This window comes from Bidens hawaiensis, unplaced genomic scaffold (assembly GCF_021521415.1).
Source record: "Bidens hawaiensis isolate Kalapana, Puna unplaced genomic scaffold, B.hawaiensis_p1.1 tig00012335_1, whole genome shotgun sequence".
Classification (NCBI taxonomy): domain Eukaryota; kingdom Viridiplantae; phylum Streptophyta; class Magnoliopsida; order Asterales; family Asteraceae; genus Bidens; species Bidens hawaiensis.
Window position 1 is genome coordinate 66,926 of NW_027492005.1, and position 69,810 is coordinate 136,735.

A 69,810-nucleotide genomic window follows, 5' to 3' on the forward strand; every position below is an offset into this window, starting at 1 on the left:
CCAACTCAAATTGAATGGATTTAAAATGATGTTACTACATGAATAAGGATTATAAATTTTACCATTTTTATCAAGTAAATAATATTGAAGTATTTGAAAAATATTTTTGAAATTGTCCAGTTGCAAATAGTTAGTTACCAAGATCTGATTATGTGTTATTAAATAGGAAAATAAATCAAAATTAGGAACTTCTCTTGCAGCAATAACACGTTGATCTAGTCGTCATCGCAACCACAAAGGACTACCTAAATTGATTTGTTTTTGCCGATAAGCTCCAATTGCATCACAGGCATTACAAAAAAAGGGTTCTTTTTTTTTTGTATACTTATAATTATTATCTTCATTTTGATAGTTTCTACTATTACATGGATTATACCTATTTACACAAATACCCCGACAAAGAGGATGACACTGGAGATCGTTCTTACTTACAGAAATTCCCATGAGTTGTCTTGAGCTGGTAACTCCAAAATCGATGATTCTTAGTCACTGACTTACTGCTTTCACTCAAAGGCCACTGATGCGTAAGACATTGAGTTGGGTTATATCTAGTTTACCAACAACTTAAAAACAGAAAGTTTAAATCTTTACACCCTACAATTTTGTTTATATATTGTAAATTAGTAAATAAATACCAACCAAACCAAGTTACAAAATTATCATATTTCTAAAGCTGGTTAGTTGCTTTGGTGTTCTTAATTTCCATTCTGTTATCTATTATCTACTGATAACAGCTAGTAATTTTGGTGAATCCAGAAATATTAATTTGTAATCATAATACACATCAAAATCATTTGATAAACGGAAATATGGAAATATAAATGTAATGTAAATACCTCAAGGGCACCAATAACACGGTTTCTTATGGTCATTTGGCTAGCACCAACATCAAGCAAAGCACAAAACGACCTTCAGCTATGTGCATGTTCAACAATAAATGTTACACGGTTGCTGAGTGCTGACATAACCAAAGTAATGTTTAAAAATAAAAAGTAATTGCACATAAGAAAAACATTACAAAAAAGTAGTTGAAAATTGAACCCAAAGCAATTATTGCAAAAAAAAGGTGAAGATCTTAATTTCTAAACACATGATAAACAAAGTGACATTATGAAAAGGGAATTGGTTGAAAAGAACCTTTTAAACCTAATGATCCTTTACTGGTATATACTATCTGCCTAACAGACTAAAAACTAACAAGTAAACTTTCATGAACAAAATCTAAGAGAGATAAAGCACGGGATTCAAACTTGTGGTGTGATCCAGTAAATGATTGCAGTAAATCAGTCACAACTTTCCATCTAGTGATTAGTGCCGGATAAATTAATTATTGAAAGTCCTAAAGAGTGGTGAAGGTGAGAGTGATGAGTAATGACGGCAGTGATGGCGAAACCAACAACAGAGAGAGGTTGGGTGACCGATGATAAATGCGTAGGGTAAAAAGGGTAAAACGAAAGTCCGGCAACACAGAGAGGTTGGGAACGGTAAATTGATCATGTTGTATAACCAGCTGAAATACTTGCATATTTCATGAACAGTATTTTGTATGAGTGAGATGAAATGTTAGTGTTTAATATATAAAATAATACTAAAAAATAATAATAATTATTGTGGTGCAACAATTAGCAAGAGAAATTAATATATCTTCATACGAAAACACGTGTTATCGTTTTTTATATTACTTTCAATATAACTAGGTATGGATCAAATTCCACTTATAAAGTATGATAAAAAAGTGAATATAATATTTTAAAATACAAAAAATAATTGAATTTTCATGTAAAAAATGACAAAAACATGTCTGAGATCTATATTGTATCCAAACCAAAAAATATTGATACCGAATTTCTTGAAAAATGGATATCAAACAACGTAGCCAATCTATCGGTAAGCTACCGGTTTGGTATAGTGCTAGTATTCTTTACAATATATTCATCTCTATACGGTATCGATATCAAAAACATCGATACCGAATTTTTGAAAAAATTATTAGCGAATATCATACTTAATTTAACAATATAGACACTGGTACTGATACTCTATACCAAATGTTCATCTCAAAAGTGTCACAAATTTTTAACTTCTTTATCCTTCAATATATTTTTAAATCAGATTTAAAACAACTTTGATAGTTTCCTTTTGTAGAAAACAAGAACAAATCTGAATATGATCTGTTGCAAACGACGTCGTTTAAGAGGGTACTTGCTACTTAGAACATGCCGATACTTCACTCACGCGCCTTACAGACATTCGGTTCGTGTGAACTTCTCTCATGTACAAACAAACAAGATAGACGTTTACAATGTACCCTAAACTATTGAATCTTTACCATTTACCCCCTCATATGAATTGCAGCTTTTAATGTTGTACTAGCCTATTCTTTTACACAAATATTTGACACTTGAATTCACTCTTTAAATCATTTGTTTTTATTATTATTTTTTTGAAACGGCAAATTTCATTAAAACCAACTAGTAAGAAGCTTGAAACCGAAAAAAAGAAAACAAGACTTACAATATAAAATTACACCGGGCTTTGTTCCTTACGGTATGCTTTGTTTCCTTTTGTTGATTTTGAATTTCTTCTAACTTCTTTCCTGTTTATTTCAGAGGGGAACGACTTGCAGTCGCTCCTGAACCCGCGGGAGGCTGACGGTCCCGCTCGGATGGGTACTCGCGCTCTAGACGAGAACGAGTTGCCCATCCTAGAACAAACGGCGGATCGGTTCGTGGAGGTCTACCCGCTAGGCCACGAGATCCTGAGCGCCAGGCGGCCAGGTAAGGCGCTATTCAACCCTCGACCCCTCAATGTTGAAACCTCTGCTGGAATTCCTCTAATCGTATGTTCTGATGAGGAATCCGCAGATGGTCCTCCGTTGGTGCGGAAGAAGAAGGCTGCCGGCGGGAAGGGGAAGGAGAAGGTGGCCTCCACTGCCGATCCGGCGCCTCGGTCTGATTCGGAGACCGAGAGCGAAGAGGTGGCGGGGAATCCCGGTGGTGATAAGACCACCGCTCCGGAGGCTGCGACTGTCACCTCCGGAGAGCCCAGGAAGACGACGGTGATCGGCGCAAAGAGGCCGGCTCCATCGGGTTCGTCCCCGCCTCTCCGTACCTTTAGGCTCAAGAAAACCCGTAAGTACAATCTTCCTTTCTTTAACTTCATAGCTTAATATCATTAACACTTATCTTCTTTACGCAGGCGTGGATGTTGACGCATTCCAGGGTGGAGCGCAGAGGAGTACCTCTCCGCCAATGACGGTAGGCTTGGTCAGCCTTCCTGAGGCGACGACCCAGGCGCCTGCGCCTGCTTCCGCTGGTTCAGTCGCTCACTCCTTTGAGCCGATTGTTCCAGCTGTGATGACGTCACCGCCGGCTGTGAGTGCTATTTTTACAGCATCTTTCACCGAGCCGGCGGTTACTATTGCTGCGGATTCTGCAGCGGCCACCGCGGCGGCCGCCACCATGCCTCCTCCGTCATCGGCAACGACGGCCGATCCTTCAGGTATGCATGGGGCGTATCGCCAAACTCTGCCACCTTCCCATCTGCCTAACCTCTTGGATGGATTTCCCTTGGGTTCAGGTGATGGGTTCGGCGGCTATCGGCCTGTTATTGACCCTACAGGTGCGTAGGGTTCTTTTGGCCTATTTTATATTTTTCAACCATCTTTTCCTAACTGCTCTTTGTTTTTTGCAGTGTCGGATTCCAATGAAGTGTATGTTCCACGATGGAACATTCGCCGAGGAACAACCCTTCGCACACCTGTGGAGTGCGTGGAGTGGGCTCGTCACGCTGCTCCCAGTGTTGCGTTGGGGGAAGCCATGGCTAGCTACCAGGAGGGTAGGCTAAGCAATGAGCTTCGGGTTCTCCTGGCCCGGATGCAGCCGCGCGTCGAGCTGCTTTGTCGTGAAAACGACAAGTTAAAAGCAGCTCGCCTTCAGGAAGTAGCTCAGGCGCGGGCTGTCCGGGAGGAGAATAGGAGGCTTTCCGCCGCGGCGGCGGAGAAGGAGAAGGCGTTCAAGGTCCTTGAAGTCGAGGTTCAGGCCCATCTCGAGGCTCACTCCAAGGCTGCCCAAGCTGTTAATGAACAGCTTCGGCTGGCTAAGGAGACTGCTAGGAACGCGACTGAAAGGGCCACCAAGGCTGAAGCTGTTGCTGAGCCTCTACGCCTGGAGAATGAAGAGCTTAAAGCCAAATTAGAGGCTCTCCAACAGGCTCATGATGCCTTGGCAATGGAGGACGCTAAGAAGCTTCAGGAAATCCTGGACCAGAGGGGGGTGCTTGACCATACCGAGCGTAAGCTAAAGAGCGTCGAAGAGGCTGCGGCTAAAGATGTGTTGCTTGCCAACCTCAACAAGAGTGAAGCCGAACGCGCCCGTAACGAAGCTCAAGCTGCCCTCCAAGAAGCTCTGGTTGCCAAGGAATGGCTTCTTCGAGAAGCGTTGTCTCAGGTATGTTTAGCTTCATGTCTTCACGCTTTTCTTTGTAAATAGAATAGGTTCTGATACTTGTATTTTTTCTTTGTAGGTTGTGCATCGGGTCTTCTCAGAGACGTCTTATGACGATGCTATGAGCGCAGCCCTCAACGCTTCTCATGAGGATGGGGAAAAGGCCGGCTTCCTGCTTGGTCTAGGGTTCGTTGAGAAAGGCATCCCGCCTTCCAACTTCCCTTTGTATGATGTGGATACTGAAGTTATTTACGACCAAGCAGTGAACCAGTATGCCGCCTTCCCGCATCCGGTGGTGGAAAAGGTAAACGAAGTCGCTGCTGCTGTTGATGGGCTAGCTATTCTTAAAGCCTTCCTTGAACCACCACGCTCTACTGATGGAGCGGGTCCAAGTGGAAATGGTCCTGAAGCTTGATTCTGAAGATCCCTTTCCACCATTAGCGTAGATTTTTGATTTTGTATAGCTATCTTTGTAATATTTGAATTTGATGAAATAAAGATTGTGTTAGTTATTTGCCTTGTTTATTTTACGCATGTTTTGATCTAACTTAGCAATTTCTTTAGTACTTAGATAAGTTAACTTTTTAACGTGGTAAATTATAAGTTTGTTTCGTTTCCTCTTTCATGATTGTGCGGGTATGACTGTCACTTACACTTAGTAGGATGGCTTAACTTTACTTATATCTGACCTGCGTGGAAGTTTTCCTCATCTTTTCCTTTGAAATTTTCTAAGTGTTCAGAATAAGTTAACCTTTGAACGTGGTAGATGATAGGTTGAAGTTTTGCTTCCTTGTTCGTGATTATGCGGGTAAGACCGTCACTTGCACTTATAAGGATGGCTAAACTTTACTTACATCTGACCTGCGTGTAGGTTTTCCTTAAAACTTTAGATTTTTAGCGTTGTGTTTATGCGGGTTTTGCCGCCTTCCACACGTAACGACTTACTTCTTCCCCCATTTATGCGGTGAATACCGGCACATTAGTGTGGGAAGTTCATAAGTATAAAGGTAAGGCTATCAACACATTGTGAAAGGAGAATCATTTCCATTAGAAGTGGCTCTAGGACTTTTCTTTACAAGTTTGGAAATGATCTACATATAACATTTGCGTAATTTAGCTCCATTCCATGTTCTTGGGATGGGAGTGCCATCGAGCCTTTCGAGCCGGTATGCGCCCTTTCCCAGGACTTCTTTGATGATGTATGGCCCTTCCCAGACCGGGGCCAACTTTCCTGGGCGTTCTTGGTTCGAAGCCTCGTTGTTACGCAGTATGTAGTCTCCTACTTTGAAGTTGCAGAGTTTTACCCGCGTGTTGTAGTACTTTTGCATTTGTCGCTTGTAGTTCTCTTCACGCACTGCGGCTAAGTCTCTGCGTTCCTCGGTTAGCATAAGGTCCAACCGTCTTTCCGCATCATTGTCTTCTGGCTGAATCAAGACCCTTGGTGAGGGTAAACCAACTTCGACCGGGACCATGGCTTCAGTGCCATAAGTGAGGCTGAACGGGGTTTCTCCCGTACTGGCCTTTTTCAGCGATCAGTTTGCCCAAAGGACGTGCGGAAGCTCGTCCACCCAGCCGGATCTGTGTTCCAAGAGTCTTTTCTTTATGCCTTCAACGATGCTCTTATTTGCTCTTTCCACCTCACCATTACCTTGCGGGTGTGCCACTGAGGTAAAGGTGTGGGTGATTTGAAGTTCTTTCAGCCACTGTTGTAGCTTCTTGTCAGCAAAGTTGGTGCCGTTATCGCTCACCAAATTCTGTGGAAGTCCAAAACGACAAATAATAAATTCCCAAATAAACTTTTTGATATGTTTCGCGGTTGTTTGGGCTAAGGGTTTTGCTTCTATCCACTTGGTGAAGTAGTCGATGGCTACCACTAGGAACTGAACATTTCCTGCTGCTGTAGGAAATGGGCCTGTCACATCGATGGCCCACTTCTGAAATGGCCATGAAGAGGTGACTGGAACAAGTTCATTCTTTGGGCGGTGCGTGTTGGGTGCGTAAAGCTGGCAAGACCTGCATTTTCTGATGTATGCCAGCGCATCCGTATGCATCCCCGGCCAAAAGTATCCCGCGTTGTTTAGCTTAGCTACAACAGCGCGGGGACCTGCGTGTACTCCACAGATGCCTTCGTGTACTTCCCTTAGGAGGTAGTCAGCATCTTGGTTGTCCACGCATCTTAAGAGTGGGCCAAGAAAGTTACGTCTGTAAAGGATGTCATCGATGAGTTGATAATTCAGTGCTTTACAGCGTAGTTTTCTTGCCTGTGTTTTTGACTCTGGTAGTGTACCTGCCGCAAGGTATTTTATTATTGGTGTCATCCACGTTTCCGTGCCGGTTTGGATGACACAAATTTCCTTGTGCGGGACCGAAGGTGTCTCGAGGAGTTCAATGCGGATATCCTTTCCTAAGTGGGTGAAGGCTAATGATGCAAGCTTGCTTAACGCATCCGCAGATTTGTTTTCACTTCGCTTGACATGTATGACTTTTCAGTCGTTGAAATCGCGCATAAGGGATTTTGCTTGTGCGAGGTACAGGGCCATTGTGTCGTTCACGGCCGTGTACGTCCCGTTAATTTGATTGGCTACTAACATGGAATCCACGTGGGCTTCCAAGTTTTTCACTCCCATCTTACGCGCAATTCTCAGCCCAGCCAAGAATGCTTCATACTCGGCCTCGTTATTCGTACTAGGAAAATCCAGTCGAATAGCGTAAGTGTATTCTTGGCCTGCTGGGTTGGTTAGTTTCAGCCCTGCGCCTGAACCCTCGTTACTGGCTGCTCCATCAGTGTAGAGTCGCCAGACATCATTGATGTCTTGTGCTGGAGAGGGTTGAGCCTCTTCCTGGCACTCTTTTTCCCGCGATGCAGGCACTTCTGCAATAAAGTCGGCCAGAACCTGGCCTTTTATGGCTGGTCTTGGCTTATACTTTATCGCGTATTCCCCCAACTCAATTGCCCATTTGGCTAGGCGTCCCGATAACTCGGGTTTGCCTAGAACGTTTGCAAGTTTGAAGTTGGAGAGAATGGTGATTGGGTGACCCTGGAAATATCGTCTTAACCTGCGTGAAGCGTGTATAAGTGCTAAGACTAATTTTTCGAGGGTAGAGTACCGGGTTTCTACGTCTGTTAGGATACGGCTGACATAATAGATTGGCATCTGGATGCCTTTTCGCTCTACTAGCAGGACTGCCCCGGTTGCTCTATCTGTTGCGGAAAGGTATAGGATTAACTCCTCTCCCGCTTTTGGTGCTGTGAGCGTTGGGAGTTCGATCAAGCGTGACCGAATCTCCTGAAAAGCTGCTTCCGCTTCTGGCGTCTAGCGGAAGTGCGTTTTCTTTAAACAGTTTCTCAACGTTGACACGAAGGGAAACGACTTATCCGCGTGGTTTGCCAAAAAGCGATTAAGTGCCACTAGTCGTCATTCAGTGTCTGAGCCTGTTTGATGGTAGTAGGTGTTTCCATTTTGATAATGGCTTCGACCTTTTCAGGGTTCGCTCTGAAGCCATCTTTAGTGACGATGACCCCCAATAACTTCCCTTCTTCCATTCCAAAGGCACATTTGCTCGGGTTGAGCTTCATGTTTATCTTCCTGAGCGTGTTGAAAGTCTCTTCGATGCCTTTCAACATCGCTTCTGGGTCAGGGCTTTTGATGACCAAGTCATCCATGTAGACTTCCAAGTTCCTCCCAATTTGGGCATGAAACTGGTTGTCCATCAGGCGTTGGTATGTGGACCCGACATTCTTAAGTCCGAACGGCATCATTTGGTAACAAAATGTGCCATCGGGCGTCCGAAAAGCGGTTTTGTCCTGATCATCAACGGCCATGTGGATTTGATGGTACCCCTTATACGCGTCCAGGAAGCATTTAAGGCGGAACGGTGCCAACGAGTCCACCTTAAGATCAATTTCGGATAACGGATAACAATCTTTGGGGCATGCTTTGTTCAAGTCTTTGAAATCTATGCACATGCGCCATTGTTTGTTATTCTTCGGTACCATGACGGGATTTGCAACCCAAGTTTGATATCTACTAACGCGTACGATGCATGCGTCAAGGAGTTCCTTGACTTGGGTTCTACACGCGTTAGTTTGTTCTTGCCCCATTACTCTGCGCTTTTGTACGATCGGCGTAACAGCCGGATCGCATTTGAGCTTATGCTCTGCCTTACTTCGGGGTACACCAGTCATGTCAGCTGGTGTCCACGCGAAGATGTCAGCGTTTTTTTGTAATAAGCGCTTGAGTAAGGTGCGTGTGGGATCAACAATTGTTGGGCCAATGGAGACGGCCTGGTCAGGGTACTTGCCGTTGAAGGCCCATCTTTCTGGTTCGGTGATGGTTGGTTTAGCCATCTTTGGTTTGGGTTTAGATGAGACAGATGCGATGCATACCTGGGGAATGCCGGTGATCGTCGCTACACCCTCAGCTGTTGGCCATCCCATCATGCCGTGGACTGAGGATACCACGACGTTGAATCTTGCCATCCCGTCTCTCCCAAAGAGAATGTCGTATGTGTGGTGTGGCTTCCTCATCACGACAAAGTCCACATCTTCTGTGCGGGAGTGTTTCCCATCTGTAAGAGTGACGGGGAAAGATAGGATACCCAGGGGGTGTTTGTGCTGCCATCAAACCCTTCCATCGAGGCGCAGATCGTTTCCAGGCGTTCCTTGTCTTCGTCATCTAGCTTGTCGAAGAACTGCCTGTACATCACCGTTGACGAGGCGCCGTTGTCAGCAAGAGTGCGAGAAGTGATGTAGTGCCCCAGCTGGCTTTTGATGACGATAGGGCCTTCTTTTCTGGGTCCTCCTGGCACTCGCGGGAAGCGCACCTCAGCTTCCTTCCACGCACATGGTTCTGTCGTTCGCCTTTTTCTTCCTCTGATCTTACCATGAACCATGTTGATGCTGATGTCAACGGGCTTTCGTCCGTTGCCTCGGTACCGGTTGTCGTTCCTTCCTCCCTTCTTGATTGATGCCACCAGGTGTGCCAGTCTTCCATCCTTGACGAATGCTTCAACAATATCCTTCAAGGATGTACACTCTTCCGTACTATGACCTTTTGTCCCGTGGAAGTCACAGGATTTACTCTGATCCGCATTAGGTCGCTGCCGGATAATTGGAGCTTTTGGCCATGGTAGTTTTTCAGTGGCAAATATCTCCGTGACGCTTTTGGTGAGTGGCGTCCACCGGTGCTTTTGGCTTGAAGGGTGTGTGTGATTTCTTCCGCCAATAAGAGGGTGAGAGCTGGATGAGGTGTCAAAGTTTACCCTTGACTGCCAGATACCTAGCTTCCTCTTTTTGTTCTGCCGGACGATCCGAACATTGTTCTCTCTTGTCCTCTGCGTGTAGAGGTGTGTACTCTGGGGAAGATCCCTTCCCAGTTGCTTTTCCGTCTCGGCAAAGCGCTTTGCCGCCGTCATGATGGCATCCCATGTTGATGGCATGCCATCCTTACCCGTCAATGTGCGGATAAGCTCTGGGTATTCGGCGCCTTGGATGAAAGCGGCGCGAACAAGATCTTCACTTATGTTGCCGAGAGTTAGCTTTTTGGAGTTGAAGCGGGTGATGAAGTCTAGTAAAGATTCATCCTCCTCTCTAACGCAGTTGAGGATCGTCCACTGTTCTTCAGTATATTTCCTCTGCTGGCTGAAGTGCTGGCTGAACTTATTCTGAAAGTCCACCCAATCATAAATGTGGTGGACCGGCAAACGATCGAACCATGCCCTGGCCGCTCCAACCAGAGTCATCTGGAACATGTAACACCACGTGGGTTCCGTCCAGTTACTGACGGTTGCCCCCGCAATGAATCTGTTCAGGTGGTCGTCTGGGTCGGATAGACCATCATAAGTGCCAATGTTGGACATTTGTTTGGCACTTCTCGGGGCGATTGCTTCCGCAATGTCCCTTGCGAACTTTGACTTTCCTGCATTTGTAGCAGTTGGTCTAAAGGTTTTGGAGAAGTCACGCGGGTTTCTCTCCGCATTTGTTGGTTTAAAAGCTTCCCCAAAATTCCTTTTCGGTTGGAAGTCCGTTTCCTTACGCTTCCCTTTCGCCTTATGGTGAGGGTTTGCGTCGGTATCGTATTCTTCCCTCTCGTCGTCTGAGTACTCGCACTCACTGTTCATATTGAGATGTTGGCGAGTACTGCCGAATTCGTCAGCCTGTTGAACTGAACGCAAGCGTTCGTCCAATTCAGCTTGGAACTCTCTCTGACGTGCTTCGGCCCACGCCTTCACTTGATCTAGTGTTTGGCGAGGGACCCTCGTTCGTTTTTCCAACTGGGCATCAGCGAACCCCAGTGGAATATTTACTGCACTTGCCCCGGCTTGGGTAGTCGGGGTAGTGTTCGTAAGATTTGTATAACCGCCGGTGTTCCCCCCAGTTGCTGGGGTTGTGGTTACCGGGGTCTCTTGGTCGATTACTGGCCTTGGGACCGGAGTAACGTTAACCATTTTTTCAGAAATTTTGAAAAAACTAATAATTAGTTCTAGCTTTTATGCACGGATGGCGCCAATGAAGAAACACTAAGTGACCCGGGGCAGATTATAGATAATCTGGGGGTTAAGTAATGTTTCCCACGAGGATGAGGTCTGGCAGAGAAGGTTGTTTCTTCAGGGGACCTGCAAAACAGACACCGTAAGCTCGTCACTGAGAAGGGGGGGGGGTTCCTCCTTGTGACCACCCTCCGGCGTGAGAATCAGACTAGATTGCTCTGAATATAAGTGTATATTAAGAGATTGCTAGATAAGATTGAGGTATCAGATGATGTCCTTACCATTCCAAGGTGTTGGAGTATTTATAGCCGAAGGTAGGTTTCCTAGAAGGTACAGCCGGCTGAATAGTATTCCTGTTCTACCAACAGTGGACTACGCACAGGCCATGCTGGTTGGTGGATAGGCTACGGCCAACAGTAACAAGGTCGGCTGTACACTGTTCCTTTACTGCCGGCTATGCACTGTTCCACCAACTTTAGGCTGCGCACGTCCTATTTTAAGGGTTGGTGAGTAGGCAGCGGCTAATAGTGACAAACAGTATTAGAGGGTGCTCCTCCTCGTACTGTTGTCGGTGAGCTGTCACCTTGTGATTGGTTCATGGGCTGTTCTGGTCAAATCGTCCGTTCTGCCCATACCTTAGTAGGTATAGTACGAAAGACCTTCCAGAAGCATACGGACTGGCTCACTTAGGCGGGAGTATTCCCGCCTTGCTCATTCCTTCATGTGACTACTGAAGTAGCTAATGCCTTGTGCGTGTAGCCTTGCTGTTAGTGCGGGTAGCCTTCCCTGATGGCTTGTATCCGCAGCTGCGGGAACAGGCGGGGAACTTCACCATTGGGAGGCTTTCCCTGCGGGTACAGCTGGCGTACTGCGCGTAAGGTTCTTTGAGCATGGTGGTTCCTGCTGGAGCAGTTGGTCATTGCGCAGACGTCCCTGTTCAAGGTGAGTCTTGCGGGTCCAACTGGGCTCTGCTGGGACCTACCTCTTCAGGTTGGTTTCTCGTGAGAGAACCTGAAAACCAAAATAACGCAAATGCAACACTTTCCTTTTCACATAGTTAATCTCGGTCTCTGTGCCATGGTTCCCGCAAGGCACAAAACTATTTCTGTATTAAAGAAATTATCAAACCACCACATCTTAAATTATGTCAATTATAAAACACAAAGGGTGCAAAACAAAACTTAAAAAGTGAAGGGTACACTCCACACCCTCAACAAAACTTATAACAAGAAAACAAAAAATTGACACACAACACCTTCTACTTTATGTTAGAGAGAGAAACCACCAAATCCTAGAGAGAGAAACCAACACAACAACAAATGGGTAAGACAGGAACCACCACAACTCCGGCAACAAAGAAGAAGAAAGGCCGGCCATCACTCACAGATCTCAAAAAACGAGCACTCCAAAACCAACAACAACAAGATTCTTCCAATTCAAAAACCCACCGGAGATCCACTCGCCGGAACCCTAATTCCGTCGCCGACGACCCATCCGACGACGAACCTTACGAGTCCGACGACGACGATGAACGGAAACAGAAGAAGGTGAAGCTGGTTGTGAGGTTGCCTCAATTGGGTCACCAGCAACGCTCTGATGAGGCTAATTCCGGGTCGGATTCGAACCCGGATGATGTGGGTCGGAAAGTGGATACTGGATCTGGGTTTGGTCGGAACAATCGGAAGGTTAGTGGGTTTTTATTCAAAACCCCCAATTGTTAGGGTTTTGTTTGGTTTTCTAAAATTGGTGAAAATTAGGGTTTTTTAAAGGTTTATTGGGTTCAATTGTGATAAAATTAGTAAAATTGAGGATAGTTTGTGTGTATACTCGCGCGTGATTCGGATTTTTTTTAAATTATTATTATTATTTTTGAAATTGGAGTTTAGAAGTCAAGGGGTTGACTTAATAAGTGTAAATTAGCATAAAATTTGGGAAATTTATGTAAAAAGTTTGAATTTTTAAGCTTTTTAAATAAGTGTAAAACTGTTGTTGGTTTGTGGTAAATCTGTCAAGTCTGTGTGGTGGTGGTGTTATTATTATTATAGGCAGAACAAAAAGAACATTGATCCACCATCATGTCTCTGAAAAAGTTCAAATTTGTCACTTATTTAATGGTTATTGTGGTCTGTACATGCCATCTGGCTAGTGGTTGTTATGATGTTATCTTGTTAATTGTTATCTTATCTTGCTTTGCTTGCTGATACTATCTTGACTTTGACCAACAACCCTTTGACCTTGCTGATGAATCTTTGATGTGTTTTGTAGGACGAAAAGGCTCCGAAAGCGATGGAGGAGACACCTCATGGTCTTAATCAAACACCCTTTTTTTGTTTTTTATATATTTTTTTTATAATTTTGTGAATATGTTGTTGGGAAATTCCCAGCATTTAGTTCATTTTCTTGATGTTACCAATTAATAATATGTGGACAGGATCACCATTGGAGACTGGACCCACAACACCTTTGCCAGACAAAAAATTGTTGGTGTTCATTCTTGATAGACTTCAAAAGTGTGTCTTCTTTTTCTTTCACTTCATTCTAAAGATTACAACATATTTGGTATCGTTCTGTTGATCGACTAAAACCGTACTTTGGGTGTATTTGCAGGAAGGATACGCACGCGGTGTTTTCTGAACCAGTTGATCCTGTTGAGGTGGGTTATGAATAAAGTTTGTGTTTTTTATCTTGTTTGTTAAATGTTAATTTGTTGCTGATATGTTTTGTAATGTTGTGTAGCTTCCGGATTATCATGAAATTATAGAGCAACCTATGGATTTTGGCACTATTAGAAGCAAACTTGACAAGGGGCTTTATTCAAATCTTGAAGAATTGGAGGTAGCTTATTTGCAGTTGGTTGTTTATGCTTGAATTTCTGGTATTTTGACTTTTTAAACGTGTCAAGAAACTGGATTTTGTATGGTCGTTGTTAGTTCTAGCAATCTTGGCTTTAAAGGGCGTGAAATAACATGTACTTTTGGGTCCGAATTGGTCACACTTGTTTGGTGTTTGGGGGGGGGGGGTTGTAAGAGAATGATATTTAAATAGTAAAAAAGTCAAAAGGGATTAAGGGGGTAGGGGGTGTTTGGCTGCGCTTATTTTTTTTTGCTTTTTGGAGGGGCAAAATGCCCCTCTAAAAAGCAAAAAAAGCTTCAATTTGGTGCTTTTAGGTGCTTTTAGAGGGGCATTTTGGACATTTTGCCCCTCCAAAAAGCAAAAAGCAAAAAATATAAGCTCAGCCAAACACCCTCTAAGTAGCTGTCAAAGGTAGGCTTGTAAACAGACTGAATGAACATGAAGGGCTTGTTTGTTTGTTGGTTTAACTTTAACTGAACAAATGGAAGTACAAGAACACTTTTAACGAACGTGTTTTCTTGTTTGTTAAGAAAGTGAACGTGTTTGTGTTTTGTTTATATTCGTTTGTCAATGTTCTACACAAGTGGTTCGCGAATATGAACGAACAGAAACAAACACGAGTTAAAATGCGTGAAATCGTGAATTTTTAAGTTCAATTTAAGTTCAAGTTTAATACCATCATTATTTTATGAAACATATAGTAAAATTAATCAAATATATTCAATTAAGTGGTTCTAAAATATGAAAATCAAATTGATTTCAATCTAATTAGTAATGAATAAATAACAAATATTTAAAGTTTAAACAAATGAAAAAAATACAAACATACGTACTTAACGGACGAACTTAACGACCACAAATGAATAAACATAAATGAATGTAAATGAACGAATGAAACATTTGTTCATGTTCGTTTATCTAACTAAATGAACAAAATACGTGTCCACGCTCGTTTGTTTAATAAATGAATGACATAACTGAACTTCCCGCTGAACAGTTCACTAAATGTTTGTTTGTTTGCAAGCCTATTGATATGTAAAACAGATGAGAGAGACATAGCTACTGGCTGTAACTTGTAAATAAAGTTTATTCGGTTAACAGTTTACACCATTTTGTGTTTTTTTTTAATGTTTACAGGCAGATGTGTACTTGTTATGTTCAAATGCAATGGAGTATAACTCGTCCGACACCGTTTTCTTTCGCCAGGTAGGCTCAGTCTTTCTATTTTCTTTTTTAATATTCTATGCAGATAAACTTGTGTATACATATATATATATTTTAACTTCTGGTTATTTTAGGCGAGGTCTATACAAGAATTGGCAAAAAGGGATTTTGAAAACTTGAGGCAAGAGGGTGAAGACGGTGAGTTGCAACCGAAGGTAGTTAAACGAGGCAGGCCTCCAAGCAAGTACTTGAAAAAGCCACCTGGCAGACCCTCATTGGAAGTTGCTGCTGCTGCCCCGGAGTCCACCTCAGCCGCCACAGTGGCACATACTGTAGACAACAACACAAATGAATCCACTCCTTACAATTTAAGACGTGGACCCATGATTTATAAAAGTTATGCTGATGGTTTGTTTCCAACAAGTCGTGCGCGTAACGGTGAACAGTCTGAGCTCTTAACAGATTGGAATGAAGAATTTCCAGGTTCTTAACTTGGTTGTATAAAAATTCTAACTTTAGTTGAATTATAATTTTTATTTATTAATTAGCGGTTTTGTACGTGCAGCGCGCATTAAGAGGGCTGACATGAAATACGGGAACAAACATTTTATTATAGACGAGAGCAGACGCGAAACCTACAAGCAGTTTCATCCATCGAATTATGATAATACGAATTCTCTTTTAACTAACTTTGGCGGGGAAGGAAAACAGTTATTAGCGGTATGGATTTTATAAAACTGAAGGCATTTTTCGTATTTTTACTTTTTTATATTTTTCAGCCACCAACAAACAATGAAATCTTTGTAAGTTATATGCATTAAGGTAATGCATATAATCAGTTAAAAACTTTCCAAATATAGAGATATTCTTCGTCTGTTTGTTATCAGTTTATTCGAAGATTTGATTAATTTTCTCCAGTGAAAATGTGTTTTTGTAATTATAATTAACTCAAATGATTATTTATATAAACGTATTAAAATGTTTACAAAAATTGGTTTACGGATCAACTCATCTTGGCTCAGCAAGTTATGATCCATACTAAAAATTAAGGGACGGTTTTGGGATCGGACCGAGCCAAAATAGCGAAAATTCGGTCTTTTGAGTTTTTGAAAACCGTGTGGTGCTTTTGGGTCGGTTTCAGTCTTTTGGTTATACCATTTTAGGATTGAAATTTTTGTGCCAAAAAGGATTGGTCAAAATAATGAATTGGGCCGAAATTTTGTTAATTTTTAATTAATTGATTATTATACATCTAGGCTAAAATATTCCGGTTAGACTATTTATTAAATTCTTACTTAAAACTCAATAAAAAATGAAAATCGATAAATTCGGTTTGGTTTAGTTGTTTTCAGTTTTAGTTACATGCAAAACTGAAACCAAACTGTAAATTGAGTTTCCATTAAAACATAAAACCAAACCGTCAGTTTTTGTTTGGGTTCTGTTATTTTGGTTACTGAACGGTTATAATTTTTTTTTGTCAATGCAGGTAGGTGTTCACGCGGAACATGGTTACTCAAGAAGCCTAGCTCGATTTGCTGCTAATATGGGGCCCGCTGTATGGGAAATTGCTTCGAAGAAATTAAAAAAAGCTTTGCCTCCAGGTGTCACATTTGGGCCCGGATTTGTTGGCGAGCCCGAACCTCCGGCCCCATCTATATCCTTCTTGCCATCTGGAAATTATAGTTATACCCCCACATTAACCAGCACCGATATTCTAAACATACCCGAAACCCCATGCACTTCACGCCCAAAAGTTGAAGATAATGCAATAAAAACCGATAAAATGTTACCCCATGGTGGTAAAAACGGGTTTAACAATGCACATGGTACCAGTGATGATGCACAAGGTACAAAGGGTAGTTCTGGAAACTCGAATTGGCAACAGGTACCGGAGTTGAACCATAGACAGTTTACGGCTCCGGGTGCAGGCGTGGTGCCTCCCGACCTAAATGTTGGGGTTCAGGGACCGACACAGGGTTATGTTGGACTGAAGATCGGGTCACCGCAGCAGCCGGATTTAGCTTTGCAGCTGTGAGCCTGTGCTGGTGGCTGTTGTGTTTGGCGGCGGTTAAAATGATAATGGTGACATGGATGGAGGTTAGTTTATAGTGTAGGAGACTTTGTATAGATTAAGAATCTCTTTGTAACTTTGGATTCAAGATTGATTGGAGTATGATGAACCTGATTTTACCTGAACTAGAAATAAATATACAAGCATTGTTTTTTTTATTATTTTAATATATTTTATATGTTTAAATTATGAAAAAGAAATGTAGGTGTTTGAAGAGGTTGTTTGTGGACAGTGTACTATTATTTAAGGATTTCAATTTGGTAGATTTAGGATCTTAATATCAGTTTTTGATTCTGGATGCTATTGTATTAAAATGCTTTATAAAACACACTAGAATAATGACATAAATCAAATAGTTAGGCCACCCGTAGTGGGCTAGAAAAAGGGCTGAATTGGGGCGTGAACACCGTCCTACTGGGCAATTTTTGGGGCGAAATGTGGTGGTGGTGGGGGGGGGGGGGAGGTTCTCGCTTGGGTTGTGTGTCTATATTATTATCATTATATATATGTGTGTGTGAGATTATATATATGTATATATATAGGGGGCTACAACGCCATTACACCTAAAAAAAAAACCCATCATTTGCTGACTGGACGACACATGACGCAAAACGTCTCATTTTGTAGCCCTTACACTACACATATTAGTGTAAGTTTTCTTTCTTATAAGAAACTCTTCAAAATCTACCTTTTAATGTATCTTAGTTAAAGAATGTACTTGTTATAGAAGTACCCATAGTCCATACACATTAAAAGACAAAATATAATTTGTTGATATTGTGTCATACAAAACAAAGAAAGAGAGCTAACTATTATGATGCGTCCGTATAATTAGCACACCCTCATAAAACTGATATGAAAATGCGTAGATAGAGATGATGACCAACCCTTTATCAAGTGTTGTTTGCAATCTAAACATCTCTCTAAACTCGGTAGACGTCAACTTTTTAAGCGTCTCTTTATTCTAGGTTGTGAGAACTTGCGTCTTTTTTTTTAAGGTTGAGGTAACCTATACATACTCATCCCTTATGTTTAACTTGGAAAGCATCACCAATACTTGAAGATAACAAATGTTATTGTGCTTGTGCTAAACTTGACTAGATTTGAGATTTGACCCGGAGTTATATATAGATCTTCTCTTGCATTGCTTGACAATCTTGACGTTTGATATTGAATAATGCCTTCACTTAAAAGCGTGAAAGCATTCTCTGAACTTTGACTTGCACGAGGAGAGTTAAAATGGACGGGAGGCAGGAGCCATTTAAATGGCCAAGAGAAGCCAAACAACAAAAGATTCTAGTTGTCAAACGAGCTATCACACAATCGAGTCGTATGTTTGCTGACCTCCTTTTGTCTCATGAAAATGAATCTGTTGTGATATGGTCCAAAAATAAAGTTTGACTACATATGCCTCCAGAAAATTAATCTTAACGTTTGGCCTAAACGTTTTGAGTTTTAACATCGTGAAACTAGGTAATTTATGCTTGGCATGTATGCACCAACACCATTTTTAATAAGAACATGATATGATGACTGTAAGGTCAAACTTATCAACTAATTTGGTAATACCCTATTGGAATTAGGTCCCATAGTACGCATATGGGTGACAATCATCGTTGGGAATGGAGCTATGGAATGGCCGAGCGGGGGAAAGGCTCCTACTTAGACGAGCACAATACTTTAAAAAAAAACTATCTTTTTATATAAAATTAACTAACTAGCACCCATCTCTTATTTTACTTTTTTAAATTAAAATGGAGTTTGGAGTCTGATATATATTTTTATACAGTTTACCTTTTATTAAAATGGGAAAGAATGAGGTTGAAACTTGAAACGAAAAGAAGATTGAAACGAGTAAGAACTAAGAACAAGTATGAGAAAAAAAATTGGATGGGTGAGTTTAAAGAGTAAAGGGAAACTCAAATATTAAAAGACAAAAGCAGAAGTGAAGAATTAGTGGGTAAAAAAAGGCACTACAACACTTTTGGAAATATTAATATTTCTAGTAAATATAAATACTTGTTTTGGTTATCTCACTAGGAATGAATTTTTACTTTTAAAGTTCAATATTGTTCTAATTTTCAAATAAAGTTTAATTTGTTTTATTTTCAAGATGTTTTTTGGTTTTCATATTTTTAATTTCATTATTATTATTATTATTATTATTATTTATAATCAATCACCTTTGATCAACAAATGTAGAAGTTTAGGCCACCAAAGAGCTTTCGGCTCGATCATACCAAAATATTGGATAAAACTTTATCTTTTTAAATAGTGATGTTTTGCCCCTTAATCAATCCAGAAGATTATACCATTCCCGTGACCCGTCGATCTTTTAAGTCTACAATGAAAATGTATAGATGTCTTTATTTTTGAGATATTAATAATTCACAACCAATAAACCATTTTTTCAATGGAATTGGTTTACATATCTTGTTACTGTGGTGAATTGAAGAAACAACTTGACCTCATAATTGTAGATCATCTATTTGAACCTCCATCACCATTTGGGTAGAAAAGCGAAATTTTCGTATTTTAGCACACCTTCCTGTGTTCGTGCCACGAATTTCTCAAACTTACCCAAGTATTATATCATTGTTTCAATTACAAATGAATCTTCTTATAGTTTTATCCCATGCTACAAAGACATGCACCAAGCCTACAAATAATGCAAAGTAGTATATCAACATACTCCCAATAAGGACTTGATCAGTGTAATATGTCTCCCGAAAGAAGGATTCTTTACTTTCCTGTTGGAAAGTTTGGTTAAACGTGTCAACTTGTTGATTACAAGTTTCGTATTCTTAATAAGTTAATATTTGCACCCACTTGAAGACCCACATATGTTAAAGGAAGTGAACCCTTTTGACAATTAATTAAGATGTTGGCCATTTTGTTTATTTGAGACACTTCAATACCAATACTGAAAACCTTGTATTTGGTGAAGTTAACTTTTTAACGGGATAACAAGAAAAAAATTTGTCTAAGTATTCGAGCCAAGTTGTTAAATTTGGAGAGCGGCCAATCACCAAAGAATACAAGGAACCTGCCTTGGTGGTGACTATGTGTCACGCCTCCATCGCTAGAATAAATAAGAACGGAGATAGTAGATTACCTTGTCTAACCCCCTATGATTTCAAACTCTTGGTGGAAGTTCCATTTACCATGGCTGATGAACAAGCTGGAGATAGACGTTCAATTCAACATGTGAAAGGGTTGTTCGAAGTCCACTTAAAGCATCATTTGTGTTTTAGTTGATTGAGTCCATTACTGCCCCTAACAATATTTTGTAGGAACTCATCGAATTCATTAGTTTACGGATAGCCACCAAGCGAATTTGGTTTATCCTTCGTTTTGTACGGTTCGTTGATTAATTTTGTTTATATATGATCCAAACCCCTAAAATAAAACTTTAATTTTTATAAAGTATTGAGAAACACAGAGAAAATAAAACACTTAAAAATTTGAAATCAGTGGAGGCAATAACACTTTATCTTTTATCACAAAATTTGTTACATTTTTGAAAAGAAAAAAAAAGGATAATGTTGAGTGGCTTGTTTATTTAAAGAACAATCACAACAAACACTTTTTTTTTCCAATAAATATTACTTTGTATTCAAGAAATAATTATGAATTACCTTTCGAGTGGTGAATAATTATCTATTCATTTTTTTATTTTTTATTTTCGCTAAAGAATTGACATTCATTAAAGTTACAAAACAAAGAATACTAGTAAAGAAACTTTAGAAAACTTTTATTCAAATTTGAACAATGTCAAGGTACAAACTTTAACCAACGTTTTAATTAACTCTCACACACATATTACAAAGGGATCAAGTACAAAATAAAAAAGAAGTACAAAGTCAAAAAGAAGGGTGAGCCGTATGGATGAGGCAAGGAGGGCGCTACTAGGGGTGTTCACGGTCCGGTTTCATGGTTTTTAGATCAAATCGTGAACAAAACCGTTAGTGACGGTTTTTGGGTTTTGTAAACCAAAACCAAACCGTAGATCTTTAAACCGAGCCGAACCGTTAGTAATTTTTGGTTCTGGTTTGGTTCCACGGTTTAGGCTTGTTGAGTTTTATAAATGCTGTCCATAATATGGTATGATATGTTTATCGTAAAACTCAACAGAATTTTATACATGTTTTAACCACAATCTGTCAAAATTACAAGTTCGAAGTTTGAACACAACCTCTGCGTTTTGGATTTGGGCTTTAGTAAGTATACTAAAAAAATTAATTAGATTATGTCTAGAAATATATTTATAAACACTATATATATTTAAAAATTTAACATAATAAATCATACGGTACGGTACGGTCTGGTTTTATACGGTTGGTTTCCGCTACAAACCGTAACCCAAACCATTTGATACGGTTTAAAAATTTAAAAATCGACCGACCGACCAAATGCTAAGAAAAAAAATCAACCGTAAAACCGAACGGATGACCGGTTTGTGCGGTTTCGCGGGTTCGAAACGAACCGTGAACACCCCTATGCGGTACTAGCATAAAAAAAATCTCTCTTTAACCATTTGGAACTGGTTTTGCTGAAAAGAATTACAAATCGGTTTTAAACCTCAAGTTTCAATGAGTTCCAAACCGATATCTACATGATCGGTTTTAAACTGGTCCGGCTAACCGTTTTTCCCCACCTCTAATTCGAAGTGTATCATGACCTATATGTGGCTATATTTATTGGGATCATTCGAAGTGTATGTTATTAGTTTAGATACATATAATTTAATGAAGGGTCGTTAAATTGATGTTTAATCATCAGGATGTTATTAGTTTAGATGTATCAATGTATCATGACCACAACATATAACGCTTAATCATCATGATTTTCACTTAAGGACATGTACGTATATGTAATACATGTAACACACTAATGACTAAACCCTTCCATGTAGAAAAACAAATGTCTTTTTAGGATACGTCAAAATAAAAATGTAAAGAGTATTAAAGTTAGAAACAAATACAATACCTGACTCAAGAGGGTGATTGTTAAGGCTTCTGGTTCAATAACATGAGAGTGATGGTTAATGTTTGAGATGTTAAGGTTTCAGGTTTGAAACTAACTCAAGTCGCACACTGATGAGCTTCCTCCTTAATAGTGTTCTTGAGTACTGGGTAAGCCAAATGTAGAGCGTCAAAATTAGTATAAACGGTTAACATTTTGTCTTAGAAAAGCTCACTCAGATATTAAATATTAACGATCGTTACAATTGATGTTTAAAAATAGGGAACAATACAATGCCAGGGGTAATAAAGTCGTTTCATGAGTAAGTTTCTATCTTGCTTAGCTGGAACCGAAACATATATTAATGAAACGAGGCGGTGAAAGTCTTAAAAGTGCCACTGAGAACGACATTCAACGATTAATAATATCTTTTTAGCATTTATTTTGGGACCCTCATATTTATTTATCATAAATATAATTTTTATTTTTATTAAAAAATATTAAATAAGTCATGGATTAAATGGTTTAAGTACTTCAATTTAAAAGAACTAAAGGAAGAGGTTTTAAGTTCAAGTCCCACATGTGACTAACAAATAGATGATTTCGGGTTGGTTAAGAGGTTTTCTCATCTAGGTGAATTTCTTTCTTAGGGAGATCTTCGATACTCAAGGGGATGAAAATAAGGGTGTGAGCTAGTGGTCTGTCAGTTATATAAATTTGATATATATATTTTTAGTAACCATTAACTATAGACATAAATATCATTTTACATAATGAAAATAAAAAATATTAATAAAATAACCAAATAACTTATAATCCTAAGACCATGTGTAATGGTCACCTTACACACAACAGGGGTGGTGATTTGGCAACGACACCGTGCATTGTCGTGATGTTAAAGGTGATAGAGTTCAGGTGACCTTTGCCATAAAACGTATAAAATGCAGGCTGACACGATGGTTGGTACACCGGAGAAGACAATGTGGAGGGGGTGGGAATACCGTAGAACATGACCGAACACTAATACCTAACTAATGATTTTTTTTAATCATACTCAGTAAATACTCATATAATAAAGTTTACAAATTTTATATCTTACCTTATTTCTTAAATTATTAAGTTTGATTATTTATTTATTTAATAACATCGTCTAGATACAACAAAAAAATAAAGTAAGATAGGACCATCACGATTGCGTGATCCGAGAGCATGCCCGTAGTCAACATGGAAGACAGTAAGGCGAGTCAGATATGAAGAGGAGAGAAGGTCTGATATCCTTTCACTCCCCAAGTGTAAAAGCGATATCAGTGATTATCACCTTATCGGTAGGCCCCAGTTCGAAATTAAAACCCGATTCGAAACCCAAAACCCGAACCAAAAACCTAATCCGGTTTTAAAAAATTCAATCCGTTTGAAACCGAATATTCCGAACCTACATTGATTGAGAAGGTCTATATAAAGAAGCAGAATCATAACCGAGTCACAAAATATATCCACTTAAGCATTAATCCGTGTCAAATATAGTATGAATACACAGGCACCCATTTATTACGACGGATTTGATACGTCATCTGTCACACTTAAATTCTAACCCCAATTCACCACATTCATACTCCCTTTAATTTATTCAATTCAATTTTTTGTTTTTTTCTCTACCCATTTTGTTTATTCTCCAATTCTTGTACTTTTGTGCTTGCAATTTGATAAATTAGCTTCAATTTAGTCGTAATTTTGTTGGGTTATTGATGGGTTTTGTCAATTCCGTGTTGATTTGTTAATTGTCGTGTTATATGAAAAAAAAATTATTTTTTTTAAAAAATTTTAGTACTTTTTTAATTTTTGGGTAATTAGGGTTTATAATTTGTTATATGTAAATTTTGAAGTGGGTTTGTGTTGAAGATGAAGAAGTGGTTTTCTTGCATAAAATGTTGCTCAAAAGATGTTAAAAATTTCGATGGTGATATCGATTCAAATGGAGTTGCAGGTTTGATAATATGTTTATGTTGTTTTTTTCTTTTTGTAGGGGTGTGCACGGTTTGGTTTAGGAGAAAACCGAATGAAAAACCGAAACTTGGTTGGAGTTTTGAAAACCGTTCGGTTTTAGTTTCTCGGTTTGGGTTCGGTTGGGATTCGGTTTTTTCGCTTTTGGCATTTGAGATTGAGAATTTTGGGTTGAAATAGCTGATTGATTATTATACATTTGGGCTAAAATATTTATATATTTGTTAAATTCGTTATGCATTACTTTAAATAAAAATTGAAAATTTATAGGTTCGGGTTTTTTCGGTTTCATGCACACCCCTGCTATTTTGTATTGATTTTTGGATTTATTTATTGAAATTGAATAATGTTGGTGTGTAGATAAGAAGGTGAATGATGATGGTTCCATGAGGGAGAAAAGGTTTAGTAGTCATAGGGCTAATGTTGCTCATAGTTTCACGTTTCGTGAGCTTGCGGTTGCGACACAGAACTTTAAGGATACTAATTTGATTGGTGAGGGTGGGTTCGGGAGTGTGTTCAAGGGGCGGTTGGAATCCGGGAAAGTAAGTTGATATCGTGTTTTTGTTAAGTGATTATAGTGTTGGATTTTGGGGTTAATGGTTGAGTTTTGATGGGCAGGTGGTTGCGGTAAAGCAGTTGAACCTTAATGGTCTTCAAGGGAACCAGGAGTTTATTGTTGAGGTGTTAATGCTGAGTCTTTTGCGCCATTCGAATCTTGTTACTTTGATCGGTTATTGTACTGATGGAGATCAGAGATTGTTGGTTTATGAGTACATGCCACTCGGTAGCCTTGAAAATCATCTTTTTGGTATGTTTTAATGATATATTTGTGCCTTTGATATTATACTAATGGTACACATTTTGGTTTCAGAATTATAATAATGCTTGTTATATGTGAATTATTAACAATTTAACACAGAACCTGTGCCTCTAATTTTTTTTTTTGAAATTTCTATGCTTTGGTGTTGATTTTGGGCTTTAATCTTTTGATGCATTTGTTATTATTGTCTGTAATTTGAAATGTGCTTGCTGTTTTATAAGCTATGATCTTAATACTTAGTTTAAAAAGATAGGGATTTAGCAAGAAAGATAAAAAGCTACTATCTTTCTCCACTATTCTTGTTCTTTTTCTTCTTATTGCCCGCTTTTGACCGGAAAAATTTATAAAGTCTACTAAATAGTAGTTAAGTGACAGCTGGAAATTACAACACACTTGGACCGAAAATAAGCAGATAATATAATTTCTTATATTTTCTTTTGTATCATGTTAATACTTCAAGAAATGAATATGATTCTTGTGACTTCACATGATTCTTATTTTTTTCACAAAAAGTTTAACTTAGTTGAACAACTTTAACACATAATATAATTTCTATTTTCAGATCTAGAGCCTGACCAGGAGCCACTGGATTGGTATACTCGGTTAAAGATTGCTGTTGGTGCAGCCCGTGTGCTCGAGTATCTCCATTGCAAAGCAAATCCGCCTGTAATTTACCGTGATTTAAAATCGTCAAACATATTATTGGATCATGACTTTAAGCCCAAGCTTTCAGATTTTGGGCTGGCTAAATTGGGCCCGGTTGGTGATAATACGCACGTGTCGACTCGAGTTATGGGTACTTATGGTTATTGTGCTCCTGATTATGCTATGAGCGGGAAGTTAACTACAAAGTCGGATATTTATAGCTTTGGTGTCGTTATGTTGGAGCTTATTACCGGACGTAGAGCCATTGATACGACAAAGAAACCCGGAGAGCAGAATTTAGTAGTTTGGGTGAGTTGAATTTTTGACTTTTAAAGATTAGTACTTTTATTAGTAGGGTGTGCATGGGTTGGTTTTGGTCTTTTCGGTTTCACTTATTTTGGTTTTCGATTTGGGTTCGCTATAGTTTCAGTTTTTTTGGTTTTACAGTCTGGGCTTGAAATATTTGGGCTAAAAAAGACCTAAAGTTATGAATTTGGGCCTAAAACTGTGCCTAATTTGCTTTGAATAAATTCGGTTCGTTTTTTTGGTTTTACACGCAAACCCGAAACCGAACCGAAAGTTCAGTTTTTACAAAAAACCAAACCGTCGGCTTTTGTTTGGGTTAGGTTTTTTCGGTTACGAATCAGAATTTTCAGTTTCATGCACACCACTATTAATTAGTAATAGTTCATTCAGTTAAACAAATTTAATTAAACTAATAAGTGAATGAACATGAACAAAAACTTTTGTTCATTCAATTAAACGAATGAACATGGACACATGTCTCTTGGACGTTCGTTTACGTTCATTCGTTTAAATTTGTTTATGTTCGTTAATATTATCATTGAAATTTTTTGGCCCATTACAACTTAGTCTAGTTATTTTTAATAACCTTTTAGGTCCATAACATTGGTCTTCACATACTTTTTTAACTGTTTTAGCTCGTTACGTTCGTTCATCTATGTAGTATGCTAATTTAACTGTTAATGAATGAATATAAACGTACCAGGACATGTTCATTCTCTTAACGAATGTACAAGAACAAGAAAATCCCATTTGGTTTATTGTTCGTGTTCGATTGCTTGTTTGATTAAAGTTATACGAATGATCACGAAGTCACGAACGTACTCTGTTCGTGTTCGTTCAGTTCGTTTACAAGCCTAAGTAATAGTTATTGGCCCTCCCATGTTTACCAATTTATCTCTGTATGATAAATAATCAATGCTTCAGTTATGAATACACAAACCATATGTTTTCAATAATAATCTGAATCTTTTAAATGAACTATTTGTGATCAAACACAACCCAAACCGACCCAATTTAGTAAACGGGTCAAATTTGCTGCCTCTTAAGTACATTTATCTTTGTTGTACAAATTGCGTTTTGCTTTGAATATTAATATTATTAAATATATGCAGTCGCGTCCCTTCTTAAAAGACCGTAAGAAGTTTGTTCAGCTGGTGGACCCCATGCTGCAAGGTCGATTCTCCATGCGTTCAGTGCACCATGTTGTCGCAGTAACTGCAATGTGTCTTCAAGAGCAAGCAAATTTCCGGCCCTTGATTGGTGATATTGTTGTGGCACTCGAGTACTTAGCCTCTCAAGCTGAAACGTTTGAAAATCATAAGAGTTTGACTAATGTTGACTCTCAACCGTCGCCCTCAAAACAAGCTGAAGAAGATCATGCTCATAAGCTACCTACGTGACGTTTTTTCTGTTAACGTGCTTGCACAAAATAACACCAATTTCTTTTTGCCAAAAGATTTACTACAAACTTAAGGTAAAGGTCATAAAATGATACTTCCTTAATTCATATTTGATAAATATAGATAAAATTAATTGTTTTGTTTTTAGGGTAAAGGTCTGCCTTCGTTCGCCAAGCTGTAAAATTCGTAAGTGTCGGTTTTCGGATATGGTTTTTAAATTTATTTTTCTTTAATGTAGAGCTATAACTTATAATGATGGTTTTCATTTTCTATGTAGATAAATATATATGAACCTAATGTTTTTTTCACTAGACATTTTTGTTTTGACTTGTGAGTTTGAATTCATATGACCAAATTCTATGGTGTGTTAGAAAGTAAATAGGCCTACCAAAAGCAAAGGTTTTGTACTTTTGTTCTTTGTTTTTAATGATATATTTTTGAAGTTGCAGTTCAAGACCTTTAACTTACAGTTAGTGACATTCTAACCCCTGAACTATGCAACACTTAACATTCACAAACTAGGGTTTCAAATTGTTATGTTGTGTGTGATGGTGCTTGATTTGGGCATCGTTTTCGGTTGTTTGTGTTTGATTTAGGCGTTTTTAGGTGTTTATGGTGTTTATAATTTTCAACGGGAGTTGTGCGTTCATAGAGAGCTAGCGTACTTCCGTGTTTGTAGATGAATTAATGGATTTAGATTTTATGCATCATGGTGCACGTTTTTAGAAAGAAACGGGTTTGTGTTTTTCTAGTCGTGGATGGTGGTGTTGACGATGGTCATAATGGTGGTGTATGGGTAGTGGAGGATTTCCGTAGGATGATGCCTATAGTCAAGGGCAGATTTAGGAGGTTTGAGGGGTAGCCGGGTTACCCCTCAACTTTGTCGGCCAAGTGCAGATATTTATTATTTAATTAAGGTTTTTAGCATTCTTAGGAAATCAATATATAGACTATGTTTAGTAGTTTAATAACATAATTTGTAAGTGTCAGAGTGACTATCAAACATCACTATAAATCCCTTGGATTTACCCGTGCAAGTTCGAAACTTGCCTATAGTGGTAGTATGTGGTTAGCGGATTGTGGTGGTGAAAATGACGATTATAGTGACACGAGAATTTCTGAGAAAACCAATACATTCGTAGTAGAAACTCCACTTTGTTATTCATATATTATATCTTACTCATAAACACTTATCGTATTAGTGTTTTCCTCATTCTTAAATACTCATCGACACTTACAGAGATGAGTGAATTTCTATATTTAGAGTATCATTATGTATAAATATCTAACTTTCGGAGATAGAGATGGAGAATCAGACGAGTTACTCGGAATCTTCTTAGTCCGTGAATTTCCGTAGCACTAAAAATGAAATAAATAAACTAATTTAAAAAAATAAAAGTCAAATTATAATAACTATAGTACGGTCATTAGTAACTAGTATTAAACCCGTGCATGTTGTGGCGTACTCGCGTGCTAAACAACCATAAAAATTAACTTCCTCAAAGCATTATTAAATAAAATTAAAACCTTTACGTAAACCCACCATGCACCTCTTCGGCATTGAGTTGTGGATAAAACTAACGTCGGATATGTACACAACTATAACCTGACTCGAACCCGAATAAACTAATTAAGGTCGGGTTAAATAAGGTCAAAAAATAATCAAAAAGTATTAATAAGGTCCGTTTGCGGGTTCATTTTTGAAAAAAAAATCGGGTTTTGGGTTAACCCGAATAACCCGATTAGTGATGAACTGATGATACTTTACTTCAAATACAATAATGAAAATGTGATGAAAATGTGAAATAAGCACTAAAAGGTAAACACTGAAAGTTTTGTAGAGGAGTTAATTATTTTGTTTACTCATGAACCGTTGACTGAAATTTTTTTAAAAATAAACGTATGAACATGAACAAATGTTTCACTAGTTCATCTATGTTCGTGAACACTCGTTTATGATTGTTCATTTAAGTTTATTTACGTTCTTTCATGTTCGTTTACATATTAATAGAAAATTATTAAATCTTATTTTCATTTATAAATTATATCATCATAATATGTTTATATTTGTTTATTTGTGTTCATTTAAATGCGTTCATCTGTGTTCGTTTATGTATGTTTCTTTTCGTTAATGTATGTACATGTTCATTCATGTTTGTTTGTCTTTGTTTAATTGTGTTCATTTATGTTCGTGAAATGTTTGTTTAGATTTTAAATGAACGATCATAAAAAAACACGAACATGTTAATTTTTAACTAACAAACATGAACACAAATATTTGTTCGATTAATTGTTCGTGATCGTATTCGTGTAAAGTTAAACAAACGAACATGAGCATGTCTTTGTTCATGTCCGTCCTGTTCGTTTACAAGCCTATATGTAATGTTAAGATAATTACTTGTAAAAGAAATTAAAAATTGAGTGAAATGAAAAAATTTGCAACCTACGAGTTACAAGCATAAATTTCAACTTAAAATTATAAAGTAACATGGTCAACCCGATTAACCCCGACTAACCCGACTCGACAAACCCGAAACCCGACCAAACCGAACCTTAATAGGGCCGGGTTAGATATTTTTTAAGAAAAACCCGACTAACCCGATCCGATTAACCCGAAACCCGATTGGGTTGACCCAATGAACACCCCTAGCTGTGTATATAAGTGCATATATGACTTGTACATTTTCATACGCAAGTCTGATTTGAAAGAAATCTATATCGAAACGCAGATAAAAATAAGCACGTCATAAAAAAAGTGATGTTTTAAAAGACACTTGTCGACGTGTGATTGACCAAAAAAAACTAGAAAAAAAATATAATTGGAAAGGTGTAGGTTTAATACGCTCTTTCCACACCGCCCAAAACGAGTATACTTAAAAAATGGGAGGGCCCCTTACAAGTAGGTGTTCCGAGCTTTGAGCTCGGCTCGTTTAACTTATACGGAGCTCAAGCTCGGCTCATTTCAATCTCTATCTTCTTTATTTCTAAAGCTCAAGCTTGGCTCGTGAGTCGTTTCTGTAGCTCGAGCTCGGCTCATTTACAATTTCTTATTCTTATATTTATTTTATATATGTATTTTTTTCAATTATGATTTTATATACAACATATATTATTTAGTATTTTTTCATAATATAATATAGATTACTTGACAGTTATTAAATATATATAATATATAATAAAAAAATCATATTAGTGACATATTCGTTTAGGCTCGCGAGCCGACTCGAGCTCGATAAGTAAAATTTGGGTTCGTTAATTAAACGAGCTTAGTTTTAGACTCGAGCTCGAACTTGCTTTACCTCGGCTCGATCGAGCTTTTTTACAACCCAATCTCTAGTAGCTCGCGAAGATGAGAACCTTACCCACATTTGGCTTACCAAGCCCATGCACGTAAATATATACTCCACAAGCTTAAAAAATAGAAATTTTTATGTGAAACTTACATTACAACCGAGAACCAAATCCAATTAAACAAGCGGACCGGTTAAAGAGGTTTTGTTGTTTGGTTGTAACTAGCAACCAATCACCCTTTTATTTTATTTCTAGCTCGCAAATTATTTTTTTGAGCACTTACTTTACTAGTGAGAGGTAGGGAGTTCAACCCTCAATATCATCAATTTAAAGGCAATTTGAAATCCTATCAATAATTATAATTTACTCATATAATTATTAAAAACAAGTTAGTCAGAACATGAAATTATTAATTTCAGGAACTAAATCAAAACCAAGCCCTTGTAAGTCTTATCAAACTAGACTTGACCAGTAGACCAATTCTCTTGCTTCACCTTTCAAACATTTAGAAAGAGCTTTTATACCATACAAAAAGTCCAAATGCTTTGATGACAAAGTGATTAACTTGGAGATATGCATAATACTTGATAAAACGTGTTATCTTTAGATGATTCCCACCTAAATATAATTACTTTCCACAAATTGCTAATTGACCTAATTCTCTTTCTATTTGGTGGGATATTTGATTTTAATAATATTAACTATGACTTTTTAGCTTACGCTAAGTCCTGTTGGAATTATGGACCGGCTCGGTTAAGTCAACACGGCCGACCGGGTTGTGACCCGTGAGAGTTACACCGTGGGTAACGAACATAAGCCGCTTACACTGGTTACCCGACATTGACTTACGAACGAGATATGGACTTTTAAGGGGATTGAGCTTGAGATGGGTTTGGTGGCCCGACATGATTAACTAGTTAATATGTCATCAGGGTTGAGACAAGCTAGAAAAAAAAACCCCTAGCCACCCTTTGCTCTCTCTCTCTCTCTCTCTCTCTCTCTCTCACTCTCGGCTCCTCCTTGGCACCGCCGCCCACCTAGCTGCAGCACAGCTGAGCCGCAGGCCAAGCTGCAACCCAGTCGAGCCGCAGCCAAGCCCAGCCGAGCCGCAACCGCCGCCTGTGCTACCACCATTGCCGGTCCATTCGTGCACCGTCACCGTTGCTCCTTTATCTCGTTCGGTCACCTAGCGTTGTTCGTTAGCCCTCGGTGTCTCAACCGGTTATTTATTAACCGAGGTAAACTTAAATAATGTCGTGAATATTATTTATTTACTTTGGTTGTTTCGTTTCGTACTTGTATTATTTGTAACCGGATCCTGTACGATTCCTAAAGTGATGATTACTCGTTTTTGTATTCCGCTGGTATTCATTTATTAATATGACTAATAATTATGAAACCAGTTTTATTAAACCGGGTTTAAAAGTTAAACCGTTGACTGATCACCACTGAACCCGACAGTGGTATCAGAGCCTTGGTTACAACATACGAGTCGAATCCGGTCTTTTCACCGAATCTACAACATAAACTTCAAGCTAGTTGAAGTTTTTAATTTAGATAATTTTCTAGGGCATTCTTGGTTTGGTCAAAGTTTTGTTTATTTTATTTGACCAAAATATTGTCCGATTTTATTTTTATTGAATATGTAAATCTGGCCCGACCATTGTGTGTTTGGTTTTTGATTTTGGCCATATGGATGGTTCAAAGTGGTATTTAATCTTTCGGTTTTATTTTATGGTTTTTGGCCACTTTGATGGTTTAAATTTGTAGTAGATAGAGTTTGGTTTTTCATTTTATGTATTTTATAATACTGTAATAAAGAAGACCTGAAGGAAAACTGAGGACGAGCTCATGAAGTTCTTGAAGTCAGTGGGAGTTAAACAATATGATGGGATGCACCGAGAGTCCATCAGTGTGGTTGTTTTGTGTTGTGACCACTTGACCCGATTGGTCTTGCTAATAGGCTCTAGCAAGACCAATCAGCTTTAATTGGTCATTTAAGATTTACATAGTCCTGTTTGCTATTGTGGTTGCTTGCTTTATTAATAGTTTTTTTTTCTATTAACTTAAAATTGGTTAGTCATTTCGCGACAAACTTAGTCTTAATAGGTTATTTAAAACTAAATTTTTCTGAGAGATGAAAGGGTTCATCAAGTTGTCCCTATTAATACAGTAAAACTGGACTTTTACTCTATTCGGTAAATTCTTAATCACAATTTTAGAATCAATAGTCTATGCCATCCTACTATAAGACACACTTGAGGCATACTGCGAAATTTTAAGTGTTTGGAGCTACAACACCGCACTTGTTTTCTAGCATATCCCTTCAAGGTGAAAGTGTTTCGTTGACACATCCGGCCCTTTCACAAGTGATTATACTAGGGCGACTATTACTTTACTCTTCTTTTACGTGCTACAACTGTTTGAAGACTAAAGTGGGCATATATGAGGCTAAACGTATCAACTTAGGCAATTGTTGTCTTTATAGGCCTCATAACCAAGAGTTGTGCTATATTCACAATTGGCAATCGTTGTCAGTCTTCCTAACCACTTACTAATGTTGTGTGCTACAACTGTCATTACTAACTGGAAACCAGATTCTCAAGTTCCTATTTTATTAATGTTAATTGGGTCATTAATAATAGGATTAAAACCTCGAAAATACTAATTAAATTATTTTTGCTTATTTATCAAATGTCAACTGATAATAACTCCTCATTCACCCTAAAAAACTATTCTTGAGTAAGAAAAACTGAATGGCACAAACTTTCTTGAATGACACCGCAATTTGGGACTTGTTCTCAAAATGGCAAAGAAGCTATATGCTCTCGGACCAGTTCCAACCGAGCCTGAAAAAAATACAACTGCTGCCAGAAAGGTTCTTGAGAAGCATAATGACGACTCTACTGAAGTCTCTTGCATTATGCTAGCCACCATGTGATCTGAGCTTGCTAAAGGCTTGGAAGATTTTGGTGCCTATAAGATGCTTGAACAACTCAAGGGCATGTTCCAGAAACAAGCCCGTCAAGAACGTTTCGACACCATGAAACCACTTATTAGCTGCAAAATGAAACAGGGATCCCCTGTTAGTGCACATGTCGTTAAGATGAAAGGGTACATTGACCAAATAAAGAAACTTGATTATCCCCTGTCAGATGAAATGGCAATGGGCTTCTTCTTGAACTCTCTCCCCAGCTCTTACGACCAGTTCATAATGAATTTCAATATGAATGCCTGGGTGAAGACAGTGCCGGAACTTCATGGTATGCTCAAGACAGCTGAGATGAATATTCCAACAAAAACTAATCAAGTTCTGATGATTTGATCTACTTGTGTCAAGAAGCCTAAACCTAAGAACCGGGGTTATAACAGTAACGACAAGAAGAAAGTTATTGTTGCTGCCAAGCATGCCACCAACACTAACCAGGTTGTTGCAAAGGTACCACCACCGCCTCCAGAGGAGCGCCAATGCTACAAATGCAACAAGATTGGGCACTGGATGCGTAACTGCCCCGAGCATCTAGCTGAGCTATCAAAGAAAAGGGCCAATGGTGAAGGCTCCTCTAAAGGTATTTCCATATACGTTACTGAACTTTTCACTGTTTCTAGCAACACATGGGTATTTGATACTGGATGTGGTTACCGCGTCGTTAATGTCTTGCAGGAACCTGAAAACTGGAGGAAGCTGAAACAAGGCAGCATAGAACTCATCGTTGGTGATAGGAAGAGAGTCCCAGTTCTTGCATCTGACACATATCATTTTACTTGTCCGTCTGGTTTTGTAGTTACTTTGAATAACTATTTATTTGCACCTGGTTTGACAAGAAACATTATTTCAGTTTCTTTACTTTTTAAACAAGAATTTAAGTACACTTTTAATGGTATTGCTATTTCTGCCTACTTGAATGATATCTTTTATTTTGAGGCTAAACCTCGAAATGGTATTTATGAGATTGATGTTCAAATTAACAATAATGCATTGCCGACTTGGTCACATAAGCAAGGCACGATTTAAAAGACTCCAACCCGAAGGGATTCTTGAATCCATAGGACCCGACTCTTTTGACGACTGTGAGTCTTGTTTAGCTGGTAAACTCGCTAAGGACTCATTCACTCATAAAAGTGAACGAGCAAGGGATATGTTAGGACTTATACATATTGATGTATGCGGCTCTTTCAGAACTATGTCTAGAAACCATGAAAGATACTTCGTTTCTTTTATTGACGATTATAGTCGATATGTTTATGTGTATCTTATGAAACACAAACATGAAACTTTTGAAAAGTTCAAAGAGTTTCAAAACGAAGTGGAAAACCAACTCGGAAAAACAATTAAAATGCTTCGATCAGATCGAGGTGGAGAGATCTCAGCTCAGAGTTCATCAATCATCTAAAAGAGCGTGGAATTGTTTCACAGCTCACTACACTTGGCACACCCCAACATAATGACGTGAGCGAGAGGAGAAATCGAACCTTTCTAAACATGGACCGATTGATGTTGTAGAACAAACTTGCCCCACTCCTTTTGGAGGTTTGCCCTTAAGACCGCCGCCCGCATTGTCAATCTATCTCCAACTAAAAAGGTAAGAAAAACCCCATATGAGATATAGCATGGGTGAAAGCCCAATTTGTCTTTCCTAATAGTATGGGGATGCGATGCATATGTCACTAATGATTCTTTTGACAAACTCGATCCCCATGGCGTAAAAGTTGTTTTCGTCGAGTGCTATAACCAAAGCGGATATTATTTCTTCCACCCGTGATACAAATTTGATTTCTATCAAAAGGAAGGGCCACTTCCTCGAGAAAGAAATTCTCGATCGAGGAACTGGAAATAATATTGTCGATCTTGAAGAAATTCAAGAACCACAAATAACCGCCGAGGAAGTTGGAGAGTCTGATCAACAAGATGTTGTTGTTGATACATCAGACATAAACACGAGTGTTCGCAGAAGTAGTAGGACTCTTGTACCAAATTCTAAATACCTATGGCATCTAGATGGTCCCGAAGTCTTATTAGTAGTTGAGTCAAATGACGAACCTACTTATTACAAGTCTGCCGTCTTAGATCCAGAATCTGAGAAATGGCAAGAAGCCATGAACACCGAGATGCAATCTATGCATGACAATCAAGTCTGGAACTTGGTTGAGTCCCCCCCCCCCCCCCGCGCGAAGGTCGGGCACTAGGGAGCAAGTGGATTTTCAAAAGAAAAACCGACATGCATGGAAATGTACAAACCTATAAAGCACGACTAGTCGCGAAAGGTTTTACTCAAACTCAGGGTATTGACTATGATGAAACCTTCTCGCCCGTTGCTATGAATAAGTCAATAAGGATATTACTTGCCATAGCCGCATATTATAACTACGAGATATGATAGATGGATGTCAAAACCTCTTTTCTTAATGGACACCTTTTGGAAGATGACTATATGGTTCAGCCTAAAGGTTTTGTCGATCCTAAATATCCTAATAGGGTGTGCAAACTGAATAAGCCCATTTATGGACTCAAACAAGCATCTCGCAGCTGGAGTCTATATTTTGATGAGAAAATCAAAGACTTTGGTTTAATAAAAAATGAAGATGAGCTTTGTTTTTACCGAAAGGCTAGTAGGAGCACTATATCATTCCTCATCTTGTATGTGGATGATATACAGATAATTGGAAACAACATGCCTATGCTTAAGGAAGTTAAGCACTAGTTGGGATCTTGTTTCGCAATGAAAGATCTTGGTGAAGTTTCTTATATTTTGGGAATCAAGATTAACCAAGATAGGTCTAAGCGGATTCTAGGGCTAAGTCAAAGTACATATATAAAGTCATGGAACGCTTCTCAATGGATAACTCCAAGAAAGGATCTGTTCCCATTGCTAAAGGAACCGTGTTGAACAAATCGCAATCTCCAGCAAGTTAACAACGGACATTGAAATAAGGACATGCAAGCAATTTCATATGCTTCAGCGATTGGTTCTATCATGTACGCTATGTTATGCACTAGACGTGACGTCTCGTATGCTTTTAGCATGACTGGGCATTTTCAGCAAAGTCCTGGCGTTACCCATTGGACTGCAGTGAAGAACATTCTAAGGTACTTGAAAAGGACCATGGATATGTTCTTAGTGTTTGGAGGAGTGGAAAAAGAGCTCATTGTAAGGTGTTATAATGATGCTAGCTTCCAGACTGACCGAGATGCTTCTCGCTCACAATAAGGATTTGTATTCACTCTTAATGGAGGAGCTATTTACTGGAAAAGCTCCAAGCAGAGTGTGGTGGCAGATTCCACCACTGAGTCTGAATACATAGCTGCATCAGATGCTGTTTGGATGAAGAAGTTCATTGCTGATCTCGATGTGGTTCCAAGTATTCGCAAACCAATTGAGGTGTTCTGTGATAACACAAGTGCTATTGCTTAGGACAAAGATCCCAGATCTATCTCATCACAGAGCAAAGCATATTTTATAGAAGTTGCACCTTATTCGAGAAATAATGGAACGAGGAGACATCGTATTAAGCAAAGTAGACACATATCAAAACCTAGCAGACTCGTTCACTAAGCCGATGACTCAGGACAAGCATGACCAACACATGGATGCTATTGGTCTTAGATTAGCTAGTAATTTGTTTTGATTTAGTATTTGGATGTATGAACATTTAAACATTTATACTTTTGAGTTCACTTTTGATTTAAAGGTTAAATGCAAAACATTAAATATTATAACTGTGTTTATTTTAATACGTTTAATCCATGAATATTGTATTCTAAATTATCCGTAGTCGGTCAGACTCGTGGGAACAATTCTGAATTAAGACTATTCTGACTTTGGACTCAAGGAGTTGACTTCCAAACTCACAGTCCTCATTATGAATGACGTTGGATGTAACTCGCATCAAATCATCTTCTTGGATATTAGTCATAAGATGTATATGATATTGGTATACTCATTTAGTATCCTTAGACCTGAGATACATATTAGAACTCTCGTTTACCGAATGATATTCTTTGATCATTGTCAATCGATGTTGCGTACCTGCCAGTCATAAAGGCATTGGTTGGGAATATTCTGAAGTCCAGCGGGAGTTGTATGTAATCAAGATGGGATTCTGTACTCGTACATGAATGTAACAGTTAGACATCTTGGCGCCTTCGATGATTCAAACTGGTAAAGTGTGAGGCCTCACCCGAACTTACTGTGTGTTTGATTGGACCACTTTAACTCGAGAACGAAAACGATAATGATTGAATGCCATATGAGATTGATCTGATCCATGTCTCATTGTTCAATTGGTGTCTTATACGGAAAGGATAGATGACAACGATTACCATAAGTTCATTATCTTGCAATAGTGTATTCCAAGATCTTTTGGTTAATGAATTTAAAATTTCATAATCTGTCGGGTGTAGCTATATGTAGCTAGAGCGCCGCTGGCTGTCAACGTTGATCAACTTAACCAGAGATCGTCCAAGTGGGAGACTGTTGGAATTATGGACCGGCTCGTTTAATTCAGCGCGGCCGACCGGGTTGTGACCCGTGAGAGTTACACCGTGGGTAACGAACATAAGCCGCTTACACTAGTTAACCGACATTGACTTACGAACGAGATATGGACTTTTAAAGGGATTGGGCTTGAGATGAGCTTGGTGGCCCGACATGATTAACTAGTTATATTAACTAGTTAATATGTCATTAGGGTTGAGGCAAGCTAGGAAAAAAAAACCCTAGCCACCCTTTGCTCTCTCTCTCTCTCTCTCTCTCACTCTCACTCTCGGCTCCTCCTTGGCATCGCCGCCCAGCCACCGCCGACCACCTAGCCGCAGCGCAGCTGAGCCGCAAGCCAAACCGCAGCCCAGTCGAGCCTCAGCCAAGCCCATCCGAGCCGCAGTCAGGTCCAGCCGCAGCCGCCGCCCGTGCTACCACTGTTGCTGGTCCATTCGTGCACCGCCACCGTTGTTCGTTAATCTCGTCCGGTCACCTGGCGTCGTTCGTTAGCCCTCGTTGTCTCAACCGATTATTTATTAATTGAGGTAAACTTAAATAATTTCGTGAATATTATTTATTTAATTTGGTTGTTTCTTTCGTACTTGTATTGTGTAACATCCCAAATATTATAATATTAAATAAAGAAACATTTCGTTAAGTTGACGAGCGTTAAATAATATTAGCTAGTGATTAATAAAATATCATGGACTTGGATTAAGTAAGATGGATTAGGGGTAATGGGCTTTAGGTCCATGGGCCTTAAGGGATATAAATACCCCTTAAACCACCCCAAAACCCTAAATCCTCATTTTTTCCATCTTATTTTCTACACACTCAAAAATACACACACACCACTACTTGTATACGGCCGTGAGAGGTAGGAGCAAGATCCGTGACCAAAACCGAGCCCGATAGAGATAAATCTTCAATACACAAGGTAGATACAAGATTCAAGTTCATAACCTAGCTAATCGAGATCAAACGAACACGTAAAGGTATGTCTTTTACCTTAAGGTTTGCGTTTTTATAGACGTTTAGTCGTGAAACTTAGAACGAGAATAGATCGGGTGTAAATGAAACGTAAAGTTGTGAACTTGATGCTAAAAACGAACTTAATGGACCTGCAAATAGGTGCGGCTCATTTAACATGGACCCTAGACCTAGTATTAAACGTTTAGCCTTAAAGTTTCATGCTTTATGTTACAAACGGGTCAAGTTTGGGCCGCAATCGGACTAGGGAATGGCTGAGACTGAAGCTGAGCCATAAACGAGCGGAATAAGGGTGGCAAAACGCATGTTTTGGATCGGTAAACAGACCCTAGCAGCAGCAGCAGCTCGCTGCGACAACTTCGCCTGCAAGCAAGTTCACTTGCAAGCAAGTTCGTTGCAGCTAAGTTCGTGCGCAGCAAGTTCGTCAATCAAGTTCGCCCTATATGTTCTCTTACTGATTAACTTCGCTGAAGGATTAAGTTCGTTGAATGATTAACTTCGCCTCTTGATAAGTTCGCTGAACCTTAAGTTCGCCGAACCTTAAGTTCGCTTAAGTTAAGTTCGGTAACGAATCGGATAGCGAACCAGACTTAATTCGTTATAAAGAATGAGTTAAGGAATTTGAAAATAAATTAAAATCCTAATGGAAAATGTGTTAAGACAGTTAATGTAAATAAAATTTTTCCAAGCTGACCTGGCAGCTCGACCCCAGCCAGGGGCTCTGCCCCTTGGACCTTGCTAGGGGCTGCCGCCCCTAGAACTCCGCTGCCTGGGGCGCTGCCCCCGGACCCCCGTTCGTTGTGGGTAATAACCAAAGTAGAAGAACGATATGAGTAGTGATAGTTAATTGATACGTATAATTGTTATACAGTTAGTCGCGCACAACTAAAGAGAAGGACAGCCATTAACAGTGAACGTAACCGCAATCAGGTGAGTTTCTAGCCCCATTCTTTGTTATGTTTTTCGGGGTTGTGTGCATACTCGATGTGATAGTTAATACACTTACCTTAAATGGTAAGTGTATGCCATGTATGATTTATATGTTATCTATATATGACTTGAATGAGAATGAAATGCTTGTCAGTACGTGAACGATCTTTGGATATTGTACGTATCGCCAAGGGAAGTGATTAGCTCCTTACATGGATATTAAATAATAACTTATAGATAGTGTTCCTTATATGGATAATATATAGAGTTCCTTATATGGATAGTATAATGTTCCTTCTATGGATAGTGTAGTGTTCCTTCTATGGAAAGTATAGTGTTCCTTCTATGGATAGTATAGTGTTCCTTCTATAGATAGTATAGCGTTCCTTCTATGGATAGTAAAGTGTTCCTTCTATGGATAATATATAGAGTGTTTATTCTATGGATAATATATACAGATTGTTCTTTCTATGGAAAACATATACAGTACGGGTAGTAGTACTGATTCCCTTATTTGATATTATGTGACGTTCCTCTTATGGATAATTATACAGAGTTACAGAATTAATACGTGTCTTCGGATACGTGTAAAGATGTATGAGAACGAATTGTATGTTGCCTGATTAACTAGAACTCACTCAGCGTAGCTGACTTTTAGTATGCACGCATGTAAGTAGAGTGAGACAGCTGGCTTGAGCGGGGACACATGGCAGAAGAATAAGGGTCTGGCATCTGAAGACTGATAAAGTTTTATATTTAAATGTTCTTGTTTTGAAAAACAGGAATGTTTTAAGACAAGTTAAGATTTAATATGTAATGTTTGTGAAAGTTTTATATTCAGCGAATGTTTTTATTAACTCTGATGATTAGAACTATGTTGATGAGTAAATCCAACACCCAAATGTGAGGCACCGGTGTCGGGGCCTTACATATTGTTTAATAATTATGAAACCAATTTTATTAAACCGGGTTTAAAAAGTTAAACCGTTGACTGATCACCACTAAACCTGACAAGTCCAACATAAAAAATACACTAAGACATTCCTAACTTTCAACATATATATTCTTCTATTGAGATTTTTTTTTCTCTAATGGAGTCTAACTCAGTAAGATTTTTGCCGATTAGGCAGCTTATGTGGCACAAAAACTTAGATATTTATTGACATAGCTACTTACGTGGCATCCATCACCATCTCCACCTCAACCTCCACCTCCACAACCATCTTTACCGTCACTGCAATTTGACACCGCCACCATAAAAAATCGGGTGTATATGTATGTGTGTGTGTATTGAGGGAGAGAATGAGGCGTCATCGACCACCTTCTCCAGCAGGCCTTCCATTTTCAGCAGTGAAAACAATGGTGTTGATGTCACTGGTGAGTGATGGTAACTATGGTTATCAATTACATGTACTTAGTAACCACCTATGATGATGTTTCTTGCCAGACGGTAGCGCTTGTGACCAACTCTGATGGTGTTTCCTACACCAGAGAACGCCAGTGAAGGGGTAGCACAGATCTCGGCAACCAACATGTCTCCATGATGATTCAAGGTGATCGTTAGGGACTTTCCGATGGTGAGCCATGGTGATCGGGACGATGATTGTGGTGATGGGTGGTAATTATGGTGTTGGAGATGGAGATGACAGTGGACCGGTGGTGGTGGTGGGTGCGGTGATGGTGGTGATGGTATAGGTGGGTGTGGAGGTGGGCGTGTTGAAGTTAAGGGTGGTGATAGTTGCCACATAAGCAGCTAAGTCAACAAATAGTTAAGTTTTTGTGTCACATAAACATCCACATTAACAAAAAATAAATAAATAACTACGTTAGACTCTGTTAGAAAATATGTTGAAAGTTTAGACTGTACTGGTAGATTTCTTGAGTTGAAACTTGAGAGCATCGATCAGTGAGTCCAAAATGAGATTTTAAAATTTTTTTTTGTCTTCTACTTTTCCAGATAAGTTATTGTTCTGACAACTTTATAAACTAATGAACAATAAACTTTATTATTATATCATATTTTACTTCAACGTTTATTGTAATTATACAAATTCAAAGGAAAGGAAATACACAAATCATAAAGTGTTTAAATCATTTTCGTCCCAACTTATAATGCCATCACTTTCTCAATATTAAGACCTCACTAACTCTCCCGATCCATCTTCAAACGCTTGTCTCCATGAGCAAGTCAAAGTATGAAGTCGCTTTGATTTCTCCTATCAAATTGCCAACTGATTGTTGAAAGTTATTTCATTTCTTGTCTTCAGTATTATCCACAAAGTAATCGACAATACTGTTGGGATAAACTCATCCTTTCTTTATCTAAACCCCTGTTTCTTTGGAATCCTCAAAGCTATGTCACTGAAGAGATATCTAATGGGCTTGGAATTTGAACACATTGTAGCACCACGACCCAAGTCAATTTTACAACTTTACAACTAATCATAATATATTCCAAGGTTACCTCTTATCAAAAGCACCACCATGGAATGTCCTAATGAAGTAGTGTAATGTTATTTAAGTGTAGCATAATTAATAAAAGAACATGTCTTTAAAATTGAAAAGAAAAAAAAGTAATCTGTCTTTATAAGAAAAAAAGCTAATTTTGTATTCATTCTTCTTTATGGTAAAACTGTATCTTACTAAGACTATCTACTGGTGTTTTAAATTGGCAACCGGCTGTCATATATAGGGATGTGATTTTTTCCTCGAATATCTGTATCCGTGCCTATATCCGCACGTGTTTATTGGGTACGGATACCCAAATTTACTGATTTTATGTACGAGTACTTTCGGGTACGTACATGTATGGGTGTTACGGGTACCGGTACCCGTTTAGAATATGTAGGATCTTTTATAAGGTTTCCAACACCCATGACTTAATTTTCAAGCAGGATATTCAAAACCTAATATATATGAGTTGAATCAGTTCCTTCTCGATCTATATGTGTGTATTCATATATTTTTATTTCAACATTTCGTGTATATATGTGTAATTGTGTATGTGTTAACTTTCTCTCTTATTTTCTATAGAAATAAAGGAAGCAATAAAAAAGGAAATGGGAAAATGATAAAATGACCAGCAAAGATTAAACGAACGTTAACTTTCTTTGCATAAGTTAATTTTGTCTAAACATTTTGATAAAAAAAATTTGGGAGATTTTGTATGTTTTGGAATTAATTACTTGATTATGAATAGATTTTATATTATGGTTTATTTCATTTTTAGTTTCAGTATTATGTTTTGATTGTGTTATTACGGGTCTGGTTGTGATATTATAGATTACTGTTTGTCGGTGTTGTACAAAGTTTTGAGGGGATTTAAAAAATATTACAAAGTGGTACCAAAGCGAGTATCGTACATGAAAGTACCCGTACCCTTACCCGCACCATAAAATTGGGTACGAGTATCCAAATTTACTAATTTAGGTACAGGTACTTCCGTGTATATGTACGGGTACGACGACAATACCGATCTCTTCTCTAGCCATGTATGTATATGCTAGATATATGTAAAGACAAAATATCTTTTTGTTTAAAAAAAGGGGCAATTTCATATATACCCTTAAAAATATTAAAAATATCATATATAACCACGCAAAACTAAAAATATCATATATGCTCTTACAAAGTTATTAATATATCATATATATCCAATTCATTAAAAAATTAAAAAAATGACCATATTACTATAGTTTGATTAGGTGCAATAAAATGTTTACAGTATAGACCATTCGATGCGATAAACATTCGAATGGTTTGTAATTATGAGAAGTGACGAATGACAATTTGGTTGTCGTTAAATGTGATAAACGTCGATTAAAATTAAAATAATAACATATGGTATAAACGCATAATGTAATGGAAATGGGTAGAATGGTTAATTCGTTAAAAAATGGGCATATACGAAAGTTAAATTTTTTGAAAAATAACGGTAAAATGGTCATTTATAAATTATTATTAATGAATAGGGGTATATATGATACTTTAATTGTTTTATAAGGATATATATGATATTTTAGTTACTTTGTAATGACATATATGATATTTTAAGTTTTGCCTTGGTATATATGATATTTATTATGTTTACAATAGTATATATGAAAATATTCCTAAAAAATATTGAATATAAATGTGGTGAACGAACTCGGTTGCACCCAAGTTTGCAACCAACACCATCTTAAATATATATATAAACGAAAACTCCCTAAAATTCTCTCAAGGCACCATATTGCATTATTTGTAAATGAAGGTTTTCTATGCATTTGACCTGAATTCACGGGTATATGTCTTACCAAAGCCATATAATCCTTAAAGTTATAACATCTCATTAAATTAAAAATTAATCTCACCAAATTATTGATGTGAAATTCCTATAAAATAAGGATATACTAAAAATTATAATATGATTTAAAAAAATATTATTTATAATTAAGAAACAATTTTATAGTAAAAAAAATACGTGGGTTTTGGGTCTCACCAAACCCATATAACTTTTAAACCGGGTTATAACATCTTAGTTATTTGTGAAACCTTTTTATCATCAAACTCTAAGTATGTTATAAACTTTCTTACAATAAATAAAATTAAACTCCAAATAAGTATATAAATATTAAAAACGAATAATGTAAAACAACCTCCGTAATATGGGGGATAAAAACTAGTAATATTATAATCTTTTTCTTTTTTTCTTTATATTAATTTAAATGTTTCTTTGTTACATGTTAGTCTTCAATAATTTATTCACTGCTCAAAGGAAAATGTAAGAGAAAAGGTTAAAAATTCTTTTGTTTTATATATTATATAATGTAAATATTATAAATATAAATAATTTATAAGTTTAGAAATAACATTATTACTTTTAGTATTTTTAATACTTTTTATATAATAAACAATAATCGTAATCTTATTTAATTAATAAAACATTGTATTTAGGTGGGTTGCGTTTAGTGAGTGAAATATTGTATTGGGTTAGGTTATGTATATGAAAAAGAGAAATTAATTTCTAATAAAATATTGGGTTGAGTCGAATAAGTTAAGGTTATGATAGTGAATAGTGTTATGTAAAACTTAGGCAATAAATAATATAATAATTCATTTTAAATCACCTATACACCCAAAGAAAATTCTTGTTTCACACTTGCAAAAGGGGCACCATATGGTACCCTATCACCTACTAATTCATATTCTTACTCTTTAATTTCCAAAAACACATTCTAACACTCAACTACACAAAGAGATGGGAAATTTCCATAGAAAGCTTTTTAACAATCTCCCCACAAACACCAAATACAAAGCCACCATGATGGAACAACCAGGTTCCGTCACTGTGGCCAAAGGCGGATCTTTTCACGGTGGTGACGCCACTGATCCGCCTAAGGGGCAAATAATAACACCAAACTTAAAAGTATTCACTTATGCCGAGCTACAAAGCGCCACCAAGAATTTTCGGCCAAATACCATCCTAGGAGAAGGCGGATTTGGGCAAGTATTCAAAGGGTGGATGGATGGTGTGACTTACGCGCCTTCGAAGGTTGGTGCTGGGATTCCTGTGGCCGTTAAGAAGTCGGATTCCGACAGCTTTCAAGGTCTTAAAGAATGGCAGGTTTGGTTTTGATGTTTTTTATTATAATCTTGTCATGTTGTTTTCTCTTAAGGGTCCACCCGTCCACGGGTGTCCATATTATTTTTCACGTAATAACTGCATGTCACAAGATGGTATGCATGACGTTTGCATGACTAGGTAGGCTTCTTTGATAAATATAAAGTATTTTAGACTTATTTAGTTAATTATATATATATGGTTTTTTTCTTATTGAGCTGCATTTAGTTATTAAATAATGGGTTAAGTTATGGAGGGTTGGTGGTTTCAGGCCGGCGGATTAAATTTCCTCAAAGATACTAAACTCGTATGCTCTTTAACATGATGTGCTGTAGTATTTTACTTATAAATATTTATATAAAGTAGAAACTCGATAAATTAATACTCGATTATTTAATAAACTCTCTAAGATAATATTTTTTGCTGGTCTCGACTCGGGGATAGGGTGCTAAATTAATAATTCGTTAAAATTATAAGGTAATACATTTTTGATAATTTCTTTAGACCCCATATAAAATATAAATTAATAATTCCTTATATATAGCATATTACATGAATGATTTATGAAGGTTTCTTAAAAAATGACTCAATTGTCTTTTGTTGAATCAATTTCCCCTTGAATCTCGTCTCTTAACTGTAATATTGTTGCTTGACTCACCTGCAAACCATAGTTACTATGAACCCATTCTTGCAATTGCTTTTGAGTGAGACTTGGATATATCCTTGTTATGCTTGTATAATGCTATTCGAATCTCGTCTGTCATTGTTGTTTTTTTCACACCTTTAAGATGGGAAGCCATGTTGTGTGTATGATTTTTTTGTGTTAACCTATTTTGATCTTATATTTATATAGAAAATATTTTTAATGTTCATAAAGTGATACATTGAACACAAGAAGCATAATAAGGTGGGAGATTGAATGTTTCTTTCAAATTGGACCGTTCATTTGATATACATGCATTGTATACAATAATTAAGTGGAAGCTTGAAAGGTGTTTGTAAACTAAGTATTCTACTATAAATTAATAAAATATTAATTAATATGTAAATTAATAATTATTAATTTATCGATTAATTAATAACTCTTTTAATTAATAAATTTTGGTGATCATAAGTGTATTATTTTATAAAGTTTCTACTGTATATAATTTTAATCTTATATTAGTTAGTACATATGACAACCTTTTTATTTAATTGAGGTAAACATTTTAACATAAACACAGGGGCGGACTACGGGGACCAAGTGTAGTTGATAGGGGGTCAGATTGTGCGTAAAAATCTTGACTGATATCTCTACTAAAATTTGGACACCATTGTGAAAAAAATTTATGGGTCCGTCACTATATGAATACTAATTGTTCATTAAACATATTAGACAATATCTTCTAACTTATTATGTGTTTCCTGTTTTTTTTTTTCAAAAATCCTAAAATATTTTAAAGATCAATAAGGGTTTCTAAAATAAAAATGAAATACATGGCTTGTATTATATGCAACAATTAACATAAGTGGGGTAATGATTTATTGACAAAGACAAAACCTTTAAACATTTGGTTTTAAAAAAAAAGACACTGAGTTCAAGTACAATAGATAACAATTACTAAGAAAAAAATGTCGTTTAAAGAAAAAACCAACAATGAACGTATTAATACGTTTATTGTAGGTAAGTCAAGCAACTAATTAATGCAATGTGTTTGTAAAAATAATATTCAATGAGGATAAAAGAAAGTATATATATATATATATATATACTTGAGAACTCAAGTAGATATTTGTGAGAATATAAAAATACAAAAAGTAAAAGTAGGTATACTTAATACTTAGATTCAATATTTTTGATGATACATGAATAAAACAGAGACATGAAATAATTTAACTTATTTTGTCTGAAGACAACACTATCGTATGAATATATTAAAACTAAAAATAACTATTACCTTATATTAGGGGAGGGAAAATATAACTATGCTATTTTGGGTCCATTTTCCTTTTCATGTCTAAAATGTCAGCCTTTTCAAAGTCAAAATAAAATAAAAAATATGTTCAGTTTGAAAATATTGCATGCATATTCTACTTCAAAAAAACCACAATTTTGATTTAAAGTTTAGATGCCTTATTTTCATCCTTTTCTTAATGTTCATAAATATTAAGTGTTTAAATATAACATGAGTTTTTTTTTAATTATTTAATTATTTAATTATGATGTGTGTGACAGACAGAAGTGGAGTTCTTGGGGAAATTTAGCCACCCTAATCTTGTCAAACTTTTGGGATATTGTTGGGAAGATAAGGAGTATCTTCTTGTCTATGAATATATGCAAAATGGAAGCTTAGAAAACCATCTCTTTAAAAGTGGGTATTTTTTATTTTATATTTGTGGATGCAATGTATATATAGTTAATAAATAAATAAATAATAGAAATAATTATTTCATTGCACTAAATTATATAGTTATATCTCTTCTTTACATTTCTTTTATTAATATTTATTACATTTCTTTTATTAATTCCACACACTTATTTTTGCATAATATATACTTCTATTAACTTTAAAGGAGTTATTTATGTATTATTTAGATGCCATTTACAGAAGGAACTGAACCGCTTTCATGGGAGACAAGGATCAAAATTGCTACGGGAGCAGCTCGGGGACTTGCTTTCTTGCACACCACAGAAAGAAAAGTTATTTATAGAGATTTTAAATCCTCAAATATCTTATTAGATGGTGTAAGTTATTTAAACCAGCATGTAATACATTGATCCCTTCAATATAAATTAGTTGTATGTAGGGCGTAAAACATATATAATCATATTATGGAACTTTATATATATATATATATATATATATATATATTGTGAGGGACTGAAACTGAAACCATCTTATATTATATGCAACTTTTATGGCAGGAATTTAACGCGAAGCTCTCAGATTTTGGATTGGCAAAGTTAGGTCCAGTTAATGGAGAGTCTCATGTGTCAACAATCGCAATGGGCACCTACGGCTATGCAGCTCCTGAGTATATGATTACTGGTTAGTCACCTGTCTCATTTTGTAATTATATCTGATAAATTATAGGTGTAAATCGTGTTGAATGGGTAAAGTTAGGTTGAGGTTGACTTGACGTACCCGAACATGATTCGTATACATATATTATTTTTAAGTCAGATAAACGCAATGACACATAAATAAAATCATATTCGTATAAATGTGTCAAACGAGTTAAGGGTTACGTAAATATGTTATAAATATTAAACATAATCATATTTACCAAATTTGTATTGACCTGTCCATATTTTAACTACTACTGAAAATTTTAGTATTTGTCACCAATAGCATAGTATTTAACTTGGACTTCTGGTGATTGTGCCCCATTTTTCATGTTAAATCACACCAACACTTCAACCACCCATTTAATAATATAATTAATTAAACTGACCAATTTATTTTTTATTTTCTTTCTAAAGTTATTATACTATTTTGATCTAAGAAAAGTCAATATTTTATCATTCTTTTATTTTTTAAGAAAAGTTACAAATTATATTCTTCTTTCAATTTACCTAATTGTTAATAGATTTATGATTAACAAATAGTTAGCTAGTTAATACAATAATGATTAACAAAGTATTACGATGACAGGTCATTTATATGTAAAGAGCGATGTTTATGGCTTTGGGGTGGTAATGCTAGAGATGATCACAGGGCTACGTGTGATCGATCCTAACCGACTTTCCTCACAACAAAACCTGGTGGACTGGGCTCGTCCTTCGCTCACCGACATTAAGAAACTGAAAAGAATCATGGACCCACGATTGGAACATGTTTATCCATCACAAGGTATGATCAAGGCCGGAGAACTCATTCTAAAGTGTCTTGATTCGAACCCGAATCATCGGCCTTCGATGGAGAAAGTGGTGGTGAGTTTAGATGAGATCAATGCAATTGGAATGAAACCGAGGCGGTCAAACATAAACAATAGACAAACAATGAACCCGCACCATGAACAAAAATATAGTGATCATGGACATGAGAATCGCCATCGGTCTCCCTTCCATGCAAAGCAACGGGGGAGTGGCTCGGGTCGATAGATCAACAGCCACATTGTATAAATAGAAGGAATTCATTAATTAAGTTACCAAGTTGTGATTCAAAACTAGAGCATACATCTTCAGGAGTCAATGATTCATTCAACTATATGTTTTGGTAATATATGCCTTCTTTTTTTTATTTATTTTTTAATTTCTTTTTGTTGGGTTAGGTACTACGTAAATGCTTTTGGTAATGTTGTAGGTTTTGTACATCAACTAATGATTCTCTTTAAGAAAACATAAGGTGGGATGAGGCCAAACATTACCTTTCCGCATAAACAGATATCCTACTTCCGTTGAGACCCTAGCTAGCTCCAAAAACCTTTTTCTCTACATCTACTAATTATTATTCTAAAAAGTTTGTATGAGTTTTTATTAGACTAGTTATAGTTTTATCATATACGGAAGATATTCGAGTGTAAAGCTATTCTCTATAAAGATTCATGTAACCTTATTAGAATACAATACAATTTATGGTTTAACTTAGGATCAGAGCCGAGTTGCTTGAAATGGTTCAACTGAGGAGACGCGTCCTGCACTTCTAAACCTTAATCGCCGCTTACAACAATCGTTGGACACCCTAGCAACGTGCTCTCATAAGGGCTTAGTAATAGACCATCATGCTCTCCAAAACTATAGCCGCTGCCACATATATATGCCACTGACATGCTTCTCAGAAGAGAGTGTACCGCCTAGTTGGGAGACGTCGACATGGATCTTGAAAGACCAAGACACTATCAGCATGAAACGGTTACAATAAAAAGCCATGAACAACTACTTATAGTTCATCCAAGTAAGTACATACCAAAACCAATCCGGTAACCATAACCACCAATTCTCGCTAGTTTCCTTTTCCAGTTTCCACTTTTTTCGGTTTTGGTTTAGTCTGGACCTTTCTTGCCGAGTGCTGTTGGACCAAGCTCATTCACTTTGGCTAGACCAGTTGTTTTCATGAATCATGATATAATAACTACAAGATATGTGTCAATTATGTTGGCTCGTCGATAGATTTTCAATGGTGTTAGCTTTTGAATTTCTTGGTTTCATTTTGATAGCATGAATATCTTGCAAACCCGACAAAACTTCCTCCATAGAAGGTCGGTCCTCGGGGAATGGTTCAAGACAAGTTAGGATGAGATCAGCGGCTTTATAAGCAGCTTTTAAAGGGTAATTGTATTCCAATCGTGGGTCCATAACTCGGTGTACTCTCTTTTTATTTCTTAAGAAAGGTCTAGCCCAATACACCAAGTTTCGCTTCATGGCATGTCGATTAGTGTCAATGACTCGTAACCCTGTTATAATCTCGAGCATTACCACTCCAAAACCATAGACATCGCTCTTCAAATATAAGCGGCCTGTAATTGCATAGCAACACCGTATAAAAATCAATTCTTAAAAATACCACTATAATATGAACATTTGTTAATCTTCTATTTGTAAATTAAGACTAATAAGAAGATTATCATAAAATATAATAATGTCAAAATATATGCTTGCACAAGAAGACAAGGGAACTAACCAGTAACCACATACTCAGGGGCTGCATAACCGTAGGTGCCCATAATACACGTTGAGAAATAAGTGTCCCCATTGGTGGGAGCCAACTTTGCTAGCCCAAAATTCGAGAGCTTTGCATTAAAATCCTGAAAATACAATATATGAAAATGATAACTAATTAAGTGACTGAACCTAAAACATCAAAATCATTAGAGGTGCATTCATAGTCATATATGCATGTTTAAAGTAAAGTTATATAGTTTTTTAGCTACCTCATCTAACAAGATATTTGAGGTTTTCACATCTCTGTAAATGACATTGTTTTCTGTATTGTGCAAGAAAGCAAGGCCTTGAGCTGCTCCGATGGCTATTTTAATCCTTGTATACCATGGAAGAGCTTCTCCAAATTCTGCATAATTAACCTTAGAAAATAAATATATAATGTTCATAAATTTAACATATACAACAGTTTTTTCATATTAGCTGGTATGGATTTAAAGACTTACTTCGGAATAGATGCTTATCTAAGCTTTCATTTTGCGCGTATTCGTAAACAAGAAGCAAATTCTTATTTTCCTGGCAATATCCCAAGAGCTTAACAATATTTGGGTGGCTAAACTTTCCCAAGAAATTCACTTCCGCCTGTCACAAAAACACATATATAATTTACAATTTAATTTCCCAAAAATAAGTCAATGCAAGAGATCTAAAATAACAAAAGGGACAAAGTATAGAAATCAACAGGCAGCGAAAAAAGCAAACCTGCCACTCGTCAAGTCCTTGCATACTTTCAGGATTTAACTTCTTGATTGCAACAGAAAGCCCGTTACCGTCCTTCTGTGGTAAGTATGTTACCCTGTCCAACCACCCTTTGAAAACCGTCCCGAAAGCACCCTCTCCAATGACTCTATCATGATGAAAGTTACGTGTTGCGGTCTGTAGCTCAGAATATGTGAACTCCTTCAAGGTCAGTGATGTTATGTCCACTCTATGTTGCACCGCCTGTTGAGAAGCACTTGCAACAGCAATATTATCACAGACATCTATCTTTCTATCAGATATCACACGCCCTGCTTAAAACATAACGAAAACAATATTAAATACAAGTGACGTAAAGATGAGAACAAAAATATTCAAACTTACTTGGAGTTTTGGTTAAGAAAAGTGACCATGTAATCCGTTTCCAACTATTAGCCCTCTGCACACTCTGCATAGTCCATGTTAGCACCAACTCAAGCTTAGCCAGAACCATAGTCATTGTGGGTCGATCCTTCGAACAAGTACGGAGGCATTCACATGCAATTTGACCAAATGTCTTCAGACATTTAGCAGAGACTTGGCCCCTCAAACATGGATCAATAATTCGACTTATATTACCTCTTTTGATGCCCTGTTTAGCCCACACAGTTAGGCTGTGTTGTTGCTCATCCAATGTGAAATCCAAAGCAGGCCTACCACATAACACTTCCAACAAAACCACACCAAATGCATAAACATCAGATTTTCTTGTTAGTCTGTGAGTCGAGAAATACTCGGCATCCATGTACCCAAATGTACTTATGATCTGACGCGTATAAACATTAGTCGTTGAACCCGACAGAGATGCCGGTGTAATTCTAGACAACCCAAAGTCTGCAATCTTACCTGCCAAGTTCTCATCCAGCAAGATATTTGAACTCTTGACGTCACGGTGTATTACTCTAAATTGGACACCTGTACCCGTATGGAGGTAGTCCAAACCACGAGCGGCACCTATGCAGATATTAAGCCTTTGAACCCATGTCAGTGGTGAAAAATTACTTTCGTTACCTCTTTTTTTGTGCAAATGATCCGCAAGACTTCCATTTGGCATGTATTCATAAACAAGGATCATTTCTTTTTCACAATATCCTAGTAAGGATACAATATGACTATGGCGAAACTTGGAAAGCATCTCAATCTCTGCCCAGAACTCGGTTTCCCCTTGATCGGAATCAAGATTTGACCTCTTGATTGCAACATCGATTCTTGTCCCCACGTCAACTTTACCTTTATATACCTTCCCAAATCCGCCTTTTCCAATGACAAAAGCATCATCAAAATTATTTGTCGCCAGTTTAATTTCATCAAGTGAAAAAACTCGACATTGCTTATTTTGTGACGACGATGATGATGATGACAAGGATGAATCCTTCCTCTCGCCATGGTCTTCTTCGTGTATGGACCGTTTATCCAATGACGATGAAGAGGATGAATCTTTCTGCTCACCAGTGTCTTCCTTTTGTAGTTTCTGTAAACAATAAACAAGAATATCCAATACAGTAAGGAGTAATATAAGAGTAGTAGAAAAGTACATGGTTTTTCGAGTTGTGGATTGCGGTACAAGAAAGTAGAAACGATCATAGGCTTACAGATGGAGATGATCTTAGGTGCAGCAAGTGTCTTAAATGTTGAAGTTAACTTTGACCAGCCAAATAAAGTATTATTCTCTGACTGGGATTCCCTGAAATCTTTATATTTATTTCATCATATGATTGAGACTGAAATAAAGTTAATAATAAGATGAACATTTCAATGTACAACAGTTGACTGACTACTGAAGTATAACCCACTCCCACCAATGGACATTCAGTTATTATAAAATGGTGACGTTGGAATAGATGGAGTTTACCATATTATAATGTGCTTGACACTGCCCCCCAACCCATCCAAAAAGGCAAACAAAACTAACTAATTAACTACCATATCAACCATCCAAGCTTCTTGTGATAAGACAGGTAACCGCACGTAGACAACGATACATTATGAATTGAATATGATCATGAATTGTGTATTCTACAACAATGGAATGCATCCAGATCATCTAATTGACAAAACTCAGCCAAAAAATGGATGGTTCAGGACTTAACTTTACTCGGTTCCTTTTAATCATAATTACAAGCACCGAATTAAGTCCAAGTCAAACAGTGTTGAGAATCTGAAAGCAATTTAGACATCTGCTTTCATATCACCTCCACAAACCTTAACCGTCGTAAGGTCATGTCATCTAACATTTCGTTACTCGACCAGCAATGACCAAGGTTGTGTCAGTGTAAACACATAAGTACAAGATAATTCTTACAAAAACTATATAGAAATACACATTGAAATGATGCACTTAATAGACACATAATATATGAATTGCAATTACTCAATGACTAGTACAAGACATCCGTTTCTTATGTAAGTTCATCGATTGATAGATCGGGTGTTAGCCATTGACTTGCTCAGTTACATTTTGATAGCATCAATACCTTTCAAGCACGACACAACTTCCTCCATTGAAGGCCGCCTCGAGGGCTCTGGTACAAGACAAGTTAGGATGAGTTTACCGGTTTTATGAGCGGCTTTTACAGGGTAATTTTTTCGCAACCGTGAGTCCATAACTTTGTGTATTCTTGTTTTATCACATAAGAAAGGTTTAGCCCAATCTGTTAGCATCTGCTTTGTGGCAGGTCGATTAGTGTCAACAACTCGTAACCCTGTTATAATCTCGAGCATTAGCACTCCAAAACCATAAACATCACTCTTGACATACAAGTGGCCTGTAATTGCAAAGCAACGCCGTTTTATAAACCATATAAAAATCAAAACTGAAAAAGATCCGTTTCTATTGCATAAATTGAAGCTTCGTACATCATAGTATACATTTCTGAAAGATTATCCAATTCTTAGTCTAAATTAATTTAAGGAAAAATGTGTCTAAAATATGACCAAGTTTCACTACTATGCCATGCAAGTCACTCAAATTTCATGTCATTCTGTTATAAAATTCTCAACAACTGTTTAAATTTAGTGACCTAATTAACTGAAGTAATGAGTCCGTAAAAAAAATTGAGCAAGGAAAAAGTAACTAAATGTACCAAGCTACATGACTGTTTCATTTACTTTAGCTGATTCTCCAAAAATTCATATCAGTAATATAATATGAACTTAAATGATCTAAGTGAAACATTAATGAAACTTATGGAATCCTAACTAAATTACCCCACCAAAAGGGAGACAATAGAACTAACCAGTGGCTACATATTCAGGAGCTGCATAACCGTAGGTGCCCATTACACATGTTGTAACATGAGATTCTCCATTGTCTGGACTTAACTTTGCAAGTCCAAAATCCGAGAGCTTTGCATTAAAATCCTGAAAACATAATATATCAAATGATATCTAGATGATTGAACCTAAAACATCCAACCAAATCATTGGAGATGCAGTCTTAATCATATATTCATGTTTAAACAAGTTTTTTAACTACCTCATCTAACAAGATATTTGAGGTTTTCACATCCCTGTAAATGACATTATTTTCTGCATTATGCAAAAAAGCAAGGCCTTGAGCTGCTCCAATGGCTATTTTAATCCTTGTATACCATGGAAGAGCTTCTCCAGATTCTGCATAATTAAACTTAGAAAATAAATATAAATTGTTTACAAATTTGACAGATACATATTTTTCTTAATGCTTTACTTCTGAATAGATGATTTTCCAAGCTTCCCTTTCGCACGTATTCATAAACAAGAAGCAACTCCTTATTTTCCTGACAATATCCCAAGAGCTTAACAAGATTTGGGTGGCTAAATTTTCCCAAGAAATTCACTTCCGCCTGTCACAAAAACACACATTAAATTCAAGACTTGAGTTTCGCGAAGGTCAAGAACTTCATAAGATAAGTTGCCTTCAAAGTTTTGATGTTTACAGTTGTAATTAATACACCAACATGCAAAAAGAAAGGCTTTCAATTATTGAGAAAATCATTGTTTAAAAACTTATTGTCTGTAGAATAACAACTACAAGTAGAATAACCCAAGTGTCAGAAAAAAAAAGGAAACTAACTCATGCATGCCTTTTGCAACATGCATCTCATGTCAATGCGGAAGACCGAAAATAATAATAGGAGATTTACCTCTTCGTTAAATTTCTTGGGTAAAATCGTCTTTCGAGTAGTTCGTCATGGTTGGATAACTTGCAACGGTACTTCGTTTAGGATAATGTTAGTCCTAGTTGGGCTTATAAGTGGGCTGCCACCTTGTAAACTAGATGACTCACTTCCGTTTCTGAAACTAACCAACTCACCTGTACTATTGGGCTCTTCGGTAGCATGTGGGTCTACGGACCCATGATCAAACCTAGTTGTAACATGCTCCGGCTCAGGTTCATATCATACCCGACAATAACCTTGGTCCATTCCAGACCCTTTTCAGCCTCTTGTTTGTCAAGATCAGCCCACACATACCTTTTACCGTCGTCAAACTTAACATCCCGCGTAACATGTACTCGCCTTTTGATCAGACCAAACATAAGGTAGGCTTTTATTCCGAGTTGAGTACCTAGTGAATCATTACAATGCTTCGGTCATCCAATTTTTTTACCGGTACCAAGGAATTTTACATACCCCGTGCATCTGAACACTCTAACGTGCGAAAGGTTCAATTTTCTTCCTTTAAAACGCTCATACGGAGTCGAATCCTTCAAACGCCTTTAACAATCTTCGAGTCATACCAAGTATGGTTCGGTTTCTTCTTCCAACCACTCTGTTTTGTTATGGGGTATACAAAGCCGTAAACTAATGTGCCACACCTATACTTGATATGTAATCTTCCAACACATGGGATGTAAACTCACCCTCATTGTCGGTTCGTATGGTTTTGAGTTTCTTGCCTGTTTCGTTTTCCACCATTTTCACAAAATCAATGAGTAAGCCCGCAACTTGGTCTTTCGTTTTTATCGTGAAAACTCACATATAGTGGGTGTAATCGTCAACAACAAGTAAAAAGTACCGGTTTTCACCGTGTGTCTCGGGAGTAATCGCGCCACAAACGTAAGCATAAACGAGCTCGAGCAGTACCTTTGCACGATAGTTGGATTCTTTTGGGATATCCGATCTTGTGTGTTTGCCTAGCATGCATGCATCACAGATTTAGATCGTGTGTTCGATTTTTGGCACTCCATCCGCGAGTTTCGAGAGACCCCAAAGAGCATCGAAATTCAAATGCCCCAATCAAGCATGCCATATCCATGCAAGATTATGTAAATTGACTTGTAAGCAAATTGAAGAAACAACTTCTAAATTGATTTTATAAACTCGGTTAAAATATCGCGGTACCTTAGTTAGAAGCCTTCCATCTTGTTTGAATACCCATAAGATACCGTCTTGGATCCCGATCTTGCATCCTCCTTCGTCTAATTGTCTGAGACTTATAATATTATATTGAGAGATGGAATAAAATAAACGTTACTCAAGGCTCGTTGTTCTCCCCTTTGATTTTCTACTACTATCGTGCCTCGACCTTCTATTTCAATGCACGAACCGTCACCGAAACTTACTTTCCCGGTCATGTTGCGATCGATGTTGGAAAACCATTCCGGATTTCCCGTCATGTGGTTACTCTCCTCGTTATTAAGAATCCACGTGTTTTTATCACATGGGGTTGAAGCATATTGCTTTGGATCAACCCGGTCTTCTTTTAGAAAAGCGACATCTTCCTTACTCCGGGCTACCGTCATCATGTTTAGAACCGGTCCACCATCTTGAGCGAGGTTACTTTGATCGTTATTCTCCTTGTTTCGGTTAGGACATAACGTGGCAAATTGTCCTAGTTCATCACACCAATAACATTCAATCTTTGACCGATCCTTCTTCACTCAGGGTTCTTTCTTTTCCCGATCCACAACCTTACCATTTCCCTTGTTCTTTGACTTAATTCACTTCCAAGAAACAAAGGTTTGTCAGTGACTTATTGCCCTTTGCCCCTTTATTTTTGACTCTGTATGTTCTTATTAATGTGTATTCGAATGAAGACGGACTTGAGACAGTCTTGTAGTGCTGAAACTCTCTTACGAATGAAGATAGAGTTAGAGTTGTCGGAAATGAAGAAAAAGTTTATTAGCGATAAGGAGAAGCATGTGATGAACTTCCACGAGAAGGATATATGGGGCTCAATGACGCGCATGTGGAAATTAAGGAGAAAGAAAAGCTGTTGCTGGAGCTAACTGAAAAAACTGAGGCACATCCTGAAGAGGTGACGCATTTGAGAGAAGACAGGCATCGCAATGAGTATCACTAAAGATTATTTAGGAAATCAGGCTGATAGCGGAAGGCATTCCTCGGTCCTTTGAGGTGATTAGGAGTAGCGTGGAGTATATGGAGGCGTTGACGAAGTTAACTACGACATCTGATTTATTGGGTCACCAGGATGGCATGGTGGATGGGTTTAAGCTTTGTAAGGATGGTGGTCACGTTGAAGATTGCTCCAGATGAGTTAGCCAATGCGTACGAGGCTTAAAGTGACATGGAATTACCTGTCCTAAATAAGCTTACTGCCAATGTTGAGTCGGGCGATCTTAGTAATTTGAAAGCTTTGCTTCCGAGCCCCGGGGGGGATGATGATCTTGATTAAGAGTAAATATTTGTTAGGAAGTGCAGTTGTTTGAATCATTGCTACTTCAGAATGTGTCTTTGTTTGGTGTCTATGTATCTATATTTATCCCCCTTTTTTTTTCTTTTTTATGCCCGGAATCATTCGCAAGACTATTGAATATATACACTTGATTTCACTCACATTAAATGATTATGAGTGCAATGAGGATATGTACCTTCATTATGAGTGAAATATAGTGGGAATAAAGTATATATCAAGAGTAAATATATGTAAGATGGTTGTGTGTGGGACTGATAAAATCCAATCTAGATTCTTAAGTACAAATTTGAAGTTAAGGTTTTCGTTTATATTATTTTATGTTACAAGTTATTTAAATGGTGAAGATGGCTTGTTTATAAGGTGAGTCCCAATTTACCATCACTATTTTCAATGTTCGTCTCTATAATTTCTTTGTTTTCGAATCTTCGATTTGTATTGGTCGCTCAACAAATTTTAAGTTTTCATTTATTTCTACATCTTTTAAGGGCATCGACAAAGATTCGTCGGCTAAACATTTTCGCAGATTAGAGATGCGGAATACATCGTGTATCCCTTGCATTTCCTCGGGTAGTCGCAAACGATATGCAACAGTCCCGATTCGCTCGAGTATTTCAAATGTTCCTACGAATCGAGGGCTAAGTTTTCCTTTCTTCCCGAAGAGAACTACGCCTTTCCATGGCGAGACTTTCAATAACACTTTGTCACCCACATTGAGTTCCAACGGCTTACGACGGATATCAGCGTAACTCTTTTGACAGTAACTTGCCGTCTTAAGTCGTTTGCGGATTTGTAGAACTTTGTCGGTGGTTTCTTGGACTATTTCGAATCCAGAAAATTGATTGTCTCCGGTTTCAAACTAGCACACGGGCGTTCTACATTTACGACCATACAAATCTTCGAATGGTGCGGCTTGAATACTTGTGAGATAACTATTGTTATACGAGAATTCCAGTAGGGGTAGATGGTCATCCCAACTTCCACCTAAGTCAATCACACAAGCTCGGAGCATATCTTCCAACGTTTGAATCGTCCTTTCGCTTTGCCCATCAATTTGTGGATGATAGGCGGTACTAAGGTTTAACTTTGTGCCTAACGCTTGTTGGAAGCTTTTCCAGAAGTGAGACGTAAAACAACTGTCTTGATTAGAAATTATAGACAACGGTACTCCATGAAAAGCAACGATGTTGTTCACATAGATACGCACTAATCTATCCATTGAGTACGATTCATTAATGGGTATGAAGTGTGTGGATTTTTTTAGTCTATCCACGATAACCCCAATAGCATTATGTTGTCGAGTTGTTAAAGGGAGTTTTGTGATGAAATCCATGGTTATTAACTCCCACTTCCAAACAGGAAGTTCGAGTTGCTAGAGCAATCCTGATAGCTTTTGATGTTCAGCCTTGACTTTTTAACAAGTTAGATATTTCGCAACATGCGAAGCGATGTGCTTTTTCATCCCATTCCACCAGTAGTTTGGTTTGAGATTTTAGTACATTTTGTCACTACCGGGGTGCATCATGTACTTAGATTTGTGAACTTCGCTCAAGATCTTTTCACGCAAGTCTCCAACGATTGGTACCCAAATTCGGTTTCTCATTCTAAGTATACCATCGTCACCCTTGAATAATGAGTCAATGGTGTCGTTACGTTATTCGTCGGAGATCTTGGTTTCATTTATAGCTTGGAGTTGGGCGGATTTTATTTGTTCAATGAGATCAACTTGAAGTTCTAGTCTCAACGCTCGGACCCTTTTTGGCTATTCATGTTCCTTACGACTCAAGGCGTCGGCCACAACATTGGCCTTGCCTGCGTGATATACGATCTCACAGTCGTAGTTATTTAAATTTTCCATCCAGCGCCTTTGACGCATGTTGAGTTATTTTTGCTCGAAAATGTGTTTAGACTTTTATGATCGGTAAACACGACAAACTTGACTCCATAGAGATAGTACCTCCATATCTTCAATGCAAAGATTATGGCGCCTAACTCTAGGTTGTGAGTTGTGTAGTTCTTTTTGTGTACCTTGAGTTGATGAGAGGCGTAGGCGATTACCTTCTTACGTTGAATTAGTACGCATCCCAAAACCGAATGGGACGCGTCACTAAAGACAATAAAATCCTCGGAACCTTCTAGCAAGGCCAATATAGGTGCTTGGGCGAGCTTTTGTTTAAGTATATCAAACGCCTCTTGTTGTTTGGTTCCCCATTCATACCTAATGTTTTTGCAAGTCAAAGAAGTTTGGGGAACAACGATTCGAGAGAAGTTTTCGATGAACCTTCGATAATAGCCAGCCAAACCTAAGAAACTTCGGATCTCAGTTGGAGACTTTGGAATTTCCAACTTAGAGATAGCTTCAATCTTAGCTGGATCGACTTGAATACCATTAATGTTTATGATGTGGCCAAGAAATTGCACTTCGTGAAGCCAAAATTCGCATTTCGAGAACTTGGCGTACAATCTCTTGGTTCTAAATTATTCAAGTAAGGTTCAGAGATGTGAGACATGATCTTCCTTGGACTTAGAATAAATAAGTATGTCGTCGATGAATACGATAACAAATTTATCCAAGTAGGGTTTGCAGATTCGATTGATCATGTCCATGAACGCAGCTGGAGCATTAGTAAGTCCAAATGGCATGACCATGAACTCATAATGTCCATACCTTTTTTGGAAAGCAGTTTTTGGAATGTCTTCAGATTGAACCTTGAGTTGATGATAACTAGAACGAAGATCGATTTTGGAAAAGAAGCTTGCGCCTTGAAGTTGGTCAAAAAGATCATCGATTCGAGGGTGTGGATAACGGTTCTTGATTGTGACTTTTTATAAAGCTCGATAGTCGATGCACATCCTCATGGATCCATCCTTCTTCTTGACAAATAGGATTGGCGAACCACATGGTGAAGAACTCGGACGAATGAAGCCTTTCTCGAGTAGTTCGTCAAGTTGTTTCTTCAACTGCTTCATCTCGATTGGTGCTAAACGATACGGGGCTTTGGCGATCGAAGCAGTACCAGGCATAAGATCGATCCTAAACTCTAGGCCTATTGGACTCCAAACTCGTTGACGGGTGGTTCATTGGACAACCCTTAAGTAATATAAGACCGTTAATAACCATGCATACAATCGGTTTATTTTGGGGAATTAGTTGACTATGGTTACTCATATAATTGCAGATAGGAGAAGATAGAGGATATAATTACGAGAACGTGGGTGAAAACGGTGAAGAAAACGGAGTTGAAACGAGAAAGTTATGAAGAAAATAAGGAGGCAAGAATGGAAGCCACCGTAGCTTACGGAGCTACGGTGGCCTCTGAAAAAAATTACACCGTATGGCAGTTTTAAGTCACCGTAGGGCATTTGGAAGCCATCGTAAGCTACGGTGGACACCGTAGCTTACGGTGGGCCTGACGCTGAAACTTGTAACAGCCTTATAAACTCATTTTAGGGTCGGCTTTTGACATTCTTATCATATCCTTTCATCCAAGAGCGACCTGGAGGCGATTTTGGGGTGAAATAACATTATTGTGAGTGTGGTAATCAGTAGAGACTCAATTGTGATTCATATGCAAACTTTAATTGAAGGAATGATGAATCAAATCATGCTAGGCTAAATCCCTTTGTGTTTCCCCTCGGATTGTTAGGTTTATTAATGAATTTTTGGTTGAATATTTATGCAATTTCTAAGATAATAGTTTGATCTTATTGATTTCATTATTATGGTGTTTATGCGTTGACTAATAGATTGTTAGTTTATTGAATTCGTGTTCAAAAGCGTCAGTTCTTGGTGCTTTAAGCAATCGAGTTTAATCGGGAGGGATTCGGGGTTGTATAAACTAATTGGTTTTTGAGTGATTACCTTGTGTTGTATAATCCAAGTACTTGGTCCTCAATTATCGCAATCGTTTACATAAGCACGGACATTTTTTATTGTTCATCTCCGTTTAAACATTAACTTTGACATTCATAGAAACCTGAAACCGAGGGAAGGCATATTTTCTCATATTGATTTTAAACTTGTTAAATTGTTTTTAGTTCTTATTGTTAAATCAAACCAAACAACCAAATCATTGAATTTACTTTTCTGCACTTAGATTAATATAGATAAATTGCAAAGCTACTTAGTAACACATTTTCCACAAACTCCTTGTGTTCGACTCCCGCTTATCTCTATCAATTTAGTTATAATCGGTTTATTTTTGAGTGAGTCTTCGACCTCATGTCAAATTTTGGCGCCGTTGCCGGGGAGTAGTGCCCAACACGTGTTAGCTTTTGTAGTTTTTGTTTGTTATTTTCGGGTTTACGTTGGTTGTGCTAGTGTGCAGGTACTTACAGGTGTATGCATACTAGAGACTCTAACAGGTCATCACCACTAGTTATAGACCCTGAGATTGACAGAACACTTCGGAGAAATCGAGTCCTACTTAGGGAGAACAAGCTTCTTGGCTCTCCAACTGCATCAAACAACACCATGGATTCACCAGCTCCCACTTCGGGTCAAACAATCCCAATCACACCTCCACCAAATCCTCCTCCACCGATCACTACTAATATACTTACAGCATCAAGTGAATTGCAACCAACTCACATCACCGAACCCGTTCCTGCTCAGTATACCTACGCAACATCATCCACATTGCCATCTATTTCCAACTTTTTTTCTACCTTTGGTGCATCATCATCTCAACAAAATCAACAACCACCCTTTTAACAATCACAATCAAGCTACCAATATCAACCCCAACCTTTTATGCAACATTCAAGGTCACAAGGTGGCGGATACGGATATGGGTTGGACAGTGAATTTGAGGGGTATGAAGTGGAAGGTTACTACATGGGAGGTGATGGAAGCAAAAGGGTAAATCCGGGAAATTTTGGTTATGGTCAATGGCAAAAACCGGAACCGTTACAAGAGCTTAATCGACAACAACCACCGCCAGTTGTCCAACAACACGTTCAATCACCACCAGTTCAACAACAAGCTCAACAACAACCACCGGTTGTTGTTCATCAACAAGTTCAACCACCACCGATTATTCAACAACCACAATGGCAACCTCAAGATCAACAATTTCAACAACAAATGCCCCAACCACAGTTTCAACAACAATTTGCGCAGCCAAGGCCCGTTTATAGGCAAATGGGTCAACCAAGAGTACCAATGGGGGTACCAAGAAGGCATGCAAGAGAGATGGTTAGGGTGATTGAAGCCTATTTCCGACTGGCGATCACTAATAATCCATCTCCGGTGGTTATTCCTCACAATCAACAAGGGAGGGCATCTAAGGTGAAAACAAATTCCCTCCAAAGTCTACCGAAGTATAAAGGTCTAGCAACGGAGGAACCTTACTTTCATTTGGTGGCATATGATTCCGATTGCAACATGATTGGGGTCAAGGTTTTACATCGGATGAAGTTAAGTTGGTCTAGTTTCAATTTTCGTTGGAAGACAAGGTGAAGAGATGGTTTGGTTTTACACTTTGCCTTTAGCATCCATTTATACATGGGCAGAAATGCAACAAAGATTCTTGGAAGAATTTTATACGGTCCAAAAGACCAATGATGCAAGAAGGTGTTTGAGAACCTTCCCACAACAACCGAGTGAGATGTTTCATGAGGCATTTGAGAGGTTTAACATGATGATTAAGATTGTCCTCATCATGGTATTTCTTTATGGGAATTATTGAATGCATTTCATTAGGGTTTGAGTATGGAGGATGAACGGGATTTTCGGTCGATCACAAAGGTACATTTGGTACCAATTATGAACAAGATGATTGGCCGTATTTGGAACAAATGGCGGTCACACGGAAGAGAAAGGCTCAAACTGGAAGAAAAGCAAGACCGATGATTGGAAAACCACAAGTACAAGCCGTGGAAGAAGGAGGGGTACAAACCACTAATCAAGTAATTGATATTTGTACAAATTGTAGTGAGTCGGGTCATGCGTCGAAGTATGTGAGGTAGGTCAAGTACAAGTGGAAGAGGTGAATGCACTCCAAAAGGGAGGTGGTAGAAATTACAATATGAACTCCAATATCTACCACCCCGGTTTGAGAAATCATCCAAATTTTCGATATGGAAATCCAGCTACTCAATCCAACCCGAATTTCCAAGGGAATCAAGGAAATTATGTTCCTCGCCAACAATATAACAATCAAGGTAATTTCATGGAGGGAATAATCAAGGGTTTCAAGGTCAAGGGGGTGGCGGTCAAAGTGGGGTCACGGGTCAAAGTTTATCAAGTAGGAATGAAGTCATGGACATGTTAAAGATGATTCAACAGGTTATGCAACAGAGAAATAAACTTGATGAAGTGCGCATGCAAAAGGATGAAATCCGTGACAAAGCCATCCAATCGTTGACCACTCAAATGGGTCAACTTGCAACCGATGTGGCGAATTTAAAGAAAAACAGCTTGAGCTTAAAGAAGGGGAACAACGTTCATAACAACGCAGTAAGTCTTTTACCTAATTTTGAAATTTCTAGTATTCAAAGTGATCCAACACCGCAATTTGTTGAGAGGGTGGTGGAAGATATTAGTGATGAGATTGAAAATGTGGGTAATTATGAAACAATTTTTCAAAATAACTCTGAATTACAACCGAATAAAACATCTTTTTTTGAAAATTGTTCTTGTGATAAATGTTTAAATGACAAATTAGCCAAGATAAGGGATGAGAGGGTTGATAATAATATTATCCTGAGTAAACTTCAAGACCCAAGAGTGCCTCTTTTATCAATCCAAATTGGGGAATTGAAAACTGGTCGGGCACTGCTAGATCTTGGAGCTTGTGTTAGTATCATGCCCGGTAGTTTATATGATCGATATGAGTTTGGTCCGCTACAAAATGTAAAAACCACCGTGGTATTAGTGGATCAAACCCATATACTTCCCCGAGGCATGATATATAATGTGATGGTACATGTGGAGGATTTCTGTTACCCAGTTGACTTTTTAGTTCTTGATTATGCTAAAAATGTAACTAAAACGCAACCCGCAGTCATATTGGGTAGACCCTTCCTTGCCACTTCACTTGCAGTGATTGATTGTGCTAAAGGGACATTGGGAATTAAATTTGGGAATCGTGATAAACGGTTATTATTATTTGAAAATACTACTAACACTCTTGTTGACAAGGAAAGCCTTAAGGCGGATTTTTTTAACAAGTGTGTATCCTTGAGCAAGGATCACACGAAAGTGGAGTGTTTTTTTATTGACAGGTTAGTTGAGAAGAAAGAAGTTGAGTATCAACAGAGTGAGAAGGTGGCCGACCAAGGAAGACGAAAGTGAGACATCCACCTAACCTAAATGATCCAGGATGGAGATTGAGGATGTTCGGGCCCGACCCTGGTTTGCCGGAAGACTGTCAACAATTGTTTGAAAAGAGTGTGCTGATAACGAGAGGCTGCACGGGAGTGGGCCAGTCACCCACCTTGAATGTCATAAAGTTTCAAAAAGGTGGTAATAGTACATTTTGTATATTTTTATTTTTATTTTGCATTATAATTTCTAGTTTTTTTGTTATTAATGGTATTTTAAGCATACTTTTCTTGTGTGAGTGTTGCCAAGTTTTAAAAGAAATGGTAATACATTTTCAGCCAAGAGTGACATGTTTTTGGTTATTTATTTCACGTAACATGCCGGTAACAAACTTTGGGTTGGAACTTTTGTGACATTCGTCAATTTCAGGTTAACTCCGTTAACTCAAACTCCGTCAATTCAAACTTAAGATCACTGGATCTATAACGCACATCTCATTACATTTAAACTAAGGTTTTAAATGACGCTTGACAACTACTACATGTGTAGTCTTTCGGGAATTACACCGAAACGCAAACGAGTTGACGCTAACCATTGGTGAATAAACGAAAAACGTCAAAACAATAATTATGTGATAATTATGTGTTAGACATATGTGATACTTGATTATATTATGTGTGATGCTAAACAAGAAACAAGAACTAAGTTAATTATACTAGAAAGTTAGCAAACTAGAAGTTGAGGGATTAAAGTGTAATATCTTATTATAAATAATAATATAAACCTAAACCCTAACTCTCTCTTCTCTCTCCCTCATACCCGACGGCAGCCCCCCTCCTCCCCTCTCCTTGCGATCGGCTCACACACACACACACATATCACTTGGTTTTTGATCTTGTTTTTCACAATTGAAGCATCCTACACCCGTTTCTAGCCATCTTCCACCTTCCTCTAGCTTATTTTTGTGCTTTTGAAGGTATAATTATAAACCCTAGAATCCGGAAATCATATATATGGTGTTCATATGGTTTTTTGTGATTAGATGATGTTTAATTATGTATTGATTATTGATTTGATAACTAGAATTGATGTTATTGCATGTTAATCGCTTGTTTCTTTGATTTTGAGTTCAAGTAAAACCTTGATCATGTATGTAGTGTGTATTTGATATGCATGGATAGTGATTATGGTGTCTAGAAGGTCATATGGACGGATTGTGGTCTATAGATGGTAAATATGTTGAGTTTGGATGCAAACAGTTTCTGGACAGATTGTGTTGATGTTCAATTGACTGTAACGGGGTGTGAATGTGAGAATTGGTCAAGATTATTAATACTACAGTGTACTAGGTTGAGTCTAGTTTCTAAGGAATATAAATTTTCAATTTTTGGACGTGTAAAAGTTAACTTTTATGATTTTACAAAAACGTTGTGCAAATCTGAATTGTGAGACCTGCTGTTAGGTTGTTTTGTAAATATTATATCTCATGAACTACAAGACCAAATGGGTTGGTTCCACTTCTAGAAGTTAACTTGTTGAGTTAAGAACCTAACCCAATTGGTCTTGAATTTTTTGGATTTTTCATTTAACGGGAATTTCAAATAACATTCTGTTGCGCATGAATTTGACTGTTGTGAGTTTGCTGTAATGTTTTGATCATTGTGAGAAATTTATATGGAATAAAAATACAATAAAATATGTTCTAGAAACCTAACACATGTGTTCTCTTGTGATGATTTTTGATGAATTAATTGATGAGTTATGATCTGTGAATTAGAGTAATCTTTACTAGTAGCAATCTGTCTTGGTAAAGCTAGTTGCTGAGTTAGGCGAAAGTACATGAAATATGTTGATAATCGATAATTGCTACGTGTTTGACCAAAATACCCTTGTGTTAGATCATTACTAGAAGTATGCTATGTTTATACTTGATGCTTGAGAAGTTGTTTACACTTGTAACGAGTCACTAATGTGCTTGTCGAGTCACACGAAATTCACAAACGAAACACGAAGTGTATTATTTACATAGGTATTACGTGCCGAGTCTAGAGACTCGTTAATAGCTTAAATACTTAGAAAAATCTCATTTTTGTCTTAGAGCTCGAGTGAGGATTTTTCTGTGACGCGCATCTCTCGGAATTTTGTTTTTAGTAATCTTCGCAAACAGTGAGTTTCACTTACCCCTTTTAAACTCTTTAAACACTTTTCACTTGGGGGAGATAACATACTCCGAAAATGCTTTTAGATTTTGTTAGTAAATTATATATCACTTGTAAAGGCTAAGTGGCAAACGAAACAATTGAAGTCCTACACATCGAACCGTTTAGTATTGGAAAATAGCGAGTCACTGTTGAGTAGTACTACTGGGTTTGACAAACCCCACCCAACGCTAAGCTCGACTGGAGGTCGAGTGGGTGTAATTTTGGCTAACACATTACCATGGTCTGGATGACCTGGTAGCAAGGCACTTGATAAACAGTCAGCTTCGGTGTCGAACACTTAGTAATACTTGTTGTATAGGCTAGCTACCTATCGATATATAATTGATTTAACACTATCTGGTAACGCAAAACGCTAAACGCAAACGCTAAACGCAAAACGCTAGACGCAAACGCTAAACGCAAAACGCTAAACGCTTTATTTTATATAAACTTGTGAACTCACCAACCTCGTGTTGACACTTTTAGTATGTTATTCTCAGGTAGCCAAGGCGGGCGCGCGGTATAGGATCATGCATAGTTTTGAACATTACTGTTATGCAAACATGTTTTAAACTATTATTACTTGGGTTTTTAAGTGGTCCTGCGTGACGCAACTTTTGGTTAAAGGTTTTTACGCTTCCGCTTTTAATTACGCTTAAATTGTTTTCGTGGTTTGAAAACTTTACGTATGGTTTGATTATAACTAATGATTCCGATCCTGTTAGTTCACACCCTCTGACGGTAAAACTCCGTTAGTGGATCTTGAGGGTGTGACAGATTGGTATCAGAGCCATTGGTTATAGCGAACTAGAAATTGCATGCATACTAGACTATAACTGCAACGACCCATTAGTTATAATGATACGTACTGCATATGTTTTGTGTAGTCTTTGTTATCTTATTTCTTCACCTCATTCACTCATACGCGCGTATACACGGCTTACCTGTAGGGATGTCGACGCTACCATCATCATCATCCGATCAGATGACTCATGCTCATGGGATGGAACCGCAGTTACCTACCTCATCGCCACCTCGAGTAGTCCCGGAACTCGAAGCCCCTGCACCGAAGAGGTATCGCTTATCCGGAGGCATGTACGAAGACGAAGTTAGCTGGGATTGGTACCCGAATATGATCAGGCGTATGGTCTATCGCGAACAAGTTCCCCCACTACCTCACCCGAGTCGTCCTGCTTACCCCAACACCCTACCACCCATAACCGAACCTGTAGAGCGTGTGCTCGCAGCTGTTGTTTCTTGTTTGGAGCGTGACGTTGGTTATATGCGTTATACGAGAGCGAACGTATCTGGACTGTTAAAGGATGGAACCGAAACTAAAAAGGAAATTTCCCGCCTGACAGCGGCGATGAAGGAAATGCAAGAGGCTAATGATCAACAGATGAAGATTTTGAGAAAGATGCAAGCCGAGATGATAGACTTGCAAGAGCAACTCCAAGTGGCAAGGACCCGAACCGAGATAGCTCTAGAGCGTTGTGACGTCTTACAAATGCAAGTTGCTCAGAACGCAGCCGAACCTGAGGCAGAGCCTGAAGAGGAACCCGAAGAAGATCCCGAAGAGGAGCCTGAGGAGGATCCCGAGGAAGATCCCGAGGAGGAACCCGAAGAGGAACCGGAGGAAGAACTGGCTGAGGAGGGCACACACTCAGAGGTGTCCTCAGATGATGACATCTAAGGGTGATAACACCTAGAGGGAGGGGTTGTCTCCATCCAAACTATTATTTTTCTATAATTTTAAGGATTGGTTTTAAATACTTTGTAGCGAATACAATGGTTTTAATCATGAATTATTATTTGGATTAATATATGGTTGTGATGTGATGTTTGTTCCTTTTATTTCTCTCTTACCTTTCTTTTTT

General features: G+C 37.8%; 4 protein-coding genes across 5 annotated transcripts; 3 read left to right on the forward strand and 1 right to left on the reverse strand.

Annotated features, from left to right (window-relative positions):
• The first annotated feature begins 12,200 nt into the window (after nucleotides 1-12,200).
• On the forward strand, nucleotides 12,201-17,195 carry LOC143540793 (uncharacterized). Its single transcript, XM_077033772.1, has 9 exons — nucleotides 12,201-12,619; nucleotides 13,200-13,239; nucleotides 13,366-13,444; nucleotides 13,542-13,587; nucleotides 13,671-13,769; nucleotides 14,925-14,993; nucleotides 15,086-15,434; nucleotides 15,517-15,671; nucleotides 16,438-17,195. The coding sequence occupies exons 1-9, from the start codon at nucleotides 12,254-12,256 to the stop codon at nucleotides 16,984-16,986; spliced, it is 1,752 nt and encodes a 583-aa protein (XP_076889887.1). The 5' UTR covers nucleotides 12,201-12,253; the 3' UTR covers nucleotides 16,987-17,195.
• A 6,435-nt stretch (nucleotides 17,196-23,630) lies between these two features.
• LOC143540796 (putative serine/threonine-protein kinase PBL21) lies at nucleotides 23,631-27,465 on the forward strand. Of its 2 annotated transcripts, none has more exons than XM_077033774.1 (6): nucleotides 23,631-23,971; nucleotides 24,349-24,530; nucleotides 24,607-24,796; nucleotides 25,371-25,762; nucleotides 26,872-27,239; nucleotides 27,315-27,465. In XM_077033774.1, the coding sequence occupies exons 1-5, from the start codon at nucleotides 23,887-23,889 to the stop codon at nucleotides 27,157-27,159; spliced, it is 1,137 nt and encodes a 378-aa protein (XP_076889889.1). In that variant the 5' UTR covers nucleotides 23,631-23,886; the 3' UTR covers nucleotides 27,160-27,239; nucleotides 27,315-27,465. The 2 variants fall into 2 exon arrangements, with proteins under 2 accessions (XP_076889889.1, XP_076889890.1); XM_077033775.1 differs by having other exon boundaries at nucleotides 26,872-27,233; nucleotides 27,308-27,465.
• Nucleotides 27,466-44,831: 17,366 nt separating this feature from the next.
• Nucleotides 44,832-49,633, forward strand: LOC143540795 (putative serine/threonine-protein kinase PIX13). Its single transcript, XM_077033773.1, has 5 exons — nucleotides 44,832-45,453; nucleotides 47,666-47,801; nucleotides 48,039-48,175; nucleotides 48,356-48,479; nucleotides 49,086-49,633. Exons 1-5 carry the CDS (start codon nucleotides 45,088-45,090, stop codon nucleotides 49,532-49,534), a joined length of 1,212 nt encoding a protein of 403 aa, XP_076889888.1. The 5' UTR covers nucleotides 44,832-45,087; the 3' UTR covers nucleotides 49,535-49,633.
• Nucleotides 49,634-50,984: 1,351 nt separating this feature from the next.
• LOC143540797 (putative receptor-like protein kinase At5g61350) lies at nucleotides 50,985-55,660 on the reverse strand. Its single transcript, XM_077033777.1, has 8 exons — nucleotides 55,518-55,660; nucleotides 55,305-55,441; nucleotides 55,066-55,189; nucleotides 52,175-54,594; nucleotides 51,794-52,101; nucleotides 51,538-51,673; nucleotides 51,304-51,440; nucleotides 50,985-51,177 (listed from the first exon to the last, which is right to left on the reverse strand). The coding sequence occupies exons 4-8, from the start codon at nucleotides 53,364-53,366 to the stop codon at nucleotides 51,049-51,051; spliced, it is 1,902 nt and encodes a 633-aa protein (XP_076889892.1). The 5' UTR covers nucleotides 53,367-54,594; nucleotides 55,066-55,189; nucleotides 55,305-55,441; nucleotides 55,518-55,660; the 3' UTR covers nucleotides 50,985-51,048.
• Between the last annotated feature and the right edge of the window lie 14,150 nt (nucleotides 55,661-69,810).

Bases quoted from the DNA above. Each gene is read 5' to 3' on its own strand.
- LOC143540793 (XM_077033772.1), top strand. From the start codon at position 12,254: ATGGGTAAGACAGGAACCACCACAACTCCGGCAACAAAGAAGAAGAAA. The intron at 12,620-13,199 runs GTTAGTGGGTTT...TGTGTTTTGTAG, and splicing joins TTGGTCGGAACAATCGGAAG to GACGAAAAGGCTCCGAAAGC. The intron at 13,588-13,670 runs GTGGGTTATGAA...AATGTTGTGTAG, and splicing joins AACCAGTTGATCCTGTTGAG to CTTCCGGATTATCATGAAAT.
- LOC143540796 (XM_077033774.1), top strand. From the start codon at position 23,887: ATGAAGAAGTGGTTTTCTTGCATAAAATGTTGCTCAAAAGATGTTAAA. The intron at 23,972-24,348 runs GTTTGATAATAT...GTTGGTGTGTAG, and splicing joins CGATTCAAATGGAGTTGCAG to ATAAGAAGGTGAATGATGAT. The intron at 24,797-25,370 runs GTATGTTTTAAT...TTCTATTTTCAG, and splicing joins CCTTGAAAATCATCTTTTTG to ATCTAGAGCCTGACCAGGAG.
- LOC143540795 (XM_077033773.1), top strand. From the start codon at position 45,088: ATGGGAAATTTCCATAGAAAGCTTTTTAACAATCTCCCCACAAACACC. The intron at 47,802-48,038 runs GTGGGTATTTTT...TGCCATTTACAG, and splicing joins AGAAAACCATCTCTTTAAAA to AAGGAACTGAACCGCTTTCA. The intron at 48,480-49,085 runs GTTAGTCACCTG...TTACGATGACAG, and splicing joins TCCTGAGTATATGATTACTG to GTCATTTATATGTAAAGAGC.
- LOC143540797 (XM_077033777.1), bottom strand. From the start codon at position 53,366: ATGTACTTTTCTACTACTCTTATATTACTCCTTACTGTATTGGATATT. The intron at 51,441-51,537 runs GTAAGTCTTTAA...TTAATTATGCAG, and splicing joins AGATAAGCATCTATTCCGAA to AATTTGGAGAAGCTCTTCCA. The intron at 51,178-51,303 runs GTAGCTAAAAAA...TTGTATTTTCAG, and splicing joins CAAATATCTTGTTAGATGAG to GATTTTAATGCAAAGCTCTC.